Source organism: Phaenicophaeus curvirostris, chromosome 4 (genome assembly GCF_032191515.1).
Source record: "Phaenicophaeus curvirostris isolate KB17595 chromosome 4, BPBGC_Pcur_1.0, whole genome shotgun sequence".
In the NCBI taxonomy this organism is placed as follows: Eukaryota; Metazoa; Chordata; class Aves; order Cuculiformes; family Cuculidae; genus Phaenicophaeus; species Phaenicophaeus curvirostris.
Genome location: NC_091395.1, coordinates 5,871,174 through 5,932,121, shown reverse-complemented (window position 1 = coordinate 5,932,121; position 60,948 = coordinate 5,871,174). Strand labels below are relative to the sequence as shown.

The 60,948-nt window shown below is 40.7% G+C and overlaps 1 protein-coding gene across 1 annotated transcript; it reads left to right on the top strand.

Annotated features, from left to right (window-relative positions):
• The first annotated feature begins 1,994 nt into the window (after positions 1-1,994).
• ANXA5 (annexin A5) lies at positions 1,995-25,477 on the top strand. The gene is made up of 12 exons (XM_069855165.1): positions 1,995-2,095; positions 9,484-9,568; positions 10,661-10,755; positions 11,549-11,662; positions 14,189-14,279; positions 15,209-15,288; positions 15,737-15,793; positions 19,081-19,174; positions 20,922-21,017; positions 21,551-21,609; positions 23,720-23,842; positions 24,916-25,477. The coding sequence occupies exons 1-12, from the start codon at positions 2,087-2,089 to the stop codon at positions 24,976-24,978; spliced, it is 966 nt and encodes a 321-aa protein (XP_069711266.1). The 5' UTR covers positions 1,995-2,086; the 3' UTR covers positions 24,979-25,477.
• The last annotated feature ends 35,471 nt before the right edge of the window (positions 25,478-60,948 follow it).

Genomic DNA, 60,948 nt, shown 5'->3' with positions numbered 1-60,948 from the left:
TTTAGCAAACCATTTTATTCTTCGTCCTGCAGAGGAAGCCAGCTGGATGGATCTTTTTTTTTTTTTTTTTTTTTACTGGACACTATGTGCATTTCTGGGGCAACATGAAATGATGGACAAAATATTTGAATTTACATAGTGATCTGCATTTCTGTTGGTACTTTCTGCGGTAAACACAACTGACTTAAAGAGAGAAGTTACCGGTAAAAGTTTAAATGCTCCTGTGGTGAGATTATGTTCATGTTTTATTTTGGCAAAGACACTAAATTCCATTTGTGTTGCAGTCTCTTTTCCTTCTAACACACAGCTGGACTGCGTTTGTATGGGTGAGGGAGCAAGTCTCCAGCTTTAGAAGAAAATGCTAGTTGAATAGCCATGCAGACTGCATCCTTGTTGCTCTCCCAAACTGGATAAACCTTCTCTGTGCTTGAGTCAGTGAAATGGTCCTGCTGTAAGATGCTGAGAGTTAAGAAGTATCACTTGAAATGCTTACCATACCAATAGGGGCTCTTTATGAGGGAGTGCAGGGATAGGACAAGGGGGAATGGTTTTAAAGTGAAGGAAGGGAGAGATGAGATGAGATATTAGGAAGAAATGTTTTCCTGTGAGGGTGGTGAGGTACTGGCACAGGTTGCCCAGAGAAAATGTGGAAGCCTCATCTCTGGGTGTGTTCAAGGCCAGGTTGGATGGACCTTTGAGCAACCTGATCCAGTGGGAGATGTCCCTGCCCATGGCAGGTGGGTTGGAACTGAATGATCTTTAAGGTCCCTTCCAACCCAGACCGTTCTATGATTCTGTGAAGTACAGTTATGGCATTCTGTGCCAACATTGTGCTTATTTTGCTAAAATGGATTATGTGGAGCCTAATAAAAGCCAGCTAATAAGTTCCTATTTGAAACTGAGTAGTCATCTTTTAGGGATGGGTTCTGGAACAAGTCTAGAGAAGAGCAACAAAGCTGGTGAGGGGGTTGGAGAGCAGGTCTTATGAGGAGTGGCTGAGAGAGCTGGAGTTGTTTAGCCTGGAGAAGAGGAGGCTGAGGGGAGACCTCATTGCTCTCTACAACTACCTGAAAGGAGGTTGTAGAGAGGAGGGTGCTGGCCTCTTCTCCCAAGTGACAGGGGACAGGACGAGAGGGAATGGCCTCAAGCTCCGCCAGGGGAGGTTTAGGCTGGACATTAGGAAAAAATTCTTCACGGAAAGGGTCATTGGGCACTGGCAGAGGCTGCCCAGGGAGGTGGTTGAGTCACCTTCCCTGGAGGTGTTTAAGGCACGGGTGGATGAGGTGCTAAGGGGCATGGTTTAGTGTTTGATAGGAATGGTTGGACGCGATGATCCGGTGGGTCTCTTCCAACCTGGTTATTCTATGAGTCTATGATTCTATGATATGATGCTCTTCAGATTCATGAGAACTAGTTTTTTTTTTCCCAATTTCATCAGGAGGGAGGGGGCTTGAGTACTCCTATCTATCTGCAAATGTAACTTTTCCTCACACAGAATCATTAAAGTTGGAAAAGGCCTCTAAGATCATCCAGCCCAGCACCTCCGTGCTTACTCAGCCGTGTCCCCAAGCGCCACCTCTATGTGCATTTTGGACACCTCTAGGGATGGTGACCCCCCACCCCTGCCCTGGGCAGCCTGTGCCAGTGCTTCGCCGCCCTTTCGGTACAGAATGTGTTCCCAATATCCAATCTAAACCTCCCCTGGCAAAACTAGAGGCCATTTCCCCTCATCCTATTGCTTGTTACCTGGGAGAAGAGACCACCTCGCTACAACCTCCTCTCAGGGCGGTGTAGAAAGTGAGAAGGTCTCCCCTCAGCCTCCTCTTCTCTGAAAGGAACAGCCCCAGCTCCCTCGGCTGCTATTTTAAAAGGGAGGGGAAAAAAAGGAACTGGGAGGCAAGAAACTAAGAGGGCAAGCCCGCAGCTGTTGGCATAACGGAGTAGGAGGAGGAGGCAATGCCTGAGGGGCCGGGGGAGCGAAGGGGCCGGCCGCTGGGCCGGGCTGGGCGGGCGCTCGCTCTCTCGCTTCACGGTCGCGTCTTTCCCTGCAGGCTCGGACGCAGCCCCGGCTCGGCGCCCCCCGAGGATGGCGAAGGTGAGGGGGGGCCGCGGGGAGGGCTCCTCATTCCCGCAGCCGTGCCGGGACACCCTCGTCCCTGTTCGCCCTCCTTTCCTCTTCTTATTCGCTCCCCCTTCTCTCTTTATTTGCCCCCCTTTCCTCTCTTTATTTGCCCCCCTTTCCTCTCTTTATTTGCCCCCCTTTCCTCTCTTTATTTGCCCCCTTCTCTCTTTATTTGCCCCCTTCTCTCTTTATTTGCCCCCTTCTCTCTTTATTTGCCCCTTTCCTCTCTTTGTTTGCCCCCCTTCTCTCTTTGTTTGCCCCCCTTCTCTCTTTGTTTGCCCCCCTTCTCTCTTTGTTTGCCCCCTTCTCTCTTTGTTTGCCCCCTTCTCTCTTTGTTTGCCCCCTTCTCTCTTTATTTGCTCCTTCTCTTTTTATTTGCCCCTTTCCTCTTTTTATTTGCCCCTTTCCTCTTTTTATTTGCCCCCTTTCTCTTTTTATTTGCCCCCTTTCTCTTTTTATTTGCCCCCTTTCTCTTTTTATTTGCACCCCTTTCCTCTTACTATTTGTGCCCCCTTGCTCTTCTATGTTCACCCTCTTATTACTTGCTCCTTGCTCTTGTTATTTGCCCCCTTACTTTTACTCCCCCTCCGATTCCTCTTCGTTCTCCCCAACCTCAGCCCATCCCTACATCCACGGAGAGGCGGGGGACGGGGAAGGCAGCTCATCATGTGAGGCTCCTCTGGCACAACTCCTTTTTTTTTTTTTTTCCACCAGTTTCCACTGATTTAGCCAAGTTTTCGGCGCCCTGTGTTTATATTGTGCCTGGGTGGAGGCTTCTTCCACTGGAGGAGAAAGGAAAAAACCATCTGTGCTCTGTGGAAGCTCAGCCTCAGTTCTCCCATCCCAGCTTTTCTCTGTCTAACTCTAATTTTTCTAGAAGCCTTACTGCTGTCCAACAAAACTTCATCCTTATGAACTTTTGCCTTACTCCATCCAGTATAATTTGTTTCCTTTGCAGTCGTTGTGTCGCTGCTGCTACATTCCAGCCTGGCAGAAGGCTTGGAAAATGGGGCGGATTTCAGTATTTGTTTCTATAGTTGTATCAAATTCATTCGCTCTGGGAATTAAAAGGAGAGTTGAATGGGAGTTTTGTGGGTTTGAGAGTGGTGTGGGAAGTGAAAGCCGTGAAGCTGTACGAGTTCCTTCACAAAGGTCAGGGTAATTGCACAGTAATTTAGTATTAATTTCATTACTTTAACTTAAAGAGTGTAGCGATTAGTGGTGTTTCAACACTCCTGTGAACAGTTAGGTCTGGATTTAGTTTTAAATCACAGTAAGGGTACTTGACTTTAAAAAAAAAAAGTGCAATTGGGTTCCAACAGGGTGTTTTGGGGTTGTGGTTTTTTTTTTTTTGAGGGGTAAAGAGAGGATTTTTCTTACTTTAAACATCAAACCTGGCTTGTAGGATGTAACTTTGGAAAGCAAGGACCCCTGGCCCATCTGAGGGCAGGACATCAAACCAGCCAGATCTGTTTGTAGTCTCTTATTATGGTGCATGTAGCATTGCTTATGGACTTGAGGGTAACTCCTCTTCAGTGAAAGCATGGAAAACTGCAGCTCTTTTGTCTATTCCACACAAACTTTAATTCCTGAGCTTTGTAAAAGGAACATTTCACTCTTTGCTAGTGCAAACCAGTTACTCTTGAGTCCCCATCCCTGGAGGGATTTAAAAGATGGGTAGGTGAGATGCTCAGGTATATGATTTAGTAGCAGACAGGTGCAGTTGGACTTGATGGTCTCAAAGGTCTTTTCCAACCAAGTGATTCTTCAATTCTATGATATGTTGAGTGATGATCAATAGTGGTTATTTATATGTACAACTAAAGGCTCAGAGTTCAAAAAAGAATGTTCAGCACAGTGTACAGAAGTCTAATGTAGTATAGGTACATCACTGAAGAATAAAACCTTTGAAGAAGGTAAGTTATCTTTGGAGTCTTGGTCACTGAAGTGTTTGTTCTTGCTCAGTTATGGGAGGAATATTTTTTTCTTCCAAGGACCTGAGGGATTTTGTGTGTTCCATGTCCAGCACAAAAAGGTTCATTCATTTTGTGGGAGAACTACAGCATGCTGTAAAATGCTGTGCGAAGTGGTCTCTCCATGGCTGTGTTTATCCACTTTCTTTGGAGGAACACTGCTTTCTTAGCAAGCTGTCTTACGTATCTGTGTGTGTGGTGATCTTTGTTAACACATAGATGCACACAGTGTGATCTCTTCCTGCCTGATGATCTGGCTGCCTTGGTAATGCTGCCCCGTGTTTGCTGACTTAGAAATCTGGAAAGAAACCACAAGAATAGTCTCTGATTGCCAGCTCTGGTCTGGTCTGTTCTCATCTGCTCCTCCCAAATGTTCCCCTGTATGTGAAGTTGGATGGATTTTGTCTATCCATGTGTGAATTGCCAGGAAAGGCTTGCTTGCAGCTGGTGAGGGTGTGGCTGCGCGCTATATCCAGAGTTCCTGTTCTGCCAACGTACACGTGTGACCGGGAGCACAGGAATAGTATTGCCAACTCCAGTTGTGTCCTAAGCAGCTCTTTGGCTTTGTTGAGACTACTTGTGAGGGCAGGTTCTTTGAGCGTTGTTGCAAAGGTCCCCGCGTAGCTTCCTGCGTTGCTGTTGCTTGTTCTTCTTTTCTTTCTCTCTCCCACCATCTCTTTCCTTTCTTTTTTTATTTTTTTTGTTTTCTTTCTCTCCTCCCTGTCTCATGTACTGACTCAGAGTTCAAGACAGATGTTGTGTAACGTGTAATTCCGTTTTTTTCTCAGAAGTTTAAGTTTAGTGGGGCAGATGTGAATATAGTCTGCTGACCAGAGCTTGCTCTTTCCATTTAAGTGAACAATCTGAAGCAGAGAGGTGTTTTCTAGAGGCATCCTTATAGCATTTGCATCAGCTTTGTGCCTATATTCACCCATTCACAATGTATTTTGCATCCTCTTGACCTTGAAATTTTGGTAAGGATGTAATGAAGGAATGATGTATTTTTTTACAGGGTGATAGTTTTAAACCACGATTTGAACTGAGATCTCTGTGTGATCTTCAATAGCTCTAAAGGCTATCGATTTACCATGATAACTGTGTTGTGCTTTGTGTGCAAGATATCTATTCTTGGGTAGGAAACCTTAAGGCAGCCTTTCATTTATTCTAGCATGTGACCTTCTGGGCTCTCTTCTGTCTTCTGAAAATAGCGTACCTTCTCTGTTTGTCAACCTGTGTGCTGGAAAACATTCTCCATTTCTTTTCTTACCTCTCCAAGGTTTTCCTGTGCCCTCTTGTAAACAGATGGCTGCTTTAAAAAAGTCACATACCACCTTCTCTGCACTAGACACTTGCCTTTCCAGGGGCAAGTTGATGAGATCCTACTTTTGTCGCTGCAGAGCAGCCTCGTGAAAGGGGGTAGATCTTCATCTATGACTGGTATGAATTTGCTGTGAGTGGGCACAGAGCAAGGGTAGCTGGGAAGAAGTCTGAGTCAGTTCAAGTATGGTCTTTCGTTTGCTGATAACGGATGCTTTGTGCTTAACAATGTCTAAACATGGAATCTTGTGGGCAGTAAATGTTTTGTGTGCTTGGTGGGAAAAATTAAAAGGAGCCTCATTAAGTGGCTATTGTTGATGTTACAGATAGTGCTGTTGCCAGGAAGTGTGGCCTCATGACATCAAGTTGCGAGACTGAAGTTTTCTGTTGGGGGAAGCTAATGAAGCTCTGAGCTGTTTGTTGGAGACATCTCACCTGATGAGACTGTATCATTTTCTCCCTTCTGCAAACTTTTCCTAGAGCAGAACAAAAAAAATAACAGTTTAGATTTCCTTATTTAAAGAGGCATAAATTCTAAAGCAAAATCTCCTGCTTTAGAGTATTTTTCTTTTTTTTTTTTTTTAAATTTCTCTGCCTTTCCTTTTCATGCTAATTTTGTGTGTCTAGGGACTTGGTTGGTCTCACTAGTAGGTGTCTGGAGAAAATGGAAGCTGATGCTTAGTGTATCACAAACAGTGCTTGCGCTACATGATCACTTAACAACAGTCAGTGTATTGGGGAGTGTAGAAAGAAAAGAGTGCGGTTACATTTTGGGTGTTATAATCTTGTGATTTTCTTTGGTTGATGTCTTTCATGTTCTACTTATCTTTATATTTTACTGCCCAGTTTACAGTGTTGCTACTTAGTAAGAAATCACTCCAGATGACAAAAAGATTGATATCAAGGACTATTTGTGTTCTCCTTTTCATTGATGTGCTTTGGATTTTACTGGATGGGAAACTTAATAACCAAAATAAAACCCACCCATGAGGCTGTAGTGTTAGCTTGTATTTATTTTGCACAAGTGGCAAGGAACATTCTTAGAGGTACTAAAAATAAGATAATCTATTTACCTCTATAAAAAGCTAGGAAGTTTGCAATTAAGTGTTAAATAGTTGTCTTTCAGTTCATCGTTTTTCATATTAGGTCAGGATGGCGTAGCGGCTGTGATGCTCTGATCTATCTGCAAGAACCAGTTTGTTTTGATTAAGTTCAAACTACTTAATGTTGAAACAGTAGCTGAGCTGTCTGATAAATGATTTTCTAGCTTTCTAGTCAGAAACTCTTCTCTTATGGATCTATTATTTTGTTAGAAGTGTCTGACTCAGTTTCTATTTCCGATATTCTGTGGCTGAAAGTCGACTGCAGTGGCTCAGGCAGTAATGGTGGTTTAGAAGAGGTGCTTGCCCTCTCTTTTTCAATCTAAAAAATGCCATATTTGGGAAAGAAAAGGCAGCTCTATCCTTCATGGGATGAGTTGATTACCACTGCAGAGCTTTCTGCCGTTGCCTACTGAGTTTACGAATTAGAAATGGGGACTGGAACGTCTTAAAATGGCTGCTGCTGGGCAGTGTGGTGTTTGAGATGCATTTGTGGTTGTTAAATGTGGTGTTCCCGAGTGTTTCCTGCCGTACCCTGGTTGCTGGACCACTCTGCAGTGCTCTAAAAATCGAGGCGAGTAGGTTTCTGATGTGAAAGTTAGGGATGTCTAGGCACTTGTGTCAATGTCCCGTCTGCCCACAAGTGGCTTCTGGAGACAGACTGTAGGTGGATGGGGACGCCCAGAGCTGTGTCTAAGCTTTGTGTTATATTATCATCCCCTGCTGTGGCTGTGCTCTATTTGGACCAGTGGGTAGTGTCAAAGGCAGCAGAGGTAGCTGGAGATTCTGCTGTTACGGCCACGGTCGTTGTGGTACCCAGGTCATGTGGATTTTTATTGCGCTGGATGGCATAGCAGCAGCAATATTTCTGGTTTACAGCCTAGGGGCAGCTCAAGTACTGATCGAGGGCAATTGTAGCAGGTAGGTAGCCAAAATCCAGTAAACGCTGTGTGTCAGAGGGAAATACCTGGAATGCAAATGGTGCCCAGACATCAAGAAAACTTCTTTCAGCAGCACCAGAAGTGTATGAGGCTTTAGAAAAAAGGATCATGGAACAATTCTTCTTAGTTGACAAAAATTAGAAGATTTAATCTGCAGAGATAGATTTAATCTGGCATTTAATGTTCACACTTTTATTGTCTCAAATCGCCACAGAAGAATGTTGTGCCATTGCCACAAGACTTAGGAATTATGAAGGGGAATTCTGCTTGCTTGTAACAAGATAAGTGGAGAAAAACTTTAACTTAAAGATCAATAACTGCTTCCTGTGAAACCTGATGACCATTAGTCATGTCCAAAGGAGAACTGCGGTAGTTCTATAGTATTAGTTATCTTAAGATGATATGAAACAAACCAACAGGAAATAGGGTTTTAAATAACCCTGCACTGCCTGATGTGGTAGTAAGGGAGGAGGAGGAAAACAGAAGCTTTTCAGTCTTTATCTGTTTTACCAAATCAAATTCAAGTTATAAAATTGCATCTCAGATCCTTGAGTTTTTTCATGATAACGTTTGGAACTAACTAGGAAAATGACAGTAAGGATAGAGTACTGTGCCTGAATTTGAAGCGCTGCCTAAAAAGTTGCTTGTAATGGGAAAAGCAGAACACTTCAGGGCCGTTGTCCTGCGGCTGAAGTGTGCTGGATATTGGAATGCATCTCAAGGGAACTTTGTTGTTGCTATTAAACATTGTTATACTTGGTTCCGATTTGCTGAAATACCAGGGAAGTAAACCTAGCTTATTGCTGCCTCTGCCATGGGAGGGGTAGGAATTCTCTGATGGCAATAACATACAGGTGCTGATGCTTCAGGGCAGTCTGGTTAGGGCTCCTGGGCTCTTTTCTCCCAGTGCTTTTCTGGCTGGCTGATCTTGGATGAGTATATTGACTTGAAACCAAAACACCATGTGTCTGAAATTGCTGACTTGAGGCTGTATTGCAGAAGCCAGATGGCTTTGCTGCTTGTGGAGTAATCTGGTGCCAGTCTCAGTAGGTGTCTTGGCACATCCCTTTGTGCTCTTTCTTGAGAATGGAAAAATGCCCTGCCTGTACCCATTAGTACTTCTGTACAGTGACGCTTACAAGAAATTTCCCTTCTTTAGCTGTTAGAAAAAGCTTCTTATTCCGAAACCCCAGGTTTTTCCCTTTTTAGTCCTTGATTGACTTTTATAGTTTCTAAAGTAACTACTGTGCTATATACATATAGGCTCTTGAACTGTCATGCTTAAAGAAAGACAAGACTTCTCCATAAGACTGATGAATATCTGTTTGTGTTTGACCCAAAGAGAAAGTCCCTGAAGAGCCATGTTCCATGGGAACCTAGTGGAATTATTTTTGTGTTTGGACAAGCTAATCTTTTATCCTTATGTTGAAGCTGTTATTTCTTTTTAGCTGTAAACTACTATGAGAAATGTAGCTGAATCGCTCGAGTGAAGAGTTACTTATGTCAAAAGAAACACAATGAAATATTGAAAGCCACTGCAGACTTCAGTAGGTCTCATGTGATGGAAAAAATCAGTGTGATAGTGGTTGAGAGCTCTAGTAGGTTTTTCTTGAGGACTCAATGTTCTTATTTCCAAACTTGTCTTGGATCTTTGTGCAGCTTTTCTAGCATATGTGATTTGTGCGATTAATTTCCCAAATTACTTTAACAAATTATAATTTCTCAGTTGTTTTCCTGCATTCACACTCCAGTGTTGTAAATACCAATCCTGCAAACTAGCATTATGTAAATATACCGGAACTTACATGGTGTTCTGCTGGGTAGAACCCAAGTTGTGAGTTTCTAGTGAGCAGTGTTTAAATAGCTGCAGACTGCTATTTAGTCTAAGACTTGCAAGAAAAGTGCTATCATTTTTTGGGTTGTGGATTCAAATTTAGTCTGAGTTAATATATGGAGAACTGAAAGATACTGTCTTCTATTTCATGGCTTTTTCCCTTCTCCCCCCATTCCTTTTTTCTGCCCCTGTTTAGTACACCAGAGGCACCGTGAAAGCCTTTTCTCCTTTTGATGCCAGAGCTGATGCAGAAGCTCTTCGTAAGGCCATGAAGGGAATGGGTAAGTATAATTCACTTTACAAAAAGGGAAGAGCTCTCACTCTTTTGAAACCATCCTTTTTAAGCTCATTTTTTTTTACTAGGGTGTGTGTCTACATGCCATGGAATGACAACCTCAGCACTGCATGAGTCTGGGCGTGTCCTAGGGTTGACTGTGCTGCTCTCAAGGATGTTTATTTTTAGATTAGCATAAGGGAGAAAAGGCAGTTTGCACATTCCCTATTAAAAATTGATACTCCACAGGCTTCTCTGCACACAGAGTTTCACTGCACAGTAAGCTGGAGTGTGGATTTACAGGAAACAGCTGTGGGGAGTTCTGACAGCATAGTAGAAGCTCTGTGCTTGGAAAATGTGTGACAGCCCCCTTGGCCTCGAAGTGCATAAGCACATTCCAGTTACTGTGAGTGAAGAATACAAGCATACAGCATATGAGTGTGGACTAACTGTCTGTAAACTCACAGTGTAGTTTTCTGCCCCAAAACTTCCCTGTGAGACAAAGCAGGAGGAGAGGAAGAAGGCAAACAGGATACACCTAACTACTGGCAAATTCAGTAGGACTAGTAAGATGCTGTGCAGGCTACCTTGCAAAGTATTATATATAAAATGCATAATACCTCCATACTTCTCTACTTTGGGGTGCTTGGGGTTAGCGGACTGAGTTTTTCTGGGAGCTGGCAGGTTGTTTATTCTAAAGTGACTCCCTTGTTGAGCCCAACGGCAGTGCTTCTCTGTAGAACACTGACTGGGAGTCAGTAGATTGTTTTTTTGAAAGTAAATCCCTTGGTGAGCCTAAAGGCAAGGCTCCCATGTAGAATACAGACTGTGACTAAATGTTATAGCTGATGCCTGGTGTGCTGGGAGCAGTGTCTGGAACAGAACCCTGATGGAGATCAAGCAACTTCGATCCTCCAGCCATAATTTTGCAGAACACCAAACCTGGCAGCTCAGCTTGAGGTTTGGTTATGTTTGTTATTTAAATACATCTGCTGTTCATCCATAGACTGTTATTGTCAAAGCATCTTCCATTGCCTTTTGAGGTTGTGTCACTGCTGTTTAGAGTGTATTTGTAACTCTTTGTTCTTTCTAACTTCAGGGACTGATGAAGAAACTATTCTGAAGGTCCTTACCTGCAGAAACAATGCTCAGCGTCAAGAAATTGCAGCTGCCTTTAAAACCTTGTTTGGCAGGGTGAGAAGAAGAAAAACACCTCTAGAAATGAGCTGAAAGTGACCTATGATGATGATTTAAAATTTTGAGGCACATTCATTGTGCTCACTGTAAAAGGTTCCTTCGAAGAAAATCTAGTTTTGCTTTTGTCTTCCTCACCCTGTCATATCCTTACTTGCTAACTAGGTTAGAATATGCCCTTTAGGTTAGCACAAAGAAATTATTTTTGTGTACTGTGGCCCAGTGTGTCTTAGATGGGGTTTTGCGCATAAGCTTTTACTGCTGATCTCTTTCTTGATATGGAAAGATTTATCCAGTATTTTGACATGAGGTCTGGAATGTAAGGTGGTAGTGGGGAAAGAATTTTATAGAGCTAGAAAATGTGACAGAAATAAAGCAGCCTAGTACTGTAGGAGAGAACAAAATCAAATATATTGATAGAAAAAGCCATAAGTGAGTTCAAAGCAAAGACGGCTTGTTTCTTTCTTCCAGCACTGTTAGATCCCTTAGTGTTCTTTCTGTGTAAACTTTATTTCAAATAGCATGTGCAATGAACAACTGGGGTTTAAAAACTTTCTATACTGGAAAAAAAAAATCACAGTATGTTTCAGTTTTCCAAATGCCCTTGTATCTTTTTTATTTTCCTGCCTTATTTGGCTACATTTGTTTCAGTTCAGATACCAATTGAAGCTAGGAAACCCCTGTCCCTTATAGTTTCTGATGTGTCTCCAGAGTGTTCTGGCTATGGGACACTCACACTCCCATTTAAAATGGTTAGTCCTTGTTCATTACAGCACTGTTCTTTCTGCTTTAGGATCTCGTAGATGACCTGAAATCTGAACTTACCGGCAAATTTGAAACTTTGATGGTATCTTTGATGAGACCAGCTTACATTTTTGATGCTCATGCCCTGAAACATGCCATCAAGGTAAGAGGAGCGAGGGAAGGGAATTAATACGTTATATCACAGAATCACAGAACAACCAGGTTGGAAGAGACCCACCGGATCATCGAGTCCAACCGTTCCCATCAAACACTAAACCATATCCCTCAGCACCTCATCCACCCCTGCCTTATGGCATCCCATATGGGATGTTTGTTTCACTTTTGGGTATTTTTAAGAACAAACTTATGATTGGTAAGGGGAGTACTAATAGAACTAGCCTTTTTTCTCCTTTTTTAATTGGCAACATTTTGTTAACACCTGCTATTATCGCTAATGCTGTAGTTTTGCCTCGTCTCTTATTCATCCTAATAACTCATTAGATGTAGTTTCTAAATCTAGTTTGTATAATGTTTTATGTGAAATTGTTTTCATGAGAAACTATGTGATCTTAAGAGAACAGTTTTGCTGTAGATGCAGATTAAAATCTGCATAGCATAAGGCTCGTTACTTCCAATTTAATTGTTATGAATAGATGTGCATACTGCTCTTAAATTCCTTTTGCTGCTAGAGCGCAGCGCTCAAGTCCAGTGGACAGTAAATTTTTCTGCTGTGAGCCGCCTAGGTGTTATAGCTGTAAAGATAGGCTGCAAATTAATTAAAGGCATTTCAGATAAGTGTGATGTTGTTTGTGTGTCTCTTCTGGACTATTATGTAAGCTAAGAAAGAGTTTTGCCTCTGATGGATTGCAACGCAACTCCAGAATTGATGGGCTGGCGTACTTGTATAAACTGGTGTCCACCGAAATTGTGAGCGGCTATTATCTGTGTTATTTTGTGTGTTCTAAAAGCTGCTGCAGTGACAGAAGGGGGAGAGCTGATAGCCCTGACAGTGTTACCTTTCTAACATCTGTAGCTGAATGCGTTTAGTGCCTTTCTGGGAAGGCCAGGTAAACCATTTACACTCTGTATGTGCAGATATTTTAGTGTGTTTTCTTCCATGTGGGCCTGTTTTCCCCACTTTGTCACACCTGTCTGATACCATCAGCCTGTGGAAATCCAGGAACTGGAAGTCTCCGGATTGTTTGCAGAACCTGTTGATTAAAGTAGAGGGCATTGAACTTGACTAGTGTCAGGTAGTGCTTGGCTGGGTGACACTTGCACGTCAGCTCCCAAGACCCTTGATGACAAAGTGGTTAATATGTAGGTATTAGTCAACTGTGCAAGCTGGCGATCATGAACCCATGACCCAGCAAACAGTATCTTGGGCAACAGAAACTTTAATCCTGGACATTTTCTCTAGTGTCTTTCTATGCTCCTGACAAACAAACTGATAAAGGCCTTGTCGACTAAAAGGAAAAAAACGTATTCCCAAGCTCCTCTTGTTGACTTAGGAGTCAAAGACTGACAGGGCAATGATGGAACAGCTGGGTGTAGGAGAGAAAATAGAGATAGCGAAACAAGAGTGGTTTTGTTCTTGTCGTTTAGAAGAAATTATATTAAACACAAGATCATAGGATTTCAGGGAATGTGTCTGCACAGGAAAAGATGTCAGTACTAGCTGCAGTTCAGCTAAGGTGGGTAACAACAGTAATGAAGATGCAACAGCAGAGACCAGTGCAAGGCAACAGGTTGACAAGGAGCATCACGTCTGTGCTGAAGATTGTCCTGTCAATTTTCACTGCTGCTGCTTAGATTGGAACTAATATAACTGTGCCTGCCTCACTTATTGAGAAGCCATGTCGTGGAAATAATCTATATTTTGGAAATGATTACATGTAACCTGGCATATTTGTGTTTTGGATACTTTTGTATGCAGTTGAATATCTTTGTATGTAGAGAGTGCTGGGATTTTCTTTACAGAAGAGGGTGTAAATAACATGCTGAAGCAAAAAATACACAGTATTGTATTTCAGTGTTGCTTTTGTGAGATGACTTCTTTGGAAGCATGTAGATCAATGGCTTGTTCTTGCAGACAAAGTAGGCTCAGACTTGTGGAAACAAGATATTGGCTTGGCTTTTGTAAATTTTATCCTTGTGAAAGTGAAGAGAGCCCATTGTACCTGCTGTAATTAGAGTGCAGCAGCTTAAACTGTCTGGGTTAGCGATTCTATTGTGTTTGCAGCGGAAGAGTGAGTGAGTTTAATATAGCACAATTCATACCAGGATGAAGATCATTGCTGGATGACTGTTTATCTGCATGCTAGTTGATGGAAGACAGTACAGAACTAGCTAAGAAGGAAACTGTTACTCTGGTCGTTCCCTTACCTTGATGCCATTGACTGCAGTAGAACTGAAACGTATCTGAGTGTCCTTGAACATGGAAGGATTTATCTGAATCCTGCAACAATGAGCCTATTTAAGGGCAATGACCTTTATTAGGTGTTGGGTTGGTTTTGAAAACAGTCAAGCTGGAACTAGAAAAAATTCCTTCCAAAATCCCCACAATCTCAGAAAGAATAAAATACTTTTTCTTTATTTGGTCCAAGTGTATAATCTGATGCTTGCTTTTGATTGTCAAAGGGATGCTTGTTTTCCTTCTGTTATTCCATCAACTGATTTATACTTGCAGGGAGCAGGAACCAATGAGAAGGTGTTGACTGAAATACTTGCCTCCAGAACACCTGCGGAAATACGTAATATTAAACAGGTTTATCTGCAAGGTAAATTTCTGTATAAAATAAAGTTTTAGGGTCTCCGTTCAGTTCTCCTAGTATGATTTTAGCTCATCTTTCAAGTCAGGTCTCTCTATGATGGATGTGCCCAGTAAGTGGGATTTCATTCTGCCATGCTGCAAAGCTTCTTATTGTAAGAAACTAGAGTTTGGACTGTAAACTGAAATAGTTTCTATTTCGTGGCTGTTACTGCAGGTTATGGTGTTTTGTGCTTTGTAGTTAGAATTCATTCAAATGCATTTTATTTCTTTCACCCATTATTTTCATTCATTTGATGGGAAGGGGAGGGTAGTAACTGGAAACCATAAGACTGATGCCACAGAAGTGATATTTTTGCCTTTTACTCAGCCTTATGTTCAAATGCATTTGCACTAAAGCAGGTACAGCTTTCTGGTGCCCACAAGACTATGTGCTTTTACCTTGTGTTTATAGGGTTTTTTTTAAAGCAGTGTTGAATTCAACACATCTTTCACCTCTATGTGTATTCCGGCCACAGAAGAAATACTCGTATATTAATAAAGTTAGTGAAAAAACTGAGAGTCTCCAAGGGAAAAATTTATCACTCCTAGGCTTTTCTGGGTTCACAGTTGTACAGTTGTGAGACTACCATATTTTAGCATAACTCCAGATCTGAATGCTCTTCAATTCCTTAAAGAGCTCAGTCTATGCTTGTCCCCTTGTATTTAAAAATATTTTGGGGAATCTGCTCCTGATATTAGGTGTGAGATGCTATCTTTTAATCTCTCTTATGATAATGTTAGGTTATAAGTGGAAACAGAATGTCCTAATTGTTTGAGCTGTTTCTTACAAATGATTCTGCCAGCTGTGAGTCAAATTGACTTCTTGCATTCCCTTGCTTTCTCCTCAAAATAGTGAGGAAGCCTGTAAGGTCGTGAACAAGTATTGTTCTTTTGCAGAGTATGAGGCCAACTTGGAGGATAAGATCACAGGAGAAACATCAGGCCATTTTCAGAGAATGCTGGTGGTCCTGCTGCAGGTCGGTATCTCTTTGTGTGCCGGCAAGTGTAGCTCACGCTTGTTTTCCTGTCCCATATACACTTGTTACTTTCTGCTTACTAAGCTGGGATTCTGGCTAGAGCTGGTGATAAGCAGGGTTGATGCTGAAACTGAGCCGCTTCCCTTGGATTGCAGGGTCAGTCTTGAGCTCTGGTATGGGTCATTTCCACATCGCAGAGAAAAACATCTGTGGTGCTCATTGGTCAAGCAGCATGCCCACTCTGTGGGTTTTTGAAGGCAGTAGGAAAAGAGAGTATTTATTCCATAAAGACACATGCAAGCACAAGGGAAAAATAAAGTGATTTTGGAGAAGATGCATTGGGGTTGACTTGTCACAGTAATTCTTACTGGCTCAGTGTAACGGTTAAGTTGGTTTTTGATACAACTTTTGATTCTTCTGTTTAACAACTTTAAAATATTCTCTTCAGGCAAACAGAGATCCAGACAGTGGAGTTGATGAAAGTCTTGTTGAGCAGGATGCTCAGGTAGGTGAATGACTTGGGTTTTGGGGCATTTCTACAAGTTATCTTGCAAGGCATACAGCTAGAAGACAAATGTGAGAGAGAAGTTGTTAAAGTTCTTTCTGTGTTTCTTCATGCATTTTCCTGTTCTTTTATAAACCCTGGGCAACAGAAGTGTCAAATCCTGAAACATTGACATGAACATTTTTGGCATTTCCATGTTTCAGTGTAGAGCATGTCTTGTTTTGCTTATTACTTAGAGGTGCCTGAATGCAACAGTTAATTAGGTCACTGAATTGCTGAGGCCTTGTGATGTCAAGATAGATACCCACTGCTGGAGAACTCAGAGATGTTAATGGTGCCTTGCTTAATATCTGACTTGAACTTCTCTCCGAATTCAGCCCTTACATATCACAAGTCATATACATGTCATAGTGAGAAGTTAATGCTATTTGGTGTGAGGGATGCCTCCACAGAGGATGAAATACTTAAAAGAGAAAATACACCAAATATGCTGTTTTACTGTAACCAGATGACAGTCTTAAGAATTGCCTTTAAAGAGTTTCTGGGGACTCACATGTTGCCCCTGGCAAGTCTTGTCTAGGATGTTATCACTGATCACTAAACCTGGACAGGAAAAGGAATCATAGAATAGTTGGGTTGAAAGGGACCTTAAAGATTATCTAATTCCAACCCCCCCTGCCATGGGCAGGGACACTTCCCGCTAGACCAGGCTGCTCAAGACTGGCAGTAATTTCCTATCTTTGATGCAGTCTCTTGCTAGATGCCGTTGGCTTTGTTGTTGGTTGTAGTCATGGTCAATATTTCAGCTTTTTGATTACAGAACTCATTTAACGCGTGTTTCTTTTTGGTTATTTCAGATAACTCTGGGCTAGACATCTTCCTTTCATAAATTATCAATTGAGATGAAAGAAAATAGATGAATTTGAGGTGACAAGGAGGGAAAGCAGAATAGTGGATCAATAAAACATTCTCCTAATAGCAGGGCAAGATGGAGAGGCAGCCTGGCAAAATCTATTCTGTTGGCACAAGCCTATCCTTTGTTATGTAAAATCAGACAGCGTTGTTCTCCCGCTATTAAAATTACTCCTGTGGAGACCAGAGCTTGAACATCAGTGAGGCAAATGTTTGAACTATACTGTTTCTTGCCTTGCCCTTAGCTGGGATTATGTAATTGAAGAAACCCATGAACCCTCAGGCCTTGGTAGGTAGATTCCTTTTGGCCTTTCTAACTGATTTTAAATGAGCATCTAAATTTAGGAGGCACGACAGCTAAATGCAGAAAAAAAAGTCCTGGCTTTCTAAATGGTCTCTGTGGTTTGTCATGTACATTTGGCTTCAGCTGGAACTCAGACAGAGAAGTGTTTTGTCACAATTCTCTTTATTGATATCTTTACATTCAACTTCTAACATAGCTGGAACAGAGTTGGAGAATTTTCTAATTATCGTTGCGAAGTACAGATGGTCAGAACTGTGGTGTGTGACTGTGAGTGTAAGACTATTTGGCTTCCTGATGTTTCTCTTGATTAATATGATATTCTGGGAAGGATATGAGATGTTATGTAGCAGCCTTTTTTTCTTCAGTGGTGAGTTTTATTTTATTTTGTCTGTGATTACTAAACATTAATTCAAAGCAGTTGGGGAATGGGCATTCATACCACAAGATAGTATGAACATGCAAGGAGCTTGCAAGACTTGATCAGGTTGTGTAGTGATAGGATGAGGCTAACAGTCTTAAGCAGAAAGAGGAGAGATTCAGATTAGATTTTAGGAAGATTTTTTTTTTATCGTGAGGATGGTGAAGCACTGGAACAGACAGAAAAGTCATGGCTGCCCCATCCCTGGAGGTGTTCAAGGCCAGGTTGGATGGAGTCTTGAGCAGTCTGATCCAGTGGGAGGTGTCCCTGCCCATGACAAGGATTTGAAACCGGATGATCTTTAAGGTCCTTTCCAACCCAAACAATTCTATGATTCTGTGAATGTTTAATTTGGAAGATGTTTTGTGAATATTGCTTTTTTAAAAAAGTTATGCTGTTGATGTACATTATTTTGGGTATTGCAGTGGCAAGACAGGTAAAAATGAAGAGCTCACTTAAAATTCTATTCACAACTTCTGGTATCTCTTAAGAAATGTGTTCCTGGCATTTCTAAATGCTGTGCTGGGACTTCACATTTGTTACTGGATGGAGAGTGCTGGTATTAATTTGAAGAGCTTAGCGTATATTATTTGAAGTAAATATCCTTGCAGTGCCTTGATAGCTTCCCACCACATGCACTGTTTTGTATTCTGTACCATTAATACTAAAATAAACACCCAGCAGTCACAGATGTGTTTTAAATAGGATTGTGGGATAAACATAAATAGGAAATTTGTAACATCCTATTCAGGTACGGTATGGACAGACAGATGGCCAGCAGCGCTGCTGTTGCATCAGATCTCATTGAGTGTTTTTTTCTAAGAAGTATTTGATGCCTGAATATAAGTGGTAACCTGCTTGCCTGTCCTCTGCTCAATGGAGAGGGAAAAAAACCCCGTATATACTACAATGTGTACGAACTTTTCTCCTTACATGGTGTTTAGCACACAATTTGGAATAAAAAGTTTAATTTAATTTTCTAAATTTTTTTTCTTTTTCATTCCCCCCTCCTCCTTTTGCTTTTTCCAAGTTTTTGAAGTGTTTTACTTTCTTAAATGCTGCTAGTGGCTCAGTCATTGCCTGCATTGGAGAAAGATTTGCCTGAAAAGCAATTGATATACTGAAACAATGAAAATCTGTTACTGATCTGGTTTTGTATGGCTAAGAATTTAGCAGGCCACGAATCTCACAGCTTCTAAAATCCGTTTTCCCCTGCTTTTCAGGGAAACTTCCTCCTGGGCCAAGTTAGCATGGTTCTCCCACTGGTATGAATCATCATGTAATAAAGTTTTGTTAATCTGCTTTGAAAAAGAGGAAGGAAAAAGCCTGCAGAAAAAGCAGCGTTGGGAATGGATTTTATCTCCTGTATTATCAGGGTTTCAGAAAACTTCAGACTTATGATAGGGACCATGCACTCAGTCATTGTTAGGGCCTTAAACAGAATTGCTCGTGTAAATGCTTTCACAGTCATCTTCAGAATCTATCTTTCTAAAGTCATTTCAGTAGTTGGCAATTTGATCTAATTTTTTTTCCCTCCAGCTATAGATTGTTAGTAAGTTTAGTGGTCCTTGGAGTGAGACAAATAGAGCTTTTCAGCAGGGTGTGTGGACACATAGCAGATGCTGTTGGTTTGATCTCTTGAATTTACAACAGGTTTTGTTTAGAGCTGGGGAGCTGAAATGGGGAACAGATGAAGAAAAGTTCATCACTATCTTGGGAACCCGAAGCATTTCTCACTTAAGGAGAGGTAGGTGGTGTGGTTCATGTATGTACAAAATCTTCTGCCTGAAGTCTCAGTGATACCCATCTGGTGGTAGGAATGATAGAAAAATTGCTTCTGGTACCGCATTTCAAGCCCAGAAATCTTTGATCACCTCTTTGCTCTACTTAATACATTTAATTTTATTTCCTGTAATTCAGGCCCCCCCAACAGTGGTGATCGCCTGCTTGAAGGAGTGGTGTGGTAGAGCTGCGGGACAGCTGGGATGTTTCTTTCTGGATGCTTGCTTGGTTGATTTTTTTTTTTCCCACCCTTTGAAAGAGGTCATGGTATTAGAAGTGATGCTGACAATCCATTGAGTCACCGTAATCTGGTGGAGGTCCAATCCTGAAAAGATCAACCGTTTCATAGGTTCATACTTTAGTAGCTGTTAATAAAGAGACAACAATTTTTTCCCACCACTCCTCATTCATTACCAAGCTATTTAGGCCATTGGAAATAACAAACAGTAAGTTTTGCTTTGGCTCTCCAATTTTTTTTTCTGTTTTAAAAAAAAAATCTTTATATTATTTGAATTTTCAAAGATAATTGGATTTGTGATTTTGCTGTTAAATTTTCTTGCTATTATTTGCATTAAAGTAATCCTAATCTTTGTTTTGATGCACCCAGCATTTACTTAGCATGATAGAAATGTAAGATTTCTTAGAAAAGTCAAGTCTCATGTATATTCATAAACACAGACTTGAATAGATTGCCAATAGGCCAGTTTGTTTGAAGCTGTTACAATTTGATGCAGTAGCCCGATATAGACAAGATCTTAGATTTAGGCTAAATGATAGCTAGACACGCAGAAAAATCATTTCCTAAAACTTTCTTTCCCTCTTCTCCCTGCACCTTTTCACTGGATGTTTTCACAGAATAGTTGAGGTTGGAAGAGACCTCTGGAAATCATCTTATCAAGCCCTGCTCAAGCAGGGCTGCCCAGGGTCATCTACATAGAGCAGGCTGCCCAGGGTCATCTTCAGGTGGCTTTTGCACACCTCCAAGAACTTCACAACTTCCCTGGGCAACCTGTGCCAGTACTGAGTCACCCACACGGGAAAGAAATGTTTCCTAATGTTCAGACACAGCCTCTTGTGCCCATTGTCTCTTGTTCTGGCACCGGGCACCACTGAAAAGAGCCTGAATCCATCTTGTTTACATCCTCTCTTCACATGCTTGTACACATTGATGCAATTCCCACTTGAGCCTTCACTTCTCCATGCTGAATGTTCCTGGAGAGATGCTCTGGTCTCTTACTCATGTTAATGGTCCTCCATTCAGTTGCTCCATGTCTCTTTCATGCTGGGGAGCCCGGAACTGGCCCCTGCACTCCAGAAACAACTTCACCAGTGCTGAGCAGAGAGGAGGGATCCACCTCCCTTGAGCTGCTGGCAGTGTTCCTCCTAATGCAGCCCCAGGATACCATTTGCTGCCTTTGCCACAAGGGCACGCTGCTGCCTCGTGTTCAGCCTGGTGCCCACCAGGACTTCCAGCTCCAGCTGCTTTCCAGCTGATCAGCCCTCCAGTATGTGCTGCTTCCTGGGATTGTCCCTCCCCCGGTAAAGGAATGTGTTGTATAGTAGCAATCTGGTAGGAGACAGGTATTTAAGATAGGGTAGAGGAAGAGTGAGCTCTGGATAATGAGATCCAGATGGCATTAACCTGGACTGAGGGAGGATATTGGGATAAATGCGGGCTTCACACGTGACTGAGCACACTTTCTCTTTTGCAGTGTTTGACAAATACATGACTATTTCCGGCTTTCAAATTGAAGAGACCATTGACCGTGAAACCTCTGGTGATCTGGAGAAGCTGCTCTTGGCAGTTGGTAATTAAGTCTTAATAGATCTAGAACTGGGCTTTCTTCATTTACTCCCAAGCCTCTTTAAATTGCAGTTGTTATAGGAGGTGGCATGAAAACCTGATTCGTTTTTAAAGTTAATCACCTTGGATCTATTTTTGGTTTTAGAGAATAGGCCTTTATATTTCCTTTGATAGATGGGGAGAAGTGAGGCAGGGAGTGGAGGTGAACTGCATTCTGTTTGGTCTTGTGCACCTCTATCAGAAAATGAGTCAAAACTCTGCCTCCATTTGTATGCCTGGCATCTCATTTAGGTCCTAGTAGATTTGTGACTGGGAGTAGAATTTGACTAGCAAGGTCTCTCTTCTGTTAGAAATATATGGTGCATTCTGACTCCTAGAACCCAAAGAGTTGCAGCAGAGGAACAGGCTCACTGGTAGCTGTATCCTTAATTGTCCACATTGGAGGAAATGATCCAGTAACACATACCTTGTCTTGATGATGACAGATTGTTCTGTGCTGAATAGTAGTCAGTAATTTAATCCTTTGCCTTTTTCCAGTGAAATGCATCCGAAGTGTGCCTGCCTATTTTGCTGAGACTCTGTATTATTCCATGAAGGTACGTACGTGTTTTCCATATGTCATTTTCCATCTTTCCTGGCTACAATTCCTCTCCTTGCTCTTCATTTCTCTTCATTTCTTATTTCACTGCTGGAATGCCGCTAAGCATCTGCAAAAAGGTTTGGGAAATGAAGATCTGGGAGAGGATATAAACGATTTGTAAGCTTTACTTAGAGTTCATTGTAAGTTTATCAGACCATAAGTCTTTTACAGGGAATGTCAGTCTTATCAGCTGGTTTTGAACTTGGTCTTGTTGTCCTGGAAAATGTCTGGTAGATCCAGTGGGCACCTTCAGATAAATAAAGAATACAGTGTCTTTAGGTGATGGGGATCTTGAAGAAGTAAAGGTGATTAAAAACTAAATTGCAGATTTAGTGCTCTTTGTTTTGGAGATAAGTATTTACAAACTGAAGGTGTAGTTAGCTTTGAAACATTTTAATGACTGTCCATCCCATTTTAAGAAGGAAAAGAAACTTGTTGGAGAAAAAGGCTTAAACAGCTACAAATGATTGTGCAGGGAATCCCATCAGTGACACAGCTGTGTTTCTGTTGGCTTCACGTTCTCTTGGATGGGGAGAGTTAAGAAGAGGAAATGGTATTTTTAACTCACAGTAGCTAATATTCATTAAAACCGTGGTAGGTAGTCACTTTCAGGCAAGATATCGGCTTCCCTGAAGAATTCCTCCCCTTCCCCTTGCTTAAAAGGAATGAAGTATGTTTGTCACCACATGGTTGTGTTGATGAGGTGTCAGCAGGAGAAATAGTGAAAAATATACATTTTAAAAATATATATTTTAAAAGCTGCTTTACTGCTTTTATAAGCATTAGTGTAAAATAAGATTCAGGTGGAAAATACAAAATATTATGCCAGTGTGCTGAGCTGTATGAGGAGGAATTACATTTTCTTCTTTATCTATCTATTAATATTCATTTTTTGAAGAATGCAATAGAAAACTTTCTCCATTTATAGAATCTCTTTTACATTTCTGTTAGGAGGAGCCTGATCAATGTCTGCTGCTGAGATCCCTGATTATTTTTTTTAATATAAATAAAAACCATTAAGCACTTCAGATAAGAAAGATCATAAATTATAAGTTTAGCAGAAGAGTTTGTACTTCGGATTAATAAGTTTGCTATGACAAAGTTCTACAATGTGCTAAGTTTACTTTTGTGATTACATGGGGCAGAGCCTGGCTTTTACTACATTCTGATGTTGCATCCTACTCAGAAACCACCGGACTCACGGCATAACTTTTGAGCAGTTTTAGGGCATTTTTAGATGTAAACCAAGCACATTGCACCCAGTTGAAGGAGTGAGTGACCCTGGACTATAGGCTGAAGGTGATCGTGGGGGCTCTGCCAAGTCCTTCCTCAAGGTGTATTAGCAGGTCAGCATGTGAAAATTTGTACGGCTTCAGCTCGTGTGGGGTCTGACTTGTCTGAGCAGGAGGGGGCAGGATGTTAGCCTGGCACAGCCTGCCAGTGCAGGAACTTAAATTATGTAAAGCAATAAAGATGAATAAAAGAATAGAGCATGTTTGTGTGGTTGGCAAAGGTTTATGAAGTTTGTTTTCATCATAAACAGCTGGATAATTTGTGGAATGAATTGCTCAGCCTGTGTTTTGCTGTAAGATGTTGCGTGCTTTGGGCTGGTCATTGTTAGGATTTATGTATCCAGTTCCAGAACCATCTGCAGTTCTGCTATCTCAGACTACATTGAAAAGGTGATTTGCATGCAATTCTGCTTGTGGTGAGCAGATATTCAGCTGGGTAATCTTGGAATTGGATTATTTAAATTTATATTGGCATTCACAGTTGAAACTTGTGAGATGAGACGTGGAATAAGAGGTCTGACCACATGGCTTCATAGAAGTCAGGAATTAGAGTACCTTGTGTGCACTCTTCTCCACATTGCAATGCAAATGTCTTGTGATACTGTCTCGAATATTCTCTGTTTTGGTGTAGAAATGTAATGTGGGAATGGTTTGAGACACCTCTTGTTGTTTTTCATGCTTTCATGTTGCACTTCGGTCGTTTGTCTTCGTTTTGCTACAGCATCTATCCAAAACAAACTCCTATTTTAATATTATTTAAATTTTTCTCTTCAGGGCGCTGGCACTGATGATGATACCCTGATCAGGATCATGGTTTCCAGAAGTGAAATTGATCTGTTGGATATTAGACAAGAATTCAGAAAGAATTTTGCAAAATCATTGCATCACATGATTCAGGTAAAATTATGGTTCTGCTTTCAGGGAAAATGGGGTGATGGAGATGTCACTGATAATTTTTACGGAAGGGGGCTGTGAGTAGAGCTGGACACCACAGTGTGGTGGTTGGCATGCAGTTTTGTGAAGCGCCACGCAGAGTCATTTAAGTGGAGGACACTTCCTGTGAAAAGCTAAAGGTTTCTTTCCAGTGTTGACTAGGAGAGCAGAAGTTAGTATTACTCATACACCATTTTTAGCTCCTGCTTAATTTCCTTTTCCTTGCCTGGGTTCCTTCTGATTTTCAGTGCTTCAGAGAGGGGGGTGCTACTGCCAGAGAAATGATGTTGGAGTTGGGAGTTGGAATTATCACGAGGTTGAAGTTAAAATTTTGGGTTGTGGTGTGGAACCTTCCGCACCATTTCAAAGCGGAAAGCATTACGCTGTGGAGTCAGTCTGAGTCATAATCTCCTTCAAGAGGATAGGAAGGAGCAGGAAGGGAAGGAGACAGCAAGAAATCCAGAAACAGCTGTTGCTGCAAAGCTGAAGCCAGAATGTTTTTTATTCCTAGGGATTTTTTATTATTTTTTTAATTTTATTTTTAATTTTTTTTCTAATATTGTTTGTTATCATTCCTAACATTATGCTGCCTGAATTAGACACTGTCAGTCTGGCCCATACAGCTCTCTTGCTGAATTAGTAGAAGAGCTTCCCGTTAGTTACAGGGAGCAATGCTGGGGCCTTTCTAAGTTGTGCACTTTTCACGTTTAGAAGTGGTTGCTTTTGGTGCTGCTTTGGGCCTCTCCTTTGTTCGGACTTTCTCAGTTGCAGACAGATGCATTCTAATATGCAATGGGTAGCTAAGTCCTAGTAAGGCTTTTGGAGGCTTTTTGTGTTTCTGAAAGTCTGTCTGTGTAAATATAGGTCTAACATAAGAGGGAGAGAATTTCCTTGCGTCATTCCTAAGTGGAGAGTCATCCAAGTGGATTTCCTGTGGGTGGGACAAATGTGTAATCTGTTGGAGTCCTCCTTGGCTGCTCCCTTTCTTCACATTTCTGTGGTTGTGACTCATGGTGACTGGTCTGTTATATTAACAGAAAGATACGTCTGGGGACTACAGGAAAGCACTTCTGCTCCTCTGTGGTGGAGACGATGAGTAACGGTGACAGCGACACGAAGGATTTGTTGTACTCCAGCTTTACAGCCCTGTAGTTAGCATGTCTGGCTAAGTTTTTGTATCTTAATGCTTCGTGGCTCTTTGAATTTATACTAGTATTGCACTTACTAAAAGTGAGCATATTTGTTATCCAAGTGATAGCTGATCCCTCCTCTTCCTGACATCCGAACTTCCAGGATTTTAAGTGCCTTCTGTGAGTATGTGAGAATCATCTTTTTGGAAGATGGGTACAGAGCACAGAACCCAGTTCTTTGCAAGTATTTTACTGAAATAGGAAAAAAACTACCATCTATTTCATTAATAATTTGAAGATTTTTTTTTTTGCTTTTATTCCTTACATTTCCACTGAATGTTAAGCTAGCTCTAACATTGCAAATGAAGAAAAGATATCCTTTGTATGTAATATTTTAATTAATTTGCTGAACATAGTGCAAGCAATCATTGGAAATCTAAAGGACCAATAAATTTTTTTTCCCCTCTCAGCTCAGTTGTTTGTGGTTTTTAATGGGCAAAGATCTACTTTTCCTTTCATTTGATTGCACTGCTTCAAATTGGTTTCCTACTATTATGTAGCCTTCTAAGTATATGTGATGTTTTCCATTTGTACATCTTGAAGTCTAGTCTAGTACATGGGTGCTGTGGTGGTGATGCTGTTCAGTATAGATGGAATATCAGGTTATTGGTATTTGCTGGGCATTGCATTCTCATTTTGCACTGCTTTGTCTTTTTCTTCTCCAAAGCTGGGGGAAAGAAGGAGAGCTGTTTGCGCAGTGCCAGAGCAGAGCAGATAACGCTGCGCTTGTAGGAGCAATAGAAGATTTCTGGGATGGAAGCAGGTGAAGAAGGCTTGGAAAGACAGTGAATCCGTACTTCAGGGATCATGGGTGAAAAGAGAGTGGTTGCAGCGCCACGCTTATCAGGTTAGCAGGGAGCAAAGCACACTGTGAGAGAAACACCAGTCTGTTATATTCACTGCCTTAAATTCACTGCTTTAGTTCATCATTTGTGACTGGCTCTGAAAATTAAATTGACATGCATGAAGGAGAATAAGGAGATTTCTGTTTCATGCATTAAAAGGTCTAAACACCATGGTTCTAAACTTAGCTTATCTGTTAGTCACATACGTCAGCTGTAGGAACTGCACATTTTAATTCTCCTGTTGAAACTGATTTTCACAGATTATTAAGGGGCTTTAAACTTTCGTATTGAATACACGTAAAGTTTTATTTTTTTATGTTCTAATTCTGAATTATTACTGTCATGATGTCTTGCTAATGAGTACTTGCTTTCCAATGGAAAATATGAAAGCTCTTTTTATAAGTAAATAAGTTAACTAATCTGCTTGAAAACCTTTGTTTTCTATTCTTTTACACGTGCACTCCTGCTTTGCTGCTCATCTACTCTGACTTTCACTCTCTTCTCTCTTCCCTGCTTCTTTTTGTCTAAATTTAAGACTTACAGACCTAAACCCAGCACAGCTGATTTTTAAAGTTTTTTTCAATGAGACAGTTAAATGCTTTTCTCTGCTCTTCCCGGACAGTTTACTGAATTATCTGTGTATGGGGATGGCTGTTGGTGTGGTTTGCATCTCCACCATAGTTTAAACTGATCTAAATGGTGCTGCTGTGATCATGCCCTGCCCTCTTCTGCAGCCAACGTGTTCCCAACTCCCCTTTGTGTTGGTACTGAAGCTCATCTGACCCTTTGGATGCACTGATCCTGAGATCTGGGCTAGCAGAATCCAACCATGCAGCCTGATGCTCTCGTTGAGGTGTCTGGTGAGGGCGGCTGCTGGTGGAGAGAAAGACTGGGAATGCGTGCGGGGTGACAAGGAGATGGGACTTGAGCTGGGTTGCTCTAGATTCACGTCTGCTATCACAAACTGAGCCCTCACGGTGTTAGCAAAGGGATTCTTCAAATTACTTTCCACAGGTACAAACCCAAGCTAAGAAATTTAGGTTCAATGTGAGGTCAAAGGTGGTGCTTGAAATCAGATCGCTTGAATCTCATGACTGTGCCTTAATCATAACATAACCTCTTGCACTTCGTCTACGAGGGAGACTGGGGCAGAATCCACATGTAGAGAAACTATTAAAGTTAAACCAAATGTATGTAAAATATATTTGAGACTTTATATCTAAGCTGTTTGTATGATTTGCTACTGTGCCAGTTACGAACCCAGTCTGTCTGTACTGGGTTTCCCAGCTCCTCAGGGTGGTATCCTATAGTGTTTAGCAAGATGATCAAATGTTTTCCGAATAACATGATCTAATGTCAAGCAGTAATATTTTTATTTAGATCTTTAGGTGTTTGACAAAAGAAAAAATTGTTATGTGTTTAGATTTTGTTTACTTATCTTTCTGGGGATTAGTTTTCGGCATTTGTTGGTTTTGCTTTTTGTCAAGTCTTCACAAAATGTGTTAGCGAGGAGTGTTAATTTGCAGGGACTCATCTTTGAATAACGTGGACGGCTGCGCTTACCACAGGCTTAGCATGAACACTGCTGAAAAAGACCTCGTGAAGACAAAATTTTCTGGTTTGAAGTTTTTTGTGTTTGTTGTTTAGTGACTTCGTTTTTACCAAGGTAAAATCATGCACAAAATAATAGTTTGTGACCAGCTAAGAAAATGGCTGTGAAAATGGCTGTGTGGGATCTGGTCTTCCTGGAGAGATCTGTCTAGAGGTAGTTGCCTTCCTTGTCTGTATGCTTCTCAACTTTTCCAAAAAATTGAATGGATGGCAAGACTTTTTCCCAAAAGCTGTGCTGACTCTCCTGCGATGTATCTCATGTAACATGCTCATTCCTGGTATTCAGTTTTTTTCAAGGAAATAGGAGCTCACCTCCTGACTGATCCTTTTGTAGATTTTTGTTGTGTATTTTCAATTCATACTTGAATTACCTTTAGTCTGTGCCATGTAAAGAAGACTCCTGCTGTGTTTCCTGCACAGAAGAATCCGTGATGACTGTCTCACATGTAAAGCAATTCCAGTAAAGGTTGACCATTGTCACAAACCTAAATTGAAGATCTAAATTACTGCTAGAATTTATAAACAGGAACTCTGAACAGGAGCTCTGTTGGGGTCAGAGTAGTGTCAGCCACCTGCAGAAAGTTTTAAGAAGCAAATGGTGCAGAAGCTTTTGAAATTTCCATTAGAAGTAATTAACAGAGAAAAAAGTCTGACAGCCTGGGGATGCTGGTTGGCAGCCAGCTGAATATGTCCCAGCACTGTGCCAAAAAGTGTAGTCAAGAAGCCCAACAGCATCATGGCTTCTATCAAAAATGGTGTGGTCAGCAGGAGTAGGGAAGTGATCGTCCCAGTGTACTCGGTGTTGGTGAGACTGCACCTTGTATCGTGTGTTCAGTTTTGGGTCCCTCGCTACAAGGAGGATATTGAGCTTCTGGAGTGCGTCCAGAGAAGGGCAACCAAGATGGTGAGGGGACTGGAAAGCGAGCGTTATGAGGAGCGCTGAGGGAACTGGGGTTGTTTAGCCCGGAGAAGAGGAGGTGAAGGGAGACCTTATCGCCCTCTACAACTCCTCGGAAGGAGGTTGTAGTGAGGTGGGTGCTGGACTCTTCTCCCAAGTGACTAGCAAGTCACCTCAAGTTGTGCCAGAGGAGGTTTACATTGGGTATTAGGAAAAATTCCTTTACCGGGAGAGTGGTGAAGCACTGGAGTCTGCCCAGGGAAGTGCTGGAGTCACTATCCCTAGAGATGTTCAAAAACTGTAGCTGTGGCTCTTTGTGACATGGTTTAGTGGGCACCGTGGTGTTGGGCTGGCGGTTGGACTGTGTGATCTTAGAGGTCTTTTCGAACCTTAATGATTCTATGATAACCTTTGCTATCTCTAAGGAGTCTAATTAAAATGGAAAGAAGTTTATTGAATTGCAATATTTCTGGCATTTGGTATGTAACTTCCCTTTAAGAATACAAAATATGGAATCTCCAGTACAGCGCAATCCTCAGATAACTTTAAACCACAGCTGCCTATGAATTACTTTATTTGTGGTAATAGTTAATCATGGTGTGTTTGTTTTTCTTCTCTCCACCTTCTGATTTTGATTCATGGAAATTTGTGTTCAGTTCATTTCTGGCACAGTTCTGAAATGTTGATAAGTCCTGTCAATCTCTTTGCTAAATCAAGGACAAATTGCAACATGAGCAGTAAAATCGACCCTTTTACCTGTGGATAATCCATTTTGAAGGAAATGTCAAGAAACTAAATATCGTTGGTTTTGCCTGAAGAGCCTATTCTCTGTCCTTTTTCTCTCTGCCCCACCCCTGAAGTGTTTTAGGAGATACTTACTTCTAGAAATTTAATACTCTTTATCTATTTGTTTTCATTACAAAGTGTTTGCCTTGGCATTATTATGTACAGCATATGGGACAAAAAGAATGGAATTTACTACCTTATTTACATGATTTTTTTTTTTTAGGTTTTTGTTGATGCATATAAAAATATTGGGTTTTATTATTTGGTTTCATGATAAATGCTTGTTCAACTATACTGAGCTACTTATTTTCTTGTTAGGTAACCCAGCCACTTAGATAAAATATTCTGTTTGAGGCCTTTAAATCTGAAACTGAAATAGAGAAAACGTCTTGTGCTGAAGTGTAGAGTTAATTTTAAGAATTAAACAGGATTTCGTGGATATGTATCACTGGATCACCGAATGTGGTGCTGCTCGTATTGTTTCTTTATCTCTGTGGCAGCTGGAATAGCTGTAGGCATTAATTTACTCAAATCTGCCTTGAAAGCAGTAATTTATGAATAAAGCAATACTATGGGTGAAAAGCCTAAGCTTTTTAACTTTTATTTTCTCCTTTTTGATTAAGCGTGGAATACACCAGGGGGTCAGATCAGCAAAGTACGCCCAGTATATCAGTGAGGGAATTCTTACACTGAAGAGTGTGGATGACAGCTTTTTTGTTCTGTATAGGTGTTTTTGGCCTCCTTTAGAAATGCAGCTCAGTAGCGTTCAAAGCTGATGTTTTCTTCCCCTGAAGCTCCTGGGAGGAACAGGGTGGAGAAAGGTGAGGTTGCTGGACCAGTGACAGGGTACAAACATTTTTACTGTGTCTTCGTTTCAAGCTTGTTGACTGAATATGGAGGAATGAGATTAGAGCAGTCCCTAAGTAATTCAGATGCTGGTTTCTCTGCTGGAATGCTGACTTTGAGGATGATTTTTGTCTTGTCAGAAATACAACGAAGTTTCTCAGAAATGGGACCTTTTCAGAGCTTAATTAGTTACTTTTTTCCCCGATTAAATCACCGTGACCATATCTATATGTTTGTCTGTTCATTAAAGAAAGGAATTACTCTCCATATCAAATCCCTGCTCCAATGCCTAGGACGGGCATAACAGGCTCTTATCTTCCTCAAGGAGATGTGAGGCGGCTGATACAGAACTGCAATAAGAGCTGCAATGCATTGCTTTCATCAGAAAGATTAACTTTCTCCTCTGAAATGAATCCTTTGTGTATCTGGCAAGTTTTAAATGAAAGAGGAAAAAAACCCAAAAAACTTCAAAAAGAGCACGTTAAAAATGATGATGATGTTGAAAAGAATCCAGAGCCTGCTGGAGTAGATATGCGGATTGTGACCAAAAGGCACTTTGAAGATATCTTACCTGTCAAGTATCTGTAGTTCATTACTACTAACATTGCGTTTCTGACTTGTGAAAGAAAGACTTTATCTTTTTTACTCGGTAATGCTTTTAATCATATGGTTACTTCTGTCCCTGTTCAACAAGGCATTTCCAGAAATGTTGAAGCCTCATGGGGATGTCTCTGGGCTAGTCACCTTGTCGTTGTTAGGGGCATTTTGAGCCTTCCAGTCACACCCTGTTAACAGTCTTCTGTGGGCCACATTTGTGCAAGTGGTGCCTTGGAAGGTGGTGAGGACTGAGCTGGTGCCTTGCTGGACTGGCTGCAAGTGCTTTCTGCATCCAGGGAAGTGCCTGGTGGCTCTGCATGACGGCTGCCGTGTGGATGGACTTGTCCTCTCTGAACAGTTTTCAATTCAGTAATTATTTTCAAAAATACAACCAGTGGAATATGCGGTGAGACCCAAGGTGAATACCAACCATTAATGTCTGTGATGTTGGTGTCTGGCTGGGTTCAGCACTTGGGGGTCTCTTCTGCTCAGCTGTACTTTCTCTTCATTTTTTGCTTTAATCTATAGCAATGAAATGCTGGGAAGATACACCTTGCCAGCAAACTTTCCAACCTTGTGAATGTTTCAAGAGTGTAACTAATGTCCTTTGAGACACTTGCAAGTGAGGAGAGAAAGAGAGTAGTGTAAATTTACTCTTACTTCATATTATTTTGGAGCTCAGAAGCTCCATGCTCTCTGGTTTTACTCAGAATCAAATGTCACCCACCTGAGGGAGGGCAAGTGTAGCCTCCTCCCCATCTAGGCACCAAAATTCCCTCTCTGCCTGACAGTGCACTTAACCTCCTTCAAAAAGCTGATGAACCACAAGAGGCTTTGCTAGCTGTGGCTTCAAGAAATATTTCCTGCTATAATCAGCAAAATCACTATTTGAAAGGCTGCATTCTAGCCTTTTGGGGTCTGTAGTTAAAGCCCTCGTTCCTCTGTGTTTCGATGTTGATGTTGGGAGCTCCTTCATTTCCCTCTTTCCCTCATGGGACAGGAGTGTTGTTTCTCCAGGTGGTGCCTGTGCCATTCACCGTGTGGGCAGAGGATGGTGCTGTTGGTCCAAGTATTCTCATGCAGGCAATGGTGATGTTCAAGATTGTCTCATTCTCTCTCAAATCATTTGCTTAATGGAGTTTTATTTGTACTTTTTGTTCTGATTGCTCCCTCTGGTTTCCTCATGCAATCTGAAAGAATTGCTGTCAGACAGCATTTTTTTGTTATTATATTTTCGGAATCCTTGAATAGAATTTTACTTTCAGCATCAAATGAGAAAGTACTGATGCATGGGGAATAATGAACAATGTACTGTATTAGAAATAGAAGCTGGGCTTATGCACATGACACGGTTCTGAATGTGGAACGTTTACCTTCTACAATCTGACTATACACAATATCCACTCTTCCTCCATATTCACATATATATATATAAGGAAGAAATGTTTTCCTGGGAGGGTAGTGAGGCGCTGGCCCAGGCTGCCCCGAGAAGTCGTGGCTGCCCCATCCCTGGAGGTGTTCAAGGCCAGGTTGGATGTGGCTTTAAGCAGTCTGATGCGGTGGAAGGTGTCCTTACCCATGGCAGGGGGCTTGGAACTGGATGATTCCCTTCCAGCCCAAACCATTCTATGTTTCTATGATATTCTTTTGCTAGAGGAAATAAAAAACTGTCAAAGTGATCGCTGAAGTATTTAGCCTGTTTACATAATGCCTTGCCTTGGCTCAGAACCTGCTGTGTCACCTTTGCTCAAGGCTCATGTGTCTTAACCTGTGTTTTGGGTTTTTTTTGGAATCCATTTCTCTGATCTATCTTCCTAGGATTTTCTGTTGCAGAGTGGGATCCAAGGAGACCTCCCAGCATGTGTGGTTCAGGATAACACTGCTCTTAAACAAAAGATCACTTGCCACAGTTAGCTTCGGTCCATGTGCAGGTAGAGTATTGGTGTTTTTGTGGACTAGCTGCCTGGCAAGCAAGAGGCAGAAAGGGACTGCCTGCCTGAGTGTGTTGGGCCAGTGGCTACTGGTACTGCCTTGCACAGGAAGGGAGTGCACAGGCTTGTATCAGTTACCTTAAATTGCTGAGAATCCTATGTATGTTCACTGCAACGCTTCAGGAACTTTTGCAAAACATGTACTTACCCTCTCTGGCTTACAGTCCTTGTGGATTTAAGCACGTAAGAACAACGTTGGAAGCCTTGAATGTGGTTTAGGCTTTAAGACACCTTGTGACAGTCCCATATTGGAAAGAACAGTTAGGCTGCAACACGCTTTAAAGAAATGGGGTTAAAAAGTTTGAACTTTGGTCAGAGCGTCTGTACCAGAGGGCTCTGAGGGCTCCATGATTGACTGCAACTGTAATGACTGACAGCCTCCACAGACAGAGACTGTCTGGGCTGTAGTGATTACATTTATTCCATTTGAAAAGGGCTGGATGTTCTATTCTGGGGAGCTGTAAGCTCTGCATTCCCTGAGTACAAGTGCTTTCACAGTAATGATGGAAGAGGTTAGCTTGAAAGCAAGAGTGGTGTGAAGCGCTGGAACGTGTTGCCCAGGGAAGCGGTTGAGTCACAATCCCTGGAGGTGTTAAAAACCATGTAGATGTGGCATTTCAGGACGTGGTTTAGTAGGCATGGTGGTCTTGGGTTGACAGTTGGACAGGGTGATCCTAGAGGTCTTTTCCAATCTTAATGATCCTATGATTGTAACTGGCTTGCTAATTTGCTGTTTGGAATTTCTTTTGTTCTTTGCTTCTCTAATAATAAGAAAATCTAAGCAAACCTTGCCTGCAAATTCAAAACAAGCCTTTGTTCATAAATAGCCCTTTGAGCATGCTTAACTGTGTGCCTCTTCACCTAAAATTTCCTGGAAAATTGTGAGATTTTGTATATAAAAAGAACATCAGTTTTAATACTGTCAGTTCTTGGTCCCGTATTAGTGAGAAGTTGAATGAGCAGAAAAAATATATAGCAAAGGATTATTGCTCTCTACGCTCTGGAGGTATGATTTGACTTCACCCAAGGTCAGAATGATTAGGGTATGCAGGGTGTTATGTTACCCTGAAATTGTCCTGGGAAACACTGACTTGGTGACGTTTCATTTCTCCTTTGATATCTCTGCTCTAAGGAGGGATGGAGTCATTTGTTGCTGGCTTGCACGGAGAACTGGAACAGATGAGATGAGGTGATTTTGATTCCATAAACACGCTGTCAGTTCTGGAGAAAGCACTGGTAAAGTGGTTAGCAAGGAGACAACCGTTATTGGGGTTAAATTGTGTCAAGTCGCAACATCTTAGAAGGTGTAATGTGGGCAGGTTTCTTGTAAACAAGGTGGTGGGAACAAATCAAGACATTATGGCACTTTGAGAGCAGTTTTTGATTGCCATTTCATTCTCGTTTGATCCTCAGATAATGAAAACTTTGCAGAACAGAAAGAATTGCTTTTGGTATCAGACTGAGGGAGCTTACTTTTTGATTCATCTTTCTTCTGGCAAGATTTACACTAACAGAGCATATGTTAATGAAGGGAACAGGGAGAAATAAGATCCATTCTGAGTTGTCAATTGTGCAGAACAGTGCTATTTTATTGTTGTGGTTTAATACTTACAAAACAGAACCTACTGTAGCCTTTTACAATAAGACCTGTAGGTAGCCTAAAGCAGCATAGGTGCAATTTGTTATTTTTGTTGCTCTGGCCAGGGTTCTGTGGTTGTCCTGTGATTTTTTTGCTTCAGAAATCAAAACTGTTGGGTAGGGGGTTATTACTAAAAACTGGGGGAGTGTTTATGTGAAAATTGTGACAGAATAAAAATATTTGATGTCAATGAGACTTAGTCATATCTAGCCCTCAGGCTGGCTGCTTTGGATTTCTCAGTTCAGGTAGGTAATGATACTAAGAGTTGGCGAAGTATGGGAGTGACTGGGATCTTGGTGGATTTTGAAGAGTTATAACTGCGTGATTCAATTGCAACCTGATCCTGTGCTGTTTCGCTACTGTGTTTATTGGTCGAAAACCACTGGTAGTCCCTGCCATGATCCTGCAGTAAACTGATGGGATTGTGAGATTCTTTTTTAATCTTCTATATTTCCTTTTGAAGGAGTGTCTACCTACATCTCGAGCTTTTCCTCCAAGTTAATTCAAGCTGAAAGAGCAGAGATTTAGTTTAGATATTAGGAAGAAATGTTTTCCTGTGAGGTTGGTGAGGGCCTGGCCCAGGTTGCCCAGGGAAGCTGTGGCTGCCCCATCCCTGGGAGGTGTTCAAGACCAGGCTGGTTGGGGCTTGGAGCAACTTGATCCAGTGGGAGGTGTCCCTGCCCATGGCAGGGGGTTTGGAACTGAATGATCTTTAACATCTCTTCCAACCCAAACCATTCTTTGAAATCTGTGCTTTCTCTCTAGCTAGTTGGTGTTTGGCATTGATTGTGTTTCCTGAGAAGAAACATACAGTCGTTTGAACTGGTACGCATTAAAGGAGGAGGGAAGACAACATTTTATTGGTAACATTATGCATAATTAACAGAACATCTAATTTAATAGCTGTAGTCATAATTGCTCTCAAGATGCACTGAGAACTTCAGGGCATGATGTCACTGAAGAGAACCTTTAGGTTACAGATAGTCAAGTTCAGGAAATATCAGTCATTCTTAGGCAGATGCAGAAAAAAACCCCAAACACCAAAAATCTACAGTGAAGCTGTTTAAATGCCTGACATGTGTTTGGGCCATGCCCAGAAATGCACCACTGCTGTCTAGTTCAGCCAGCTCTTCCACTGAAACTGAAGTGGAATTTGCAAGAAAGGTATTAGATGTTTCTTTATCCATCTGCATAACCTGTGAGACAGCCTGTGGCAAATGAAAATTGAATTTTGTCATTTTTGGTGCTTGCAAAAATGGGAGAAAAAGCCTAAATATTCTGTCCAGGCTCTACAGAACAAGTCAGTGATGGCTTCCCTCTTTCTGGCATTGTGGTTATTAAAGCAGCAGAATGCTCAGAAAGCCACAGAAGCGTTCATAGATTACTCATGGGGTGGCAGTGTCGTATGCGAATTGCTAATGTCCCATGGGAACTCTGATTTGAAGTACAGAAGATGTGAAGTTTTGCCATCCATCTTTTTAATGGCAATACTGTTATCCATAGTTGAGAAAAAGCTACTGAGCTGGAAAATATACTGAACCATATATTTCCTACATGAAGTCTTAATTGGCTGTTGACTCACTTTTAGCATCGCTTCATCTGGCTTTGCTATGCTGTATTAGTTACTTCTATGTAATGTATTTCATTGAATGTGATAAAACTAAATGCTTTGTGGATCTTGGCTGTGTACAAATGGAGAGAGATCTTAGCTAAGTGTTGAACAAACTCATAAATCCCCCAAAAGCTAATTCTGTAAATGTTTATCTTTTGTCTTATTTTTTCCTAGCAGAGAAGGATCTTGAAAGTAGGGCACTAGCATAAGGGCTGAGCTTCCTTAGAAAATTACCGATTGGTGGGAAACACTCTATGCTAAATGTGGAAGAAGTACAAAGGAGCTTGCTTTATCTGTCTCTGACAGGGACCTGCACTGCTGGAGTCAGTATTGCTGCCCAAATGTAAGTTCTCCTTGTTTCTGTGGTGTTGATGGTGAGCTTTGAAGCTATGAAGAAAGATGGAGGTGCTCCAACAAGAAATCATGCCGCTTAAGTTATTCAGGCTTCAGGACTTGCCAGAATATCTTACGGGAGATTTCAATAGCACATCAGGAGCTAGAAACCAGACCTTAATATACTCCCATATGTGTTATACAGAGGCTGTGTGTCTTCTAGTATTTAAAAGGGGGCCTACAGGAAAGCTGGGGAGGGGCTCTTTATCAAGGAGTGCAGGGACAGGACGAGGGGGAATGGTTTGAAGAAAAAACAGGGGACATTCAGATTAGATTTTAGGAAGAAGTGTTCCCCTGAGAGGGTGGTGAGGTATAGATTACCCAGAGAAGTTGTGGATGCCTCCTCCCTGGGGGTGTTCAAGGCCAGGTTGGATGGGGTTTGGAGCAACCCAATCCAGTGGGAGGTGTCCCTGCCCATGGCAGGGGGGTTGGAACTGGATGAGCTTTAAGGTCCCTTCCAACCCATACCATTCTCCAATAACAGTCTGAAAAAATGTTGTTGAGTAATGAATCAAAATTGTATTTGTAGTTTTGATGATTGCAATGTGTTTTCCACTCTAGTAATCTCTGAGTTCCAGTGAAATATGGGAGGCTGTCTGGTGGTACCACAAGAGACTTATATTCTTAGCTTACAACTTTCTGGAATTTTGGAAAAGAAATAATTTAATGGGTGACAGATATATTCCCTGCTCCATGAAACTTAGCTCAATAAATAAATAGAGAATAATATGAGGGCGACTTCAGTGGAGATTAAGGAAATGTGATATTGTTTTGAGTGAGAAGTGTTAGGAAAATGTTAACAGGTGTTGTTTTTTCTAGACTGTTTTATAAAAACAGCAGAAACAAACTGAAATGAAATGATAGTGTGCTGGTACAGTGCATAATAAGCAAGATCAAATTAGTTTTTATGAGTTAATACACTATCTATTAAAGAACTTGTAAATCAAGGGCTGAAGTTTTCTTTCACAATTTAAAAAATTAAAAAAGGACAGAACATGGTAACCTTGGGCTATTTAATTTCTTCTGCGTGCCAAGATTTGGGAAAACTCCCTTTTTCCTTGCAATTTTTTAGTTTGTCTTAATTTAAATTCCTTCAAAAAAGCCTTTTTCTTGGGGTGGGGATGAGGGTGTTGGGGAATGTTGGGTGTGCTTTGCTTTTTCCAGAATTTATATGAGGCAAATGGAAGTCTCGTGACTTCCAAAAGTCTGAGAGGTATTTGTTACTGGCTCAAATTAGTCCGAACTGGAATTTAACTGGTGAATTGGTTGCTCAGTACACCAGAGCAAATCAATTTGTTAGTTTGAATATATCAGAACAGATGATGCTTAGATTTCTTGTCCTGATTTTATATAAAGATTTTTGACTCTGCAGCTTATGCAGTTAAGTGTTGCTGTTTATTGAAGAGTTAGCTCACAATCTCTATAAAAGAAGGCTTGAAGCAATGATTTTTCAGAGTAGAAACTTGCTTGCTGTAATGGCATAAATGCAAAATGACTTTTTGGTACTTAGCAGAGTTATTGAATGCCAGCTGATTCACAAGGCTGCAACTTCAGAATCCAAAAGGCTGAAAATGGAATAATAAAATGAAAAAGGTATGAGAAAAGGCATGTAAAATGGCTAGAGTCACGTCTTAGCGCTGAAGGCAGGCTGATTTGAATCTCGGAGCTAACTGGCACTGCCAAGCTCTGCTGCCTGCAGGGTGCATTGGTGGTGGTGTGCTGTGTTGAGTAGTCACCGTAACAATACAATGCGTAAATCTGAAGTCTTATTTGACAGGGAGGTCTGCAGTTTTGCCTTTGCTATGCGTAAAGGATGAGTTGCTGTGTTGAACAGTGAAACCCACTGATTCATGTAATGAATCAGTGAGTTTGAATGAATGAGCTAAATTGATGAATAAACCCTAGCGATGAGGTGATATTCAAATCTGCAAGACTCCTATGCATCTACATGTGGGAAAGGTCCGTGTGTGGTCCTCAGCTGACAGCATGCTGAACAGCAGCTGGCTAACTGAAATCTAGCAACATTAGGAGCCCTTGAGCCCCAGAATTTGGACTGGACCCTGGTGCCTTTTGGAGAAAAGATTTAAATGCATAACTTGGAACCCTCTCTTCCAAGCAAGGACTCAAGTCACTGTTCTGTTGAAAACTAGACTAATCCCTATTTTAAAGAAGAGTTCACATTTATAGTACCTTGAAGTAGTTAAAATTTTGTGCAGCGGAGGGAAAACCTTTAATCAGTTTTTTTCTTTGTGCATATGTATTTGTCTTTATAAAGTCTGAACCCCAAAGCATCACTCTCCTCAACAGCAATGAAATGGATCTTGCTATTTAATTTGTGCAAGCCATTCTTGTTTACTGTGGAAAACTCTATGCTGTATGGCTTCCTGCAGGTAAGCTGGGACTAATAGCTTTCCAGAGCCTTTGCATTTTCCCAGTACGTTCTGTAAAATATTGTTTGTCAGACACAACATCAGAAGCACTTTAGATTCCTGGAGCTTTAAAAGGAAAGGCACAGTAAATACCTTGTGTGTGTTCCTTTCTTCTCTAATATGATCGGCTTCCTATAAGCTTTTCAATTACTTTTTTTCATTATTTGGGTTGTGGACCCCTGTTCAATGAATTAGTTCCTTATGAAGGAGCAGGAGCCTGGAATCTCTACTGTGTGAGGAGTAGGGAGAGGAAGAGCTCTACGCTGGGACTGAGGTAGGGGAGAAGATACTGAAGTGCTCCCAGCAGAATGGAGTTGAAACCCTCCTATAGTTGTCCTTCTAGGTGCACTGGGTTTCCCTTAGGAAGGTGAAGGGGGGAAATTCAGCTGGAGAGGGAAAGAAAGAGCAGGAGCTGAAAAAGCTAGGAAGAAAACATGAAAATGGTTAAAGGATGAAAGAATGGGAACAGGATTGCACAAAGGACAAGCAAGGTGGAGAGAGGAAGGCAGAGGGGGAGATAAAGCCACAAATTTTATATTAGCATGCAGAAACAGTTGAGCAATGGAGCAAACTCTAACTTTGGATCCTTTATTATGCCATTACAAATAAAAATGTAGAAATATTGTATTGGCTGTGAGCAAGTGCTATAAAAAATTGTCTTCTTTCTGGTGAAACACAAAACAATAAAGTTGTTTTGCCTAAAAATGAGTCAGCAGATAAATTTGATTAAGGAAAAGGAAGTCCATACAATGTAAATAGGAAATGAGGCTGTAAAACTGGAATGAAGTCTGTAAGGTATCATCTGTAATTCACCATCCCTGGAGGTATTTAAAGGAAGTGTAGTTGTGGTGCTTAGGGATGTGGTTTAGTGGGGACTTGGCAGTGCTAGGTTTATGGTTGGATTTGATGATTTCAAAGGTCTTTTCCAACCTAAATGATTCTCTGATTCTATATTGTGCTTGCATTTGCGTGCACTGTCTCTCTTGTTCTCATCTTGGCCGCTTTGGGTTGGGTTCTGATGCGGTAGTTCTTACCTGAGTCACTCTAAATGATAGCTTTGTGTTGTCTTTAAGGCATTCCAAGCTTTCTGAAGTGGAATGAATTCTGGCAAAAGTTTAAGAGACCCAGACTGGGCAATTCTGGATTTTGAAATGGGGAAAACTCGGTACTAAAGAAAAGGGGATCAATCAATCCCATTTCTCCAGTCTCCTCCCTGATGGGACCTAATTGAGGATTTTATAGAGAAGTTTGCAACAGCTTAGAGGAAGAAAAAGTAGCTCATACTTTTACTGGAATAAATTAATTCTAACTTTATTAGCTGTCACAATTTTATGGATGCTACATAAAAGTATGAGTAATATTGTAATAATGGCACGATAGGATAAGATGGTGAGAAGTATGACAATTTAACATATACTCTGAAAATACTCATACTGTAAGAGGGGAAAAAGCTTTTTTTACCCCCACATCAAAGTGTCTGACATCTTCAAAAAGGTCTGACTGGGTCTTTGTTTTCCTTTGTGTGAACAAAGTGTCAAATGCAGAAATGTCAATAAGTTTTTCTCTTGCCTCATATTGACTGACTAGTTACAAGCTAAGCTTCAATAAGCATTATTAATGAATAGGGAGACATGAATTTCTGCTTGGTGTGTTCTCAAAGCAGATTGCCAATAAAAACAAACATTTTGTTTTATTTTCTCCACTTGAATTTCATTAAATAACTTCTCATAAATGCATTCAGATTCCTATAATGAAACTGAACAGAAGTGATGCAAATTCTTAATGATCACAATACAGCTGGATGGTGAATCTCTAAAGGGAAGTAACCAACATGTGACTCTAAATAACAGACATTGTACCCAGGCAATAAATTGTATAATACCTGATAACCAACAGAACATTTTAAAATCTTAATTCCAGGATATTTCTTGAGCTGACTGTATCAAGCAAGTTTGTGGGATAGCTGCAAACCAGCTATACTCACTGCTTTACTTTTCAGTAGGTGCCCTAAAATTCCATGTTATGCCATTCACAGCTCTCTTTTTGTTGGCATGCTCTTTGCAGTTCCTGCCTGAGTTGTAATGAATTATCCAAAATTAAATTCCAGATAAAAAAAATCTGTTCCTCTGGGCTGTGTGCAAAACCAGCTGTTACAGTTTCATTTTAGCTAACTGCTGTAGGCAATTTATTTTGGAATTGGCTGGCGGGCATGGAACAGGCACAAAAGGATGAGGAACCTCCCTATAGCAACCTCTGTATAGAGAACATACAGGATGTATGTTTCTTCCGTTTCTGGCTGCAGCTTTGGCCACTTTATGGGAAAACCCATTGATAGTATGTTAAGAATTAATCAAAATTTAAGCTTAGTAAGTTTGAAGTCAGCATTATGGCGTGTGATTAGACGTATACTGATAACATTAATCTTTTGTAGAAGTTTTCACTATTAAAAAAACCTCAGATTTATGTGCCTCTTCTATTGACTTAGAATTCTGACATAATCCCACACTTATTGTTTTCAACAAGATGAGTTATATCAGAATTCCTTCTTCTGTTCATCTGTTCTAGACCTTTCCTGTTTCTTAGGTTTCCAGTATTTTCTCTCAAATACTTTTTCACAGAGGTAACATTTCCTTCTGTTCTAACTATATCCCTAAAGCCTGTACCTGGTGCAAGAATGTAAACAACCCCTCTGTTTCAGTTCTGTATGTTGAGATGTTTCCCCAGTGATAGAGTAATATTTGAGCCATCATTAGGATGATACACGCTTCTGCCTTTGTTTTCTAACCCCTACACAGGAGTCTCTCGGGAAGATCCAAGAATCTCTGAACATAGGTCCCCTTGCATCTCTTGCAGCATTTTGTTGAGTATGTTATGCTTGTTTTGTTTTGCAGAAAACTGTTTATATAATCCCACTTACTCTGCAATATTCTGCTCTTGATGAGGGGCACTTGGATTTTAATTATTTGCCAGGTTAATTGCAAATAAGTGTTTTTAATTCAAGTCCCTTGTTTGATTTAGCTCTTTGGGCATATTAGCTTGCAAACGTAAAATAATAAGAAACTGTTGAGGTTTTTTTCCAAAGAGCTGTTCTAAGCATACCTTTGTTATTCTTCCTTCCCTCACCACTCATTCATGTTTCTTGTGTTTTCTCTCTGATATGACCTTTCATACATTTGGATGTAGCAAAGAAAACAGCTCATTAGTTTATAATAATTAAGTACGTTTGGTAGCCTATGTTAGCCACAGAAGCAAGGATTAGATCTGACTTGAGCATAATTGTGTGCTGGGGATCTCATCCTGCTGAAAGGAGTGGAGAGGATGAAGAACTGTGGTGAAGCCCACATCAGGCAATGTGGTGGGAAGTGGGAGGGAGGAAGGAGTTTGTCCAGCCTGGGGATACCCCACCAGGGAGAGGACATGGTCTCAAATTGCATCAGGGGAGGTTTAGATTGGATATTCACAAAAATTTCTTCAATAAAAGAGTGGTGAAGCACTGGCACAGGCTGCTCAGGGCAGTGGTGGAGTCTCCATCCCTGGAAGTTTTCAAAGTGTGTGTAGATGTGGCACTTTGGGACATGGTTTAGCAGGCACGGTGGGGTTGGGCTGATGGTTGGACTGTATGATCTTGGAGGGCTTTTCCAACCTTAATGGTTCTATGATCTTTCTAATCTTTTTTGTTGTTGTTGTAGTTCGTTTTGTCTTTTTCCTCCCCTTCCCTATAGCTACTTAAAACACATTTTGAGAGAAAAGAACTAGCGGCACACCTAATATTTTCCAGATAGTTTTGTTTGCGGTGTAGGAGGATCTGTATAGATGAAGCTATGTGATAGTTTTTCATAGGATCACAACTAGAAGAGTATCTCTATCAATCTGTTTATATTTCCTCCTTCGTACTTCGAGGGACATACATACTCAAATATTATGATAAAAGAATTTGTATAACTGGGTGAGGATGAGCTATTTCTTTTTATTAAATTGACTGAGGATAGCTTTCTTGGCTTTGACTTTCATTCAGTTTTAATATGACTACCCTTTTTACCACCTCTAGCTGTAAATAGTAAGAAATTATGTGCAGGAAGGGAGACAGATAGTCACAGGCTGCTGGCTCACACTGGCTTGGAGTTGCCATAACATCACTTGCAGTGGTCTGGCAGCCTGGACCTAATCTGAGGTGAGCTGCAATCTTTTAGTGATTGCCTGGGAGGAATTAAAAAGCACAAGCCGAACGATAGATCAAACATCCTTCTGGAAGCCACAGAAAGCTGTTCTTCAGCACTGCTGGAACAGACTGACAACAGGATTAACCAAGGTTGTTTACATCAGGAGCTTATCCAGCCACAGGAGGAGGTACACCATGCAGCTTATGTGTAAAGTCAGTGAAAAGGAGTTTTCTGCATCTTGCCTTTCAGCCTGAAGGCTAACCTGAATCCCTGCCACGCAGCTTTCCAATGAGAAAGAATCTCTTGCTGAGGGTGAGCTTGGGTGAGCCTGTTTAGGCAGGTTATAGGGTTTTCTGGAAGTGGGATGAATGATGTTTCTATCAGTCAATGCTAGTGTTACAGTCAGATTGGCAAGACACCCAGTGTTAAATGTTGCTAACAGTAGTTAAAGCCATATCTGTGCTTGTAGAGGGAATCAAGAGATGGTGCTCGCTGAGAAGGAGCGAATTTAAAGTAGGGGAAGTATAATCACTAATCCATGAGTGAGAATGGTGAACTCTGGAAGAAGAGGGGAGTTTTAGGAGGGTGGGTGATAGAGATGTTTAGATAAAGAATGCCGAATCTACATGAAAAAAAACCCCAACAAATTGGATGTTTTCTTCCAGTAGCTAAAATCCCTCAAATACCTCTCAGGGTGCAGTTGATGTCACCTGATGAGTTAGGATGATAGCATAAGTGGCGAAGCGTATGTGAGTTCTGTAGGGAAAATACAAGGGATTTCAGAGCAGCCTAGTTTTTCAGCGAAACAGAAACAGATCTGCTTTCTTTGCAAGAGGAAGGCAGCTCCCTTTGCAGAGCTTTCAGATAAACGGTAGGGGAGGAAAGCAAGCTTATGTACACTTTCTTGAACTAAAGAAAGCAAGTTAATGAGCATTCATGAAAGCAAGTGTGGAGTTAGATATACCCTGGTTTCAAAACTTCTGTTTAGGCTTTGTAATGTTATTTCAGATAAACTTGTGGGTTGCTGGGATGAATCCCAGGCTTTTTGCTCTGCTCAGTGCCATAGTAAACATAGAAATTAGCTCATTCTCTGACTGTTCTTTTCATTAGCAATGAGTTCAGCTGAATAAAAAATACTGAATTCACTGAATTCACTTAAAGCCTCTGCTGCTCACTCAGGGCTCATTCTAGGGGCTGCTAAACTGCCAAGAGTGGGAATCTAATTGCTCAACATCTGTCAGGATGTGACTGATGCACAACCGGACTCACTCCTGTGCCTGCAGTTCATTAATTGTTTTCTCTCTGTTGTATTATTAAAGGCCTCAGTTTGCCATATCTCTTAGAGGGGCAACAGTTAAGCTTATCAGGTAGCTGAAGCAGAGCTGGGTGAGGGCATCAACCAATGCTACCCTGAGTGCCCTGCTGAGAGCTCAGGAATAGCTGCATCCAAACACTCTGCTGCTCGTAGCTGCAGTCACCAAAACCCACAAGTTTCATGTTTTGCACCTGATATGTTGCTGACTGAGTGCCGAATTAGTCATCTCTTGGTGCTTTCTGTAGTGATTTACTCTTGTCCAGTGCAGCTGCAAAATATTTCAGCTCTTTATGGTGTGCAGTTGTGCACTTGTAAAAAAACTACACAGAGCATAAAGCAGTGGAGAATTGGGACAAAATGTGTGCTGTTCCTCTCACTATTCTGCTGCAACAAACTTAGTTGGGTAATCCTGGAGTTTGTTTCAGGTGAATGCAGAAACAAAACCTTTCAACTTTGAGAAATTAATCTGTGACTGTTAACAAGGAGTTTGATGCTTCTAGTAAATAGCAGTGGGATGAGAGGAGAGGGACTCAAGTTTCATCAGGGGAGGTTTAGATTGGGTAGTAGGAAAAATCTCTTTACTGAAAGAGTGGTGAAGCATTTGCAGAGGCTGCCTGGGAAGTAGTGGAGTCTCCATCACTAGAGGAGTTCAAAAAAGGTGTAAATGTGGCACTTTGAGACATGGTTTAGCAGGCACAGTGGAGTTGGGCTGACAGTTGGACTGAATGATCGTAGAGGTCTTTTCCAACCTTAACAATTATATGATTTTGTGGAACATGTCAACCTTAGAAAATGTTTAATATGACCTGGTCCCACCTAAATGATGTTGAAATGGACTTTTTCTGTTTGGTTGTTTCTATTCTATTTAATTTTCAGTCATTTTCAATAACTTCGTTTCCACTTATTTAAAACATTTTTTCGTCACTAATAAAATGAAATGCATTTGCAGTTCTGAATTGAATTGGTAGTTCAGTAGTTCTGAAAAAGGTTGAGGTTTTTTTTGTTTTTGTTTGGTTTGGAGTGTTGTGGGGTTTTTCATTGGTTATGTTGACATTTTCATTCAGATCAACAACGAAAAAATCCCTATTGGAATTTCCCATACAGCAAAAGATCCAGATCTTTAAACAGCTCAAGTACTTATTTAACCTTTCAATTAAGACTCTTGGATTATTATAGCTATCAACTGTAAAGCTCAGCCTTGATGGTAGTGAATCTTTTTTTTAAAATGGATAATGCGGATCTTCTCAGTCACATTTTAATTGAATTTTATTTGGAAGCCTCTGCACAAAGGACAGAGTTGAATGATCTCCTCAAGGCCTGCTGCTTGCTGATAGCCAAATACAGATTAGCAGATGCTTCGGCAAGGAACACCAGTGAAACTCATTAGCAGGAGGTGTATAATTGTCAGAGGGATGGTAGTCCCCTCATGGCAGGTGCTGATGTTCTGTTTCTGCTTTAGTTTTGATCTTGTGACTGCTTTCATCTTTGCTGTAGATTACAGCAGAAAGAAAGCCTGTTGCATTCATAGTTGGGCTTTCAAGAGGAGAAGTGTATTTACTTAATATCTCTTTTGTAGTATACCGTATAAAATCTAATGGAAAGTGAGAAGTTCACTTATCCTATCGTTTTCTTCTCTGTATGTGAAAGCCTTTATTTCTTGCTATTTCAAATCTATTGTGCTGTCTCTTTATAACAAGTTTAGGCTTTGCCTTCACTGACATGCGAATATTATAGCAGAATTAAATAGTAGTAGGTTGGAATGCCTAGTATAACCAGAGCTTTAATATTAACTCTAAAAGTTACTCCTTAAGAATTTAACTAGATATTTAATGACTGAGGTCAACACTACCATGAAGTGAATTTCTGTTCTAGTTTTGCAAGTAATCTATTAGATGAGCCTCTTCTGTACTTGATGCGTGATCTGTTAGTCTGTGTTGTTAGAAATTTGAACTTTCTTTCCCTTAGATTATATAATGTCACACCAGCAGCATGTTTTTTCACTAGCATTTATTTCTTACAGGAAAATTAAGTACGCTATTCAGCAGGAAAATATTTTGCTGATTACATGCTTTCACAGGAGGAAAGGATACTTGTGACAATGTGATAGTTAATGTAATGTGTACGGTGTGGGAATTTGTGAGAACCCTGGGTTGAAGCACAAGTGAACAGTTAACTACTGAGAGAGTCTTAGAGTGAAACTCTGTCCCAGCCAGGCACCAGTCTCACAGCCTCTGGTACCTCTGCCTGCTCTGAGTAACTGTGCCACAGAAACTTGCTGCTGGGAAATGCTGCTGGTTGCCTGTGAGACTTGAGATGGCTGTTTTTCATTTGCTGATTTGTAATTTTCAGCCCACAGATCTCTCTCACTCTCTTTCATCTGGTGTAGCTCTGTAATTAAGATGTTCAGGAGTCTGATGTTTATAGCATTATTTCCCTTTGTACAATCTGTGGGTGGCTGATTTAGTCTGAGTTTACATTTTGCAGAATTAACTCTGAGCTTTAAGGACACTGAACAGACAATTTACTCAAGTTGCAGGATGCTGCTTTTTAGAAGAGACACACTGTGCACTCAGCCAACACAGACCTGGTGTTTCACAGTGGAGAAGCAGTAGAGCTCGTCTCAGGGTTCAGCTCCACAAGGAGTTCAGCAGCCCTAAGTCCCAGGGCTGGCATGAGGGGTGGAGGCTGGGGGTTTGGTACCATCGGAGGATGAGGATGGAAGCCGCTGCTTGTAGAAAAGAGACATCACTGGCTGGTTCCTGACCAGATGTGAGTCAATCAGCAGTTGTTGAGGCTACAAAACACAGGGGTACAGCTTGGTGCTGCAGAGGCTAAAAAAAATAGGATTAAAGTTGTATGTGTTTAAAGGTTTGCTAAACTCTGAGGAGGCCTGATTGTGGAAAACAAAACAACTACAGTACACGTGGGCTGCAGGTTTATGGTTAAACTCCGAGACAAATTTGGGGGTATTGCCAAAGGTTCTTCCTTATACCTAGCCTGAGAGAGTTTGTGAGCAGCAGTGAGGTGGGTATGTTCATGTTGGTTATGATTCATTTATTATGGAGGTTGGATGGTTTTGTTCACAACAGCGTTAGGGCTAGAACTTGTGTAGAAATACAGTGAGTGGCAGGTCAAGACTGTAGCTTGTGGATGATTTTGAGGATTGGCCCAGTGTCCTTTGGGGGCAGAGCTGAAATTCAAGTTTGGAGACCCTTGTGTGCAACCCCTGAAAGGTCAAAGAACTGTCTACAGTTAGTGCTGGTTGCCCTTTTGTGTAGAGCAAACCTGAAACATCTTGAGAATGAAAAAAAACTCATTGGCTGGCAGAAAGCAAAACTTGTATCTCAGACAAAGTATATTGTGTCTTAATCCTATATGCTTATGAGAATTCATCTTGGTGGAATTCAACAGGGTAAGGCTTTATAGAGAAATATTTTCGGTTTAAACTGGAATAAATTTTACTTTTATTTCATGTGTTGTATCTCTCCTTCACTAAAAACATGTCATGAAATGTCTGGGAGAACAACCTGTTGTAGATAAACAGGATTTGCTTTAGAATGAGGGCTGAGCAGCTGAAACTGAGGGTCGTTGCATTGATGAGAGAAAGTAGCACAAGTTCTGTGCTGCCCAGGGTTTTCTTTCACATTTTTAGCTGTTTCCCAGTGGTTCAAATAAAAGTGATTTCTGTCTTACAGGCTCAGTAAAAAACAATGTTGCTAGTGTAGGCTGGTATTCCAAGCAGAAACAGTGGTATTGCTCAGTGCAGTAGAATAACTACTAAATGGTGCATCCCTAATTTCACAATAAATAGGAGTTGCTAATTACTTTTTGTGGGGTTGCGTTCATGATTTTTTTGTGAGTGTATAGGTACAGGAGGGAATGACACCAGGATTTTTGGCTATTCCTTCCTGCCTAGCTCAACATTATGACTTGATTCCTTGAGGGGACCTAGTTCAGCTCCATGCAGAGGTGAGGAACAAGCCTCTTCCTTTGCCAGAAAGGCATGGGCTTGTGATCTTAATAACAGCATTCTCAATATGCGTCTGCCTAAGATGTAGTCCTGTGAGGGCTGCAGAAGAGGGAATTGCCTCTTCTAACTTGGTTTAGTGTCTTTAATATGGGTGCATGCAAGTATTAAGCATGTAGAGTGCTGTGGACCTACCACTCCTTCCAAGCTTTGGGGTCAAGTAGAAGGAATACAAAAAATAGACATAAATAAATGTGCAGGCTTCAGAGAGATCTATGTTTGTAAATGTTTGTATGTGATGTTTGTAATTGTTTATCCTAAAATCTGTTCCTAAGGACTTAATGCAAACTAAATGCCTGCTCTATGGAGAACACTTAAAAAGTTAGTGTCCAACTTCCAGTAGGAAAGGTCACGTGTAAATTCTGATAGGTTATGAATTATTCTAGGTTTCTGTTTTTAAGTTAGTAGCCTGTGGTAAACCATGCGAGCATTCCCAGCTGCTATTTACTAACAGGCTCATTTTACTGCTTAATGGCAATCTTGAAAACAACAGGCTTCTTCATGTCACGTCTGAGATAGTATGGAAAAAGAGATTAATCTTTCAAAAGAACTAAGGGATGACATTGAAACAGGTATTGAATACATCATAGAGTCATAGAATCATTAGGTTGGAAAAGACCTTTGAGATCAAGTCCAACCGTACTTGTCCACTAATAAATTATATCCCCAAGCACCTCATCTGCCTGTCTTTTAAATCCCTCCAGGGAGGGGGGACTCAACCACCTCCCTGGGCAGCCTCTGCCAGTGCCTGAGAACCCTTTCTGTGAAGAAATGTTTCCTGATGTCCAATCTGAATTTCCCTTGATGCAGCTTAAGGCCATTTCCTCTTGTCCTATCACCTGTCACTTGGCAGAAGTTGTAGAGAGCAATAAGTTTTCCCCTCAGCCTTTAGACTTCTCTAGGCTGAACAACCCCAGCTCTCTCAGCTGCTCCTTGTAAGACTTGTCCTCCAGCCCCTTCACCAGCTTCATTGCTCTTCTCTGGACACCCCAGGACCTCAATGTCTTTCTTATACTAAGGGGTCCAAAATTGAACACGGGATTCGAGATGCAGCCTCACCAGTGCTGAGTGCAAAGGCAGATTTCATCTGATTTCTCAGGATGACGTGATGCATTTGTAGAATCAGCTCTAATCAGTTCTAGTCACCTTACTCTTGTTTTCTAAAAAACCGTGTTCAGTGATGGGAAGCTTTATGTAAGGAGTGAATACAAACAAGGCTTTCAGCATGATGAAAAACAAACATTGCTTCTAAGCAAGAAAATGAAGAGGAAGGCAAAATGACAGCATGCAGATGTAAAGTCAGATGAACTATAAATTTCGGCAGTACTAAATCTTATTCTTCTGGCAAGTTTTACATTTGCAAGAAGATTAAACAAATTATCAGTTTCAAGTTATGCAAGAGATTCATAAGTAATGATTCAGATATAGCATGTTTCAAGGAACTGATTTCTAACCAGACTGTCACTTGCCGTAAAATATAGTCAGACATAAAATAGATTTCTGATACTTCTTGTTTCAATTTTTTATAGTTTCTTCTTAATAGTAAACCAAAGGCACTTACGTGAGATTGAATTGCTTTCATGTGCATAATCTGAAGTCAATATCCAGAAATTAATCTCCAGACAAAGCTCAAAAGGCCCTGGAGTTGTATAGGAGTTATGGGTTTGGGATTTGTTTGGGATTTTTTCTTTAAAACTGGAGCTTCAATCAGAGCTAAAGACTTGTAGAAACCTTCTGTATTACCCCAAACCATTCAGCACTAAAAAAGGGAATATCAGGGCCTTGCTTTCTTTCCCTATCTTCATATGATTTTTGTGCAATTTTATCACCCCAAAAGTTCGATACCGGAAGCATCTAAAGACTCTACATAGCACAGAGAGTGATTTCCTGATGCTTGATGCCTGGCTTGAGGTGTTTATCATCTTGGCTGCAAGGATCCAGGCATGGTAAGGGATTCTTTACTAGTTGTGAGAGCTAAGCACTGGAGAATCTGGATGGGTCCACACCATGAGTGGCTTGAGAGTGAACAGTGGTACATCTGTTTTGGATTCCCTGAGTACGTAGCCTCATGTTGTTTAAGCAGGAGACCAGATACAAACTAGTGTTATTACGTGAAGCACAATATTGTCTGTGTGATCCAATCAACTTGTTTAAATGTAGTTGCCGTGGATATGCTGTGTGGCAGCTGAAGATGGAGTATGGGTCAGCTTTGACTGGGGAGGGGTTTGGACCCAAGGGACAGGTACTTCTTCTAAGGAGTGTAAGTAATAAAACTGCAGGTTATTCCTTAAGTACAAAGAGAATTAAGAACACTTAACAAACCAGGTACCGTCTATTAAGTATGTACTTAGCAAGTACTCAAATATTAGTTTGGTTGCAGTCAGGGACAATATCCACTTAGAATTTAAAAGAACAAAAAGAACATAGTTTACTGGAGTGATTTGTTTTCTTAGCTGATGTTTCTATGTCCAAAGCTCAGTAATTGTGCATACGAAAGGATGCTTCTGAAATATGTAAAAAACAGCTATGAGACCTGTAAATATGTTTAGTTGCTCTTGAAAATATAGTAGATATAAGAAATGAAAGGCAGTTTTTATATGGGTAGCAGATGCTGAGATAAATAATTGCAGAGAGAACAGTGTGTGTGATCATTTTTATTAGGGGAAGTGTTTTCATGCTCTCTCCTGTGGGCTTTTCTCTTATCCATCATGTAGATTTTGATACCAAGTTCCAAAGAAAAGATGCCTTTTCCCTTCCCGTAATTGGCAGGTTTTTTCCTCAGTTTTAGAAGAGGGAGGCATTTGCTTCAGACTTGGCCATTGATATTGCTGCATGTTGATTATCAGCTCTTGTGATGTGTTCTTCACTCAGGTCTGACTTTGAATGTCTTCACCTGAGAGCATGGCCCTGTGCTACCTTTACGCTTGGGAAGCAAATATGATTTAAGGTCTAACAGTTCCTGACACGAAGCTGTGGGTGAGAGATAGGTCTATATGCAGTGTAACCATCAAAAATGTATTATCATAGCTTAGAATTTGCCAAAACTGTCTGCGCTTTAAAGCTGAAAATAGCTTTCGGTGCTGTTACAGTTGGGCTAATCTCACTTGAACTTTCTGTTGGAAAATGTTAGGTGTTTGATATGGTAATGTATTCTTTCAAGGGAAGAGAATGAAACTAGAAAATCTAACTTTAAGAGTTGTTGTTTTGTCCAGGAAGGCTAATATACATGCTCATTGTCTGCCCCTGTGCATAGCTGGTAGAAATGCTACATGTTTGAATCCTGCCGATGAGATTTCCTTGTGCTATAACACTTGGAATTTGCTATCCTGCTTTCAGGCTTTCACTGTGGAAGGAATGAAACTGGCTGCTGTCAGGGCTGGCATCTGCAATTCCAAGCAAAGTAAGCTGAAATTGTCTCTCATGATGGGGTGGCTTTGTAATTTCCTGAAGGACACTTAAAAAGCTATTTATTTCTAAAATACAGCATAGCAGAAAAGGCAGAGAAACTCATGAAACAAGAATTGAGATTTTGAGTGTCACATAGACATAAATGGGAATAGATTGCTTGCTGTTCTGATGCAGCTAATTAGTAGTTCTGGAAGGGATTTCTACACTGATTGAAATGTTTGAAGTGAAACCTTGCAATTAAGATGATTTTATTTTTTTAGCTGAATCACTCTGTAGCTTTGCAGCCTATCTGTTACTGAAAGGCATCTCTGCCACACCTGGAGTTCACAATGTAGTAGTGATCTGTGTAGGAAACTTTTTCTTTGTACCTTATCTAAGCAAGAGGGAAAACCAATTCGTCCTTTATGTCTATATTCAAGAACATGCGATTGAAAAAAACATGTTGGGTGATCAAGTCCTGTTCATTGCTGCCACAGCCACTACATCATACAATTCCCTTTGTAAATGTATTGTACTCCATCTTAAAAGTAATGTATTTTTTTCCATTGCCCTCTGTCCTGTCTGTCCCAGAGCATCACTGCTCTAATGTTTAGAGACTTCCTAATCTTCACTTTAAAATCAGCCACCGTGCTCCCAGTTGTTGTGCCACTGCTGTCTTCCAGCTTGAGCAGCACTTATTCTCCATAGTATTTTATATCACTGTGTTTGTGGGAAGCAGTCATGTTCTGCATCCCTCTCTTTAATTTAGTAGGCTGATTACACAGAGGGACTCGTTAACTTCCTTTGTGGGGAGGTCGCTGCTCTGCTTCCCAGTCCTCCTGTTCATCGTTTTTGCTTGGGTTCGTATTCTTCAGTATGGATGATCCAAACTGCAGAGTGCATGCTGAAAAACAAATTGCCTTTCAGTTCATATTGCATGTGTGTGGCAGGGTTTGGGTAGTGGGGGGGCTACAGAGGTGGCTCCTGTGAGAAGCTGCTAGAAGCTTCCCCTGTGTCTGATAGAGCCAATGCCACCAGCACCAAGATAGACCCGTCGCTGGCCAAAGCCGAGTCCTTTAACAACAGCGTTGGCACCTCTGGAATAACATTTAAGAAGGGGAAAATGCTGCAGAAACAGCAGTGGCAAAAGATATTTCTATATTCAAAGAGTGGTGAAGCATTGGAACAGGATGTGGTGGTATCACCATCCCCGGAGGTGTTAAAAAACCATCTAGATGTGACACTTTGGGACATGGTTTAGTAGGCATGGTGGGGCTGGGCTGATGGTTGGACTGGTTGAGCTTAGAGGGCTTTTCCAACCTTAACGATTCTGTAATTTTACAATTCTATAAGACAATCTAATTTTTACAGCATTAAGAGGTTTTTTCCTACTTGACTTACTGCAAAGATATATTGCAATTAATTTTGGGACATTCCCCTAATTGCCTCAGAGTAATGTGACTGATCAAACTCTTGCTCCTCAAGCTGTGCGACTTCACGTTCCTGTGTGTTTTGTTGTATGGCAATGTCAGGATGCCTTACAAGGGGTAAAAAAAGATAAAATCAATCAAATCAGACCAATTCACAAAGACAAGTTCAGCTTCTTTTATAGCAACAGAATGGAATCTGTGTCATAGAAAAGAATATGTGTTAAGGTAATTTAAATACACTTCTGGTACTTTTTGTGTAGTAATTCATTTATGCAATTACCTAAAATAATCCTTCAGGCATAGGATTATTCAGAGTATTAAGGAAAAATAGGTGAAAATGTGGTGAATGGAGATTATTTGCAGTACAGTTTTTTTCTGGGCAAAGATGCCTGGAATCATTGTTAAAAAATAGAAATCATTGTCAGCTGACAATCACATGCTTGTAAAGTGCTAAAATAGCATTTCTGACAATGATATTTGGAAATGAGGCATAAAGAGAGTTGTGTCCAAGAGAACTGAGTTGCAAAATAGCTGTCTCTCAGTTCCAGCTCAGTGCTATTTCTTCAAACAGAAGGATTTAGCTGTGGATAACTGCCAAATTATATGACAAATTGTAATGAGCTCTTTACTCTTTAGAATGAACTGTTCTCTAGAAGGCTTTAATGATACCTAACAGCTGTGCGTGGTTCAACCAGTTATTCTTTTATTTGGATTCATTTACACAGCTCAGAATGTCAGGTCATTTATTTCTTACTGAAGCATACCGAAATTTTTCCTTCCTGTGGCTATAAAGCTGATATACTAGGATGAGTAGGCTCTACAGAAGAGGAGACTGAGGGGAGACCTCATCGCAGTCTACAGCTTCCTCTTCTCTCTGGTGACCAATGATAGGACCCTAGGCAATGGCAGGAAGATGCACCAGGGGAGGGTTAGGTTGGACATTAGGAAAAGGTTCTTCCCCCAGAGGGTGGTGGAGCATAGGAACAGCTCCCAGAGAAACAGACATGGCACCAAGCCTGACAATGTTGCAGAAGCATTTGGTTAATGCCCTCAGACACATGGTGTGAACATTGGGTTGTCCTGTGCAGGGACAGGAGTTGGACTCAGTGGTCCATGTAGGTCCCTTTCAACTCAGGGCGTTCTGTGATTCTAATCTTGTTGTACATTTTGCAGCCAGGTTCGTACGGAAAAGCAAGGTATGGATCTGCTTATGCAGGGTGTTTCCCTTGAAGGGATGTGCTGGAACAGATGTAGTATTTGTTTTGTGCGCTGAGCAGCAGGGTCTGGTAATCTCGCTTTTGGCATCATATTCACAGAGATATGCTACTTGTACTCAGGGTATGGCTTTGTTTTTCGCTTTTGGTTTCTATTGTGACAATTATAGTGATTATTCTTTATTTAGCATCAGCCTACAAATAATATTAAGCGTATAGAGTCTGAAGAAACTGTTGGGATGGTTTGTGCTTGGTTTTTTTTGGGTTGTGTTTGTTTTGGTTGTTAATTTTTTTCTTTTTTTTTAATATTGTGGATGCAATTTTTAAAACACTCATAGTTTTCTGCTCCTTTAGTGGTTATGGACCAATCCTCTATCACTTCAGCAAGAGCTGAAATAGCCTCTCATAATGAAAAGGCATTACCTGTTTATTCTTTGAGAAATGCTTTTTGTGGCTAGATTTCCATGAGCAGCAAGTCCGCTCACTTTACAAGGTTCATTTAAATGTTGTCCCAGACAATTATACCTTTTGTTTGCCTCTATTTCATTTTGATGCCTCAATACCCATGTGTTTAACAGAACTAGAGAGAGGGAGAATCATAGAATCACACAGTGATTTGGGTTGGAAGGGAGCTTGAAGATCATCCAGTTCCAACCCTCTGCCATGGGTGGGGACACCTCCCACTGGATCAGGAGCTCCAAGCCCCATCCAACCTGACCTTGAATGCCTCCAGGGATGGGGCAGCCGTGACTTCTCTGGGCAACCTGAGCCAGGGCTTCATCACCCTCATGGGGATCTAAATCTATCCTCTGTCAGCTTAAAACCATTCCCTCTCATCTTATTTGTGCACTTTCTGACAAAGAGACCCTCTCCAGCTTTCCTGTAGCCGCTTTTCTGAACTGGAAGCTGCTCTAAGGAAAAGTATGGGGGGAAATAACCTGATTTAATTTTCTAAATCAAAATGATTTCTTTTAATGAAAATTTTAATTTTATGTTTCATTTGGAGTGGTTAAAACAGTCTCTCCATGCACTGCAATAATTAAAAATAATCCTTTGGGCTAACACAATTAGCCTTTTCCATCAATAATGTATTTGCTGCTATAATATTTAAAACCCCCATAAACATGACCTGTACAAGAGATAATGAAAATAGATAGCCAGAGGATCCAGTGTCTTGCAGAATCTACCATAAAACTTTATTATCAGGTTTTATTCTTTCATACAGTCATTTAAGAGCTGGGAATAAGGTACAATAAGGTACATGAGAGAATGTTGTTGGCATGTAAATATAATTGTGATGCTTATTAGTGGCAGCAAACATCTCCTGAGAACGTCTTTGTGTGTTTAGCGTCTTCTCTGACAAGAGAATACCATCCCACAGCAAAGGATTTTGTGACTAGCCTGAAAGCAGATCAATGTCATGGTTAGCCTGGTCTTTTTGAGGAAAGGCATCGCAAAGTTTATACTTGCTTGTCAGAGTGTAAAGAGGCATTTACATGCTAAGCTAGCACTGTGGTCTCCCTAGAGTTTGTTTCCCTGTGCTATTTAGAATTTGAACTATGTTGTGATGTTGTGTTTGAACACAGACAGTCCTTGTTTCAGCTTTATATGCACAAGAAAAGGAAAGGAGGTTGATGGAAAGCTCATAACATTCTTATTGTGTTGGCTCATTGTTTAAAGCTTGGGTGATCTTATCCTGCCTGTGTTTCCTTTCCCACGTCAAATCAACCTGCCAGAATTTGCCATCTTTACAGAAAGGTTTTTTTGTTAGAATCATAGAATCATTAAGGTTAGAAAATACCTCTAAACTCATCCAGTCTAACCATCAGCTGGAAACCACCGTTCCTGCTAAACCATGTCCCCAGATGTCACATCTACACATTTTTTGAACCTCTCCAGGGATGGAGTCTCCACAATGGCCCTGGGCAGCCTCTTCCAATGCTTCACCACTCTTTCAGTGAAGAAATATTTTCTAATATCCCATCTAAACCTCCCCTGATGCAACCTGAGGCCGTTTCCTCTCATCCTATCAGTTGTTACTTGGGAGAAGAATGCTTCCAGAGAAATTAGTCCTGCAAAAGACTGTAGACTTACAAACAATTGTGCTTCTTCACAGAGAAGCATAAATTCTTATTCTGGAAAAGCATGAATTCTTATTCCAGAATGCAGACATTGCAGACAGGACTCCTGAACTCTGTAACATCCACTGGCTTTAGGTCTTCATGGGTAGCAGCAGCAAAAGTGAATACAATCAAATCTGTTAGTGGCTGTTGTGTATAATCACCTCTAAACTGTACTTGCCTGCGTCTTGAATGATTTGAGTTAACTTGTTTGAGGTAGACTCTGGTGGTGAGCAGCAGGGCATGGGCATCAGTGGACTGTAAAAGGGACAGGCTGTAGTAGGAGTCACAACCCATGCTATGCAAGCAATCTGCTTTGCATTCGATAGTGAGGGCTTTGGAACAGCAGCTGTAGAACCTGGTGACTGGTAAAGCCAAAGCATCAAGGTTGTACTGGCACATAGGAACACTTAGTAATTCTCAGTTGCTCTTTGAAAGCCTTACTTGCCTTCCTTTTTACTGGAAAATGTAGTATGAATTGCTGTCAGATGTAAAAGCTTCCACTTGCTTCATTGCTATTGCATAATGAATTTTAATTATCTTGAGTTGTGATATGTAAAATATGGGTAAGGTTAAAGAGTTTCTCCTTTATAATTCACTTTCTGTGACTTTTCAGTATATAAAATTCCATATCTAATGTTCCCTGTATTTCAAATAGAATTGAATTTCTGTGAGCTTTCTGTTTTACTCTTGATCAGTTTTATTCAGTTATTGGATGGATGGAAAAATTACTTATATCCACAAAATTGAAACTCATGGCATAACCAAGCAGAACAAAATTCTGCTCAAAGAAACACACAAATTGAATGAGATAAATCTCAAGAAATTACTAAAATATAATTTTTCATTTAATCATAATCAGAAGTTCATGGGAATACACTTAATTAAATTTATAGCCAGCCTGTGGCTGTTCTCTTATGGTGTTTTCAATTACAAGAACTTGCCATTCACAACATGTTACAATCTCATGCATTTTTTAGCTTTCTTCTTTTTGGCAAAACTTCAATAACATCACAAGATCCCTTAGCTTGCTTCCTTCCATGAGCTTAATACAAATTTGCATGGCTATACCTTAACCTGCAAGTTTGTATGCATATTACCCCTTACAACAGGACATTTGGAGCTGTAACGTACTTATGAGCAATAAGAAGAGGTTTGGAGCCTGATTTGATTAAAATAAGGAAATGCTATAAACAGTCCTGTGGACTTTATATTTAAAGTGCATATTTGCTGGAGAACACTGCTGTAGGTTGAACCTCAGACCGGGGGAATAAACAAGGTCTGTCTCAGCTAAAACATAAGTGATTTATGGCCTCTTCTTAGGGCTTGCTGGGGGTGGCACATGAAATTCAAAGCTCGATTTCTGGTATGAGGTGTGAAACTGAAAGAGAAATGCTTGCTTGAAATGTTTTAAAGATATATTAATCACCTCGATGAATAATGCTTGTGAGCACACAAAGGGAATAGTCTACTAAGTATATAGAGAATTTTGTTCCTGGTGTTGAGAAGAATGTGCAACGAACTGCACACCTCTGAACAAGGAAATTATCTGGGGGAAAAAAAAGTCAATGACTGAAAAAGTGTTGAGACTTTCAAGTACTGGAAAGTCCTAAATGCCATGAAAACCTTAGTTTTGGTTTGGGATTAATTTGATAACAAATTAGATCTCAGTTTGACATGGTTAGAAAAAGGTAAATTGATGATGGCTGAAGGAGCAGCCAAAGTGCAAGACAAGACCTACTCTGATACAAATACATGTATCTCCTTTTCCTTGGGTGAGTATAGTTGGTACAGTCTTAATGTTTCCTATGGCGCTGTGTGGACGTGCCTTTTGCACACTATAAAATGCTGCTATTTCTGACTGATTCCTTTATTTCTATCCTGGGAGCTTATACTGCGCCACCACAGCCAGCAGGCAAAGACTCCATTTCCTATACGTCACCTTGACGTGTGCAATATCTCAACATTGTCATTAACCACCCACCGGAATGGTTAGCTTTAATTACGTGGGCAACTTGGCACTGAGACTCGAGGCACCATTGGATGTTAAAGGTTAACTGCCCTGCACTCACTTGCTGGAGCTGATGCAGCTCAGGGCAACAGCAGACTTAAAGTTAATAAGTTTTACAACTGCCTTGAAGGGATGTGCGTTTAAATCACCTGTTTTGTAGATGGTGCTGAGATATTAAATGTATGACACAGCGCAGTCTCCCCTTGGGGTCCACATTCTGCATCAGCAAGAGACGAATTGGATCCCAGTAGATTTCTTCCTTTTATGCTTTAGCTGAAGAAAAAACAGCATTTTATATGTAGCGTGGTTGCCTGCAGCAGCTTCGGTAAATGGTGTGAGATGGATTGAAGAGTGGTAGAAGCAGAGAGTAAAGACACAGGGTGAATATATGCTCCTGGCTTAGTTTGCAAAGCAAATTGGCATATGTGTTTATAGATGTCAGACAACAAAAAGGCAGGTAGAGTGACTGAAGCAGAATTAAGTGAGAAAAGACCTTAGGAATAATAAAAGATTTTCCAAGCGGAGATAGTGGAGACTTATGGTTTAGGGTTATTACCCAGTATGAAATCTAGCTTGGCAGAACTAATGGCAGAAGACCCAAAGACAAGATACTGCTGGGGCAAAATAACAACAGAGCACATCAGAAACACTGAAATCCAATTAGCAGTGGGCAAAATCATATGGGGTCCTGATGGTTTCAAACATCTATGGTCTGAAAAAATCAGGCTGGAATATTCAAGAAAACAAATACTCAGACAAACTTCATAACTTGATTCCTCCTCTCCCCCTTTTCTCCTGCAAACCAGGTTTCTGCTTGTGGGAGATAGAAGGAACTCACCAAAACCAGCTTCAATTGCCCTAAAGTAAATCTTCACCTTTAAACACCTGATAAAATCACATGACAGAAGGTGAGCTGAACCTCTACACGTAAGGACACCTTCTATCTCCACCTCAATGCTTTTGAGTTACCCTGTTTAGAGTCCTGTTTCATTAAACTTGCATAAAGTTCAATTATTCTTTTTCTGGTGATGCCAGTGCTCTAAGCAGTACACAGGATTTCAGAAGTCTTGAGCTTTCACCTCCCCTGGTGCTCTGTAGAGCACCTTCAGGTTTTCTTGCACAATACCTCACAGAGAATTACTAACATTCCCTTTTTTTTTGTACTCATAGAATCTCATTCAAAATCTATTTCTTCGTAAAAGGTGACATTTTCACAAAGGAAATGGTTTCAGACTCAGATGAGAACTAACTAGCTGACTTTAAACATGAGTCTCTTACTCCATCCACAACTTTAATTTTGATTCATTTTTAGAATCAAATTTAATTGAAACTTCTTCTGAAGTTCTAAAAGGGGCAGAAAATTACTCCCTCTGTCTACAAATTTTCTGTTTTTACAAATTCTGAGTGAAGTAGACATAGTGCAGTATTGTGAAAGACTGTTTCTAAAGATGCTGTTAGATCAGAAGTGAAAGTCTCTGAAATTATTACTTTAAAGCTGTCAAGCTTTTAGTAAAATATTACAAGCCAAGGCAATTGAGTAATTTCAAATAAGCACCTATGCTTGTAATGAAATACAAATACCATTGGTGCAATAACAATACAAATGTGACTGACAACACTGAAAGAATAAATGTAGCAATTTTCTAATTATATAGCATCAACTATTGGATAATTACTCAGAAGGAGCTAAAATAAGGCATTTCTACAGCTTTTATAGTTGTGTTAGACATGCTTACTGCTGTAATTGCTATTCTGATCTGTAGTCTCATTCCTTATACATTGTTTTTTGATTCAATAAAAAAAGCAACTAAAACAACTGTAGCCTAAAAAAACCACCCTGCTTAAGCACTGGAGGTATTTTTGAGGATATTCGTAGTATCTTGTTTCTCTTTGGTTGTGTTTTGTTTTTTTTCACTTACTGAGGGTATTTGGAGTCACAAGTAACTCATTGCAGAGCTAAAGTGACCTTGGTGTGTGTCCCCCTGCTGACTGTTTGGTTTGATACAATTCTTGGACAAAAATTTCCAGAGGACTGGGTTTGGTACTTATTTCAGGAGAAGCTTATTCTCTGAAAGAAGAAATAGGTATCCTCTTCTCTTGATAATAAAATAATATACAGACTAAAGTATATCACTACCCTGCCTGTTAAGTAGTTGAAAAGACAAATTCCCAACTATGCTAATTATTGTTCAAGTTTAGTTTTATTTAAAGGAAAGATTAAAGTGCTGCTTCATGAAACAAAAATGTTTGTAACTTGAAACCTTAGAATTTGATTGAATGTATGTGATTAAATCCTCAGAGAGAAACCTGTGGAAGATAGGTGATCATTAGCCATTTTGAATTTTCCCTTTCTTCCAGTGGCAAAACCTGCTACTGGCATTTCTTTTCAATGGCTTTTGCCTCAGGTTGACTGAAAAGTTTTTAATTTTGGCAGAATAAGCTTTGGCAAAACTGTCAAATATATTTTTCAAAGGAGAAATAAAAGCATTGCCTGAAAACAGCAACAACAAACTCAAAGCTGATTTATATGAAACACAAAAATACAGTATTTGTGCCTGGGTGGTTGAGC

Excerpts from the sequence above, each read along its gene's own strand:
- ANXA5 (XM_069855165.1), top strand. Across the intron at positions 9,569-10,660 it reads TAAGGCCATGAAGGGAATGG|GGACTGATGAAGAAACTATT; the intron begins GTAAGTATAATT and ends TTCTAACTTCAG. Across the intron at positions 19,175-20,921 it reads CATTTCTCACTTAAGGAGAG|TGTTTGACAAATACATGACT; the intron begins GTAGGTGGTGTG and ends TCTCTTTTGCAG.